Source organism: Pholis gunnellus, assembly GCF_910591455.1.
Source record: "Pholis gunnellus genome assembly, chromosome: 14".
Lineage (NCBI taxonomy): Eukaryota > Metazoa > Chordata > Actinopteri > Perciformes > Pholidae > Pholis > Pholis gunnellus.
Genome location: NC_136541.1, coordinates 19093374 through 19157797, shown reverse-complemented (window position 1 = coordinate 19157797; position 64424 = coordinate 19093374). Strand labels below are relative to the sequence as shown.

Below are 64424 nucleotides of genomic sequence, written 5' to 3'. Positions count from 1 at the left end.
CTTTAGAGACAGTGCAGAATAGACAGAAAATAGGGGAATTATCAAATCTAATCTAGGTTCAATGAGGAGATTGGTTAATAGGTCCCTCGTCTGACTGCTGCACAGGCAAGAAATATCCACCCCGAATTACACGAAGCAACAACAGGTTTAATTAGAACACAATATAATGATCCATTCTACAACAATTTCACATTTCAAAACATCAAAAAGTGTCCAAGCATGTAATATGAAAATCAAAAACCTCTGAGATCTCAGGAATAAATTAAATTGAAAAAATGATAAAAGAAAGAGTTGAGTTCTCAAATGCCCTACCGCCCCCCTGTGCACAAACAATGTCCAGCGAAATGGACTCCAAGTGAACTGTGCTTTCAGATGAAGATTCCCTCAGGTGAAGGTAGCCGGTAAGCTGAATGGAGATGGGGTGAGTGGTGGCAGGCAGGACGGTGGATGGACGACACCTCTGGTTCCAACGAAGAAGCTATACAAAAAACCAGCCAGGATATCAAATGTTCAAAGTTCTAAGAATCTCTAGGCGAAACTGCAGATCGGAATCTAACTCATCTTTTTCCTCCTCACAATTTCTACCATACTCAAGCACAGATGATGGAAAAAACAAAGATCCTCTATTAAGAGACTGATTATCACTTCTATCGATCTCATTGCATGGAGAAACAAAGATCGTATATTAAGGATAAGATTGACTCTCCTAGCACTTTTTTGTGTACAGAGGAAAAAACGGCTATGTGACCACCTGTCGACCTCACTTAAAGGGACAGTAACATAGTTTCAAAACATAATAATTAAGATCCAGATTAAATTATTATTCTGGTTAAACTCTCCCCTTCTAAAATGCATGAGTCCCTGCATGCAACTAAACCTTGCTAGGCACTTGGTAGGGACTATCAGGTACTGGGGAAAGAATATCGTGCAGGCTTTCAAAAATAAGCTAAGGGCAAGAATCAGGGGTTTCCCCATCTCATCATAGGTTAGTTTCCGTGGCGGATGTCTCTCTCTGTTAGAGCGTCTGGGCTCACGTCTTAGTCTTGCTCTGCCGCGGTCTCTGCTCTGGAGCTTCCTCAACAGGCAAAAACCCACAGGGCAAAAGCAGGTCCCTGTGCAGGGTGCGGTGAGGGCCGTTTCCCCTCTCTGTTTTTACACGTAGACCGGACCACCAGCAATTCGCTTCACAACAACGTGAATGGGGTGCTCCCACCTGTCTGCCAGTTTATGTTTACCCCGTATGTTGACGTTTCTCACTAGGACCCGATCTCCTTCAAATAGCTCAGCAGCCCTGATTTTAGCATCAAACCTTACTTTGTTCCTTTCTCCTGACTTCTTTGAATTCTCAACAGCTAGTGTGTAGCTCTCTTGGAGACGTTGGCGTAAGTTCTGAACATATTCTGAATGTGTCTTATGATCGTCTGTAGGTGGGCTGATTCCCAGGATGAGGTCAACTGGGAGAGTGGGCTGTCTGCCAAACATTAACTCATAGGGTGAATACCCCATTGTGTCATTCCTTGTACAATTGTACACATGTACGAGGGGTTTCACAAACCCTGTCCAACGTTTTTTGTCCTTTTCCTTAACAGGGTCCTATTGAAGAGCTCAACGGGATTTCCCTGAGGATGATAGGGCGTGGTACGCACCTTCTCTGCAACCGATCAGTGAACACAGCTCCTTAATTGTGTGGGACTCAAAGTCCCTTCCTTAATCACTGTGAAGGCGACTGGGGAAACCGTAATGAACCTGGAAGTTCTCCCAGAGAACCTTAGCAATCTTAGTCTTGGCCTTCTGAGCCTTTGTCGGTACTGCTACCGCAAACTTAGTGAAATGGTCGGTGATTACCAAAACATTCCGGGTGTCACGGCTGTCAGGTTCAAGTGACAGATAGTCCATGCACACAAATTCCAATGGATATGTTGTTCTTATGTTCACCATGGGTGCCGCTCTCTGGAGTGTAGCTGTCCTCCGAAAACATCTCTCACAGGTCTGATACTTTACTCTCAATTGACTCTGCCATCCTTGGCCAGTAAAACCTGGCTCGAGCAAGACTTAGCGCCCGCTCAGACCCCAAATGGCCAATTTCATCTTGTAACCCATGCAGGGCCTTCTGTCGATACTGCTCGGGCAAGACTAGTTGATAGATCTCATTTCCACGATCAATGCACCTTCTATAAAGGATCCCATCTTTGATTTCAAGCCTGTTCCACTCTCTGAGAAGTAGTTTCACTTCAGGCTGCTCTGCACTCACGGTTTTGAAGATAGGCTTCTGGTTCACTTCCACCCAGGAGATGACTCTCTGGATGGATGGGTCCTCTCTTTGTGCTTTACGCCAACTTTGCTTTGTCATCCCAGGGAGGGTGTTTTGACCTTGATTGGCAAATAAATCTGGCACAGAGGAGGCATCTATGGCAAGACACTCTCCAAGAACAGGGAGCTGTGGTGATGTAACACAGTGATACTGACATGCTGCAGAGACTGCATCAGCAGGGATCTCTTGATCCTCCCCCTCTAAGATGTGCCTTGTCATTTCACTTATCCTCTCTTTCTCCTTGAGAAAATCCTCGTCCTCATAAGGTGCATCCTGTGGACGTCTAGATAAACTATCTGCATCAATATTAGTGCGTCCCGCTCTGTATTTGATGTTGAAGCTAAAGGTTGACAGGGCAGCCAACCACCAATGTCCTGCAGCGTCCATCTTGGCGGAGGTGAGGACATAGGTAAGTGGGTTATTGTCAGTCAGGACAGTGAAATCTGTGCCATAGAGGTAGTCGCTGAATTTTTCGCATATGGCCCACTTTAAAACTAAATACTCTAGCTTATGAGTTGGATAATTATTCTCACTCTTTGACAGACCTCTGCCAGCATAGGCTATGACCATGAGCTTCCCATCTTGCTCTTGACAAAAGCGCAGCTCCCAGACCCTTGCAACAAGCATCTGTATGCAACACGTATGGAAGCTTGGGATCGGCATATGCAAGAACGGGGGCAGATGTCAACTTGTCAATGCGGGCTCTGAAGGCTGATTCACATTCCAAGGTCCAGGCTGCACCAAGGGGTGCTCGAGGGCTCACACAGTGCTTGGGTCGGTCCCTTTCATAGGTTTTACCTCTCTTTTTGGCTGGGTAGTACCCGATAGTGAGGGAGTTCAGAGGCTTGGCAATCTTAGAATAACCCTCTACAAAATGCCTATAATACCCCGCAAAGCCAAGGAAGCGCTTTAACTCTTCTCTGTTCACAGGACGAGGCCAATCTTTCAAAGCGGAGGTCTTGTCTGGGTTGGTGTGGACCCCTTGGGCATCTACCACATGACCAAGGTATTTCACAGACGACTTAAAAAACTAACACTTCTCAGGTGACAATTTTAGACCATTGACCATTTTTCCAGTAGAAAAAACAAAGATCCTCTATTAAGAGACGGATTATCACTTCTATCGATCTCTGTGCATGGAGAAACAAAGATCGTATATTAAGGATAAGATTGCCTCTCCTAGCACTTTTGGGTGTACAGAGGAAAAAACGGCTATGTGACCACCTGTCGACCTCACTTAAAGGGACAGTAACATAGTTTCAAAACATAATAATTTAGAGCCAGATTAAATTATTATTCTGGTTACACTAACATGACAATAGTTTAGTCCAACACAGTAGAGCTGCAACGATTAAGTGGTTAGTTGTGAACTATTTCATAATTTAGCAACTATTTTATACGATTAATCAGTTTGAGTAATGAAAAAATAAAAAATAATCTTGATTTCAGCTTCTTGAATGTGAATATTTTCTGGTTTCTTTACTCTGAAACAGTAAACAGAAGAATTTTGTCGACAAAACAAGACATTTGAGGACGACATCAACATTTTTCACCATTTTATTGACAGAAAATGATCAATTGTTTAACAACTAAACAATTAATTGAGAAAATAATTTACAGATTAATAGGCAACATGAAATAATTAGTTGCAGCTCTAAACAATTGGACAAATTGAATTATTGACCTGATGATGGCGCTAGATGAAAAGTCAGGGGATCACCAAAGTTGTCATTGTCAGGGAACCATGAATGTCTGTACCAAATTCCATGATAATCCATCCAATAGTCCGGACCAGATTGGTGGACGACTGACCGACCAACCGACTCTGTGATCCCTTGAGTCACATCATAAGCGTGACTTAAAATGTGTAGCTTTCATCATCCACTACCATTGAACCATTTGTTTATTCATTAATTGACTTGTTTCCACTGATTAAGAAACCTGTACTTATTCACAGTGTCTTAATTGTCTTAATTACAATCTACTCCCTTATGATTACCCTTTAAAAGCAGCCTCATAAGAATCTAATGAGACGGTTAATTAGGTTAGCAGTTGGCTCAGATACAGTCTACCTTTTGGCATGTAAAATATCACACGATTCTTGCAGAGACTTAGGCTACATCCACACTACTACATTTCCATTTTCAAACGCATATCGTTTTGCTACTGAGCGTCCACACTAGGCTGGAGTTTTAGAGCACAGAAAACAAAGGAGTTTAGAAACGCAACAGAAGCCGGATAAGTTTGAAAACTCTAAGGTTGCCTCGTAGTGTGGACAGGCCGAGTTTTATAATTCTACTATTGTAGACAAGCTGAGGAAGCAGCTGTTATTGGAGCGATTAGCTAGCGGCGTGTCCAGCGGCGTTAAGAGCCATATGGAGCGGACATTTAAAGTCACGGTTTGCAGCTTTGAGGAGGGCTTTTCTTATTAATGCTTATTTTGTTCTGCACAACTATTGTGAAGTCCACACAGAAACTGTAAAAGAACAAAAGCATAAATGTTCTCCAGTGCGACAGGGATTCAGCAACCAGCAGAAGTGCTTTGGTATGTGTTTTTACCACATAATAGATTAAAGGGAGGTTCAATGTAAATCAAGTAATGCCAGGCTCGATAACCAACTGTTTACAAGTTTACTTGTAATTTTATAAAAAAAAGAAATGTGTTGAAATCCCGATAGCAATGAATAAATCAAATGCTCTGACAAGGAAAGAAAAAATGCGATTGTAATGAGCTCATCCAATCTGTCATAATTAGGCTTTGCCTCTATGTGTCTTTGTGTTTCTCCACTTTACCTGTCAGCCACTCCCTCAGCCTAATTCTCTTCACCTGTCTCTGATCGTTAATCAAGCACTTCCCCCTCATCAGCACAGCTCTTCTCACCTGTTCTTCCCTCTTCATAAACACCTGCCCCTCAGTCACTCCTTGCCAGATCCTTGTAATGTCTACCCGCCTGTTCGGCTTGTCCTGTTCCTGGTTTCCCTCCCTCCCTGCCTGCCCGGTTTCAGTCCTGCTGGATTTTCCCCCCTCGTCTCTTGTCTCGTCCGTGGATTCCCTGTTGTATTTCTTTAAGTCTCCTGTTCCGATCTCATTGATTAAAATTCCTGCTTCACTCTACTCTGCCTGGTCTGCGTTTGAGTCCTCCACCATGCCCCGTGACGCAATCATTTAATTCGGTCCGAATGTAATGATTGCACGAGCTCCCTACCAACCTGCGTGCATTCTGCCCATGCACTCATTGCTCATCTTCTACAAGCTGCTAGCTTGACAGCTATGAGTGCTAACAATAGCCATGTTTCTAAGTTATGGTCATGATGGTCATTTTGTAGGAGTGGCTTTGACGGGCTGGCAGAGTTTCCGACTTAGTGACTTTCTTGCTAAATTTAGCAACTTTTGGAGCTAGTGCTGGAAAAGAGGAATTGGAAAAGAGTTTGCAACACTGGGCTGAGTCTTTTGGTTGAATCATTTTTCTCAAGATTGGCAACCCTACCTTTTAGTAATGATTGCTAGACTAGGGGGGGGGGCAACAAAGATGCAGTAGCTTATTTTTTAACCCCAGTCTTCTCTGGTAGGTTACACTGGCCACAGGTAACATGTTAACAGGTGTTTGAATTAGTTTGTAATGAAGGCTTTGTAGAACAGTCTATTCTATTCTTAACCCGCTTCTCCCCCCGCCATCCTCGCTTGATTGGTGTGGGGTCAGCGGCTTGTGTGTGTGTGTGTGTGTGTGTTTGTGTTTGTGCGTACCATCTGCAGCACCATCACGCATGCGTCCACAACCTAAACCTGTTTCCATGCTTCTACGCCGTGTGAAGCACCCCGCTGTATGAGCAGTATTCAGTCTAGGAAAAGTAATACAAATTAACTGATGTTATCATTTCAACAAACAAACTGTGCTTGGAAGTTAATTGTTAGCCCCTGGACACAGACATGTCAGGTCCCGCAAATAAACTGGTTGTAACCTCTCACTGCCCCTCCTCCTGGGATGGCCCAATGGGCTCGACTCAACTCCTTCCTTGTTTGCATATACATTAGTTTGGATTAGAGTCAACCAGCATGATGGGACTAGATCACACATTTCTATTTTCTCACCAGTAAAGTTTCTCACGGGTTTCCCTTTTTTTTCTGATGTAGAAGTTGGGTAGGTTTTTTATTATCCCTTTTGCGTGTGTTTTCTCATCAACCATCATAACGTGGATGGTAAAGTTCAGTACTTTAACCTAGTTTTGTTTCTGTGTGTGTGTGTGTGTGTGTGTGTGTGTGTGTGTGTGTGTGTGTGTGTGTGTGTGTGTGTGTGTGTGTGTGTGTGTGTGTGTGTGTACATTCGTAATGCTTTTTTCTTCTCCTTGTACTGGGAAGCTTTTAGTAGTCTGGGCGTTTTATTTTGTATTCACTTAAGTCCGTGAGAGAGTCAGATGAAGGGAGGCATGTAGTTGCATGTTTTACGACTTTACAGATCGTCTATCAGCAGTAGGGCTGCAACTAACGATTATTTTAATAATCGATTAATCTGTTGATTATTTGTTCGATTATCGATGGATCGGATCAAAAAACAAAAAAGCATTAATTTCCAACCCTTTATTCAAAATCAGAACTGACAGTGCAAATTCACGGTGCAAAGAATCTTCAGAAAGTGCACAAACAGGTTGCTCGAACAACCCTGAGGTGTTAAAGTAATAAAAAAAAAAAATTGGACTAATATCAGGAGTGTGGTTCAGCGGGTTACCCACGCCTCTCGGCGAAGGGTAGACATACACTGATCCACTCAGTGTGGCGCGCGTGCAGCCCCGGACATCACAGACCTGTTATTGCTCAATCTCGTGCGGCTGAACACCACTTGTCCCTCTGAGAAGCTGGACGCCGACCGCACAGGGCCACGTAACAAGTCAGCATGCCGGAGTCTCGTTCGTTATCGGAGTTAACCAGACAAACCGCTCCACCGACTAAGAACGGCAATGCACCACCACCCACAGAATCCAGAAAGAGCCTCAATCTGTCAATCCTCTCCGTGTCGGGGCCGGGTGAGGTTCCCCCGGCCGTCCCTCTTAATCATGGCCCCAGTTCAGAGAAAAACCTACAAAATAGAACCGGAGTCCTATTCCATTATTCCTAGCTGCGGTATTCAGGCGACCGGGCCTGCTTTGAACACTCAAACATCTCCGCCACTTATTGAGTGGCGTAGTAATCGCGCGACACAACGAATCGATAATGAAATTCGTTGCCAACTCTTTTAATAATCGATTTTTATCGATTCGTTGTTGCAGCTCTAGCAGAAAATGAATCAACAGCTGTTTTGATATTTGATTTATCATATTTTTTTGTGTGTGTGTGGGTTTTGGACTATTGGGTTGTTGGAAAATTGTGACGTACATAAAAAAAATATAAATCTGACATTTGTTCGACCAATCGATTAATTTAGAGAATAATCTACAGATGAATCAGTAATGCAATACACAGTACTTCATCCTGTAGAAGTTCTCAAGGTCTCCACGGATACTTTTTAATTAAATAGCATTGCAGAAATGTAATATCTTCAAAAAGCAATGCATGCTTTATTACAGTATTATCACAGGAGTTGATTTTGACGATCAAATTCATCACAGGTAAAAAATTCAATAATATTTAGCTTATTACTTTAAAAAGGGGGGACAAAATGTAGTAGTGAGTAACTCGCCAACATTTCAGATACATTTCACTCTGTCAGAAGTACTTTTTGCCACTTTCCTGTAGATCCAGGCTGTGTTTCGAGTGTTCTTTTCCAGTTTGGCTGTCAGCGGCAGTCGGTGGGCAGTCTGAACGTTACCCTAACAGTTAATCTCTTTACACAAAAGGGCACTTTGTTATGGCAGCTGCTTTGCTACAAAATGCAAATCTGTTACATGTTTTCTAAATTCTCCCTCTCTCTTTCTGCATCCTCGCTAACAGATTCCTCAGAGGTTTAACTTCCACCTCTCAGTAATCGCTTAGTCCATCGAAGTGCAAACTGTTGATTTTGTGTGTTTTTTTTTTGTTTGTTTTTTACCTTGTAGCAGGTCACAAACAGAGACGGAGGAATTGTTTTTGAACAAGAGAGACAAGTAACTAAAAAGTGTTGCCTTGTCTCCACCCCTATCCACGCCTCCACCCCCCCCCCCCCCCCCCCCCCCCCCCCCCCCCCCCCCCCCCCCCCCCCCCCCTCCCTCTCTACCCCTCTCTGCCTGTCACATGTTCCTTTCACAGCATAGAAAAGTTTCTGGATTAGGGCAGAATTGACACAAAGCGGCGACGCCACTCCAGCGACACTCGCAAGCAACGCAGAAGAGGCAACGAGGGGGGAGACCGAGACACTCGAGCGAACGCCACCTCAGAAAACTACAGCGATAGCCAGAGGCAGACGAGTCCATCCCAGAAAGAGAGAGAGAGAGAGAGAGAGAGAGAGAGAGAGAGAGGCAGAGAGAGGCGGCAGCAGCAGCAGCAGAGAGGCTGGGGATCTTTGCCGACGAGGTCCCTGAAGGATGGAAGAGAAGCAGTTTGCCGGGATCCTGGTAAGTGTTGCTTTTGTTAAGTAAAACACAGTAACACAGATTAAAAAAAAAGAAAGAAAAATGAATGAAAAACGCCACACATGGATGGAAGTCACTGGTGGGATGCAGCTGCCGGACCACCAGTTGATTCACCCCTCTGCCTCCTCTTTTCCCCAATTTAAGCACAAGTGGCCAGGTGGTTCCGTTTCACTGTACTTTATGGTCCCTCGCTCCAACATGCCTTTATTTTCCTGTTTTGTATGTTTGCCTTCTCTTTTTTTTCCCCTTTCTTTTTTTTTAAACGATTGCAACACACGCCTACATTTTCCCCCTCTGGGTGATCGTTGTGTTGCCGTTTGAGCGCAGCAGGCAGAGCTGTCAGCGCCTGCTGTTGGCCGAGGTGCTCAGCACCCATCCTCAACGAAACACCGCCCCCAAATCGGCACCCCTTGAGTCAGTCTGGACTTCGCCGTTCCCCGTTTATCTGATCTGTGCATCTTCGGTAAACAAACATGTCTCCGGGTGTTCTCCAGAGATGAGGCTGGGAGGTAAACGTGAAGCTTTGAATAGAGGTTTAGGGTCATTGGCAGTCAGGTCACTTCTGTCCCCCCCCCCCCCCCTCTCTCTCTCTCTCTCCCCCTTCAGTCCCAAGTTCTTCAGTCCGACTTGAGACGGAGATAAACACAAGCTCAGAGCTCCGACTCTCCTCTGACATTCTCGCTCATTTGAAGCCTCGCTTTCCTCCTCGGTTACTTTTTTTTTCTTTTTCCTGCCGCGTCCTTTTGAGATGCATATCCTCTTTATAATTCACGCGCGCCGTCTGAACTTAAAAGAGGGAGGGGGGAGGGGGGGGGGGCTTATCAGTCTCGCCTGCTCTCTCCTCTCGCAGCACTTGAAGGCGGTTGAGGGATGGAGATTTCAGTCTAAGTTCTCAGAACTTTTGTTTGTTTGTCTGCGTCAGTCAGACAGATTGCCAATCAGTCATTTGCATGGTTAAGCGCTGCTGGAGAGTTGCAAAAAGAAAAGAAAAAAGTTTAAATGTGGCAACTTAATAGTTTCAAAAGTTTCACAAGGATCATTTGATTGGTTTCCCCATGGAAGACGTTTTATTGTGGATATGTGCCTGTGTTTTCTCCACAAAGTTCTGCACCTTTTCACTGCCCCTGTGTACCGATGTGTCTCTGAGGACGGTAAAAGTCAACTCTGACGGTTCTCTGTGTGATCTGTGGAGACTGACATGGCGCCTCACAGCCACTAGGGGCACACAGGCCCAGTGCAAGCTTCAATAAAAAGTGGATTTTATCAACTCAAAAGTTGGAGCTGTGCCTTTTAGGATTTGAGATTCAAATAACCATATAGCAGTCCCACTTTCTAGGCCAGAGCCTCCACCTATCGCTGACTTTAAATGACTGCTTATTTCATTTTATTTTAAGGAATCGCTGCGGTAGGTGACGTCTTTGTTTGCTCTCCAAATCTGAGAGTTTTGTTCCCTGGCCAACACTCAGTGCCTCGTTGTTTAAGGTCAATTCACTTGATTTGGCAGGAAATAGAGAATTAAAAAGCCATTTAAAGGTTGACACAGCGAAGAAGGCGCGTAACTGAGCCTCATTTAGATATTGGAGGGGAAAAAAACACTTTAGATTAAGCTCAGATGAAGGCACAAGTGTACTTCACAAATAACGCTGGACTTTTGTTTTTTTCTCTCTGAGCCAAAATTTAGATTTAAAATTGCTCTCATAACATTCATTGGTCACTTATTTGTCCTAATTTTGAAGAAAAAAAAAAGTACTGCAGGGGTTAGAGTGTAACCGGCAAGTCTTATCTAGGATGGTAAACACGGGAAGATTGCACCACTCCAGCTGAAACAACAGCTCAAGCACACTTCCAACAGCAGCTCCGCTCTCGTGATCGGACACCTCTCAAGGCAGGGGCCAGCGGCGGCAGGCAGTGATGTCAGCCGTGGCTCAGAGACATCGACACAGAATGAAAGAACGTGTGTGTGTGTGTGTGTGTGTGTGTGTGTGTGTGTGTGTGTGTGTGTGTGTGTGTGTGTGTGTGTGAGTGTGTGTTACGGAATTACAGAATCTCAAACGTTGCTCTCCCATCGCCAACTGTCACTTCGGTTTTCATAAAGTTCCCTCTTCTCCCTCCTCCGTCTTTTCACAAGACTTTTTATTCCTCTTTCATTTCATGTTTAATCCGCTCTTCTCTTCCTCTGCTCAGAGAGCCAAAATCGCCCTCTCCTGTTGTAGTTTCCTCAAAATAGTGCAACATCTTTCTTTTTTTTTCCTTCTCTATTGACGTCCCTGCCCTTTCTTTGCACTCTGGTTAAATTTATTTACGCTGGCCACAGATGGCCCGGTGGATGGATCCGTCACCGTAAATCTCGTGACACACAAGGCGCCCGCTTCCTGCTACCGCTTGGCTCGGCTGGTAGCCCTCTGCCGGGACCCCTTTCTGTCCAAAAACTTAATTCCCCCGGCTCGTTCACAGCGTTCAAAGGGGGCCCCCCACCCCTCTCCTCAATCTTCCTGCATCGTCTTTGACTGCCCTGGAAGCCACCTCCACTTCCACCGAACGGATGAGCAGATGGTGCCCTGGCACTAGCCGTTACTGGACCAATAGCCGTCCCTTTGTTTTTATTTTCTACTCCTTGGTTACGTCTTTTCGACTCGTCTTTAAAATGTCTGCTGTGTATGTATAGAGATGTAGGAGGAGGAGGAGGCGCTGTATTCATGCGTCTGGCTGTGCAGACCAGCGCTGGCACTCCATCACCACGGAGGCCAAATGGAGGAAGAGGTCACTGAAGACTGGCCTCCGATCAAAGATTCACACTGGCAGGCCTTTTAATGTCAGCCCGTGACTTTTCATTCACACGTTTTCTTTTAAAGATGTTCGGAGTGGAGCTCTGTCCGCAGGGACATTGACTCTTAAACCTGATATTCTAAACACAACAGCAAAACCTTTTGATTCTATATGACCAGAAACGAATGAATTCTCACAGTTCCACATTCTGTTTATCAGATGTGGTTGTCATCAAACCCTAGTTCTGATTCTTCTCAGAGCCAGGGTTTGATGACAACCACATCTAAATCAAGCAAAATATATAAAAAACTAAAAGAACGGTCATTTTCACCATGAACTAGGAATGTCCCAAGCAAGTGTTTTTGGGCCCAGATTCCAGTTCGTCTCTGCTGATACCTCCGTCCCGATACTTATATTCACCCAAATGGTGATTTAACATGTATCTGACACAATTAACTTATTTTGCTCAACCTACTTGATGCACATACTGGAGGTCCTGGTTCAAAACTATGAAGCTGATGGTCTAGAATCATTGATATGATATGAGCCAGGTCATTTTACTAGAGAATATACTACAAATAATACTCTGTAGAGCCCAGTGTGACGGTTCCCTATCGGAGAGCAACGCTGCAAAACCAGCAGGCTGTGGTGGACAACACTTTTTTTTTAGCCTGGGTCGGCCCCAATACGAATGTTCGGGACATTTGTACCATTAAGTCATTAGTCAGAAATGATGAGGTCTTGATGATGATGACCATAGTTTACATAAATAGCTGCTTGGAGGGGAGATGCGGAAACATTCTCACACTGCGATTCAACTATAAGTTTTGTCTCACACAAGCAAAATGTACATTTTGCTTGTGGTAGTTGTCTAGTGAAGAGGTATGTTGTGTGAGGTGCAACAATGCAGACACAGCCACTTTGTCAATACACAGGAGTGAGGTTTTGTAAGGCCGAGATTACCCCACAGTTCTGTGTACCCACTGGGTGGGGAGCCTTAGTGTGTGTGTGTGCGTGTGCGTGTGTGTGTGTGTGTGTGCGTGCGTGTGCGTGTGCGTGTGCGTGTGTGCTATGTGCACCATTTCCCAGGGGTTTGTTTGGCTAATGTGTGCTGTAGGCTGTGAAGTGGAAGCTAAATGGAAAGAAATAGTGGAACACACAACCACAACCTCCCCGAGGTCAGGATGCCCGCACACACACACACACACACACACACACACACACACACACACACACACACACACACATACACATGGGAACATAACGGACGACACGCTTATACATTACGTCCACATATTAGATTACTTCATAAGCACATTCACATATTCTTGATTTTCACAGATACATAAGCGCACATTCACACGCACTCACACAGGCAGAATTACGGACAAGACCTGAACACATGCCACAGTTATTTAAAATGATAAATATATAAACACACACCATGTTTGGTAACTCTAGGTTGTGACTTTTGCTCCGAAGCTGTGACAAAACTGTGAAGCCCAGACTGTGGCCCCGGGGGCTAAACTTGGCCCCACTCGGGATGTGTTGAGCGTTTTTTTTATTTAGTTTGTGTGGGTCTGTTATTATTTGTTGTCTGGCCTTAAATTCACATGAGCTTGAACGAGCTAGAAACGTGAAACTTGGCACAAAACTGTAAATAAGACTCCAATCGGCCACATGGTGGCGCTTTAATTAATGCCTAAAAACGCAATTTGAAAAAAAAAAAAAACGAATTTGACACACATGTCCAGCACAATGTGCCGTACAAAAAAGGCCTCTTGGACAAGAAGTCCACCAGACAAGATTCTCCGCAATTTTGACATCTCTTCCTAAACCTGTGTATCGTTATTGGATCAAGCTTATGGAAATGTAGCAACAGCTTGTTGATATCTTGCTAAGTTTTCAAGATAAAACTCGAACAAAGTCAACAACCGTTTGGCCGGTCATCACAAAACCTGCAGGATGTGTCCACAAGAGTGCCTGTAACAAACCCTGAAAGTTTAATTCAAATTGACCTCTAGGGGGCGCTACAGATGCAAAGCAAATGAGCGCGGCGTGATCCTGAACTGGCAGGACAGGTTTCGTGGCAATGTTGGCAGCAATTTAATTACATCTTGTCCAAACATCACCCAATTAGTTGAGTTAATTTTGAATGAAGCAGTTGATACGTGTCTCCAAATGCCAATAAATATGACTGGCGGGACTTTGACTCTGCAATTGCTGAAGGGCTGCATACATTGTGATGATGAAACAAGTGTGTGACTGGTCTCACTGCTCCCGAAGACAGAATTAAACCGGCTGAAGTGATTTTGGCAATTGCGCTTCTTCCTCCTGTTGATCGACAAAGAAAAGCGCTTCAGCCCGTATTTTAGAGTTGGTTTCCCTGGTTATCGTGGTTTGTTTGCAGTCGGGGTCCGTGTGCAGGCGTGTGAGTGTCGCCACGTATTATTTCAGCGCTTGTGACTCCTGGAGCTGTGTATTGTCGGCTTAATGGACCATGCGCTCCTTAAAAACACGAGTGCGCTTATTACAGGTGAAACTAGAAAGTTTGTCTCCCTCGCGCCCTCTCGCCGTCCTTATGTAAGAAACATATTGAGCTGCCAGTCAGCCAGTTTAGTTAACAGCAGTGCTCAGCAACCGTGTTGACTGCCTCTGGGGGTGAGGGGCCAACAAACAGATGTGATCCGAGAGAGAGAGTGAGAGGGAAAGAGCCGTGAGGGCAGGTTGGGGTAGAAGAGTCAGACATGATTTCTGCCCCCCTCGCTGACTCGCAGGCAGCGCCCAACGTCAGCTTAACAGCGGCCACTGTGGTGAACGTACAATCGAGTGACAAGGGCCACAAATGCCAAACACGTCCACTGCTGGGCACTCTTTAAAAGGTAACCCACCACCAACCAACCCCCCGTGTACGTCCACACACACACACACACACACACACATAGCAAAAGAAGGGGGGAAAAAGGACTCCATTGTGTTTCGGACCTTTAGATTTCATTTGGAAAAACCACTCGGGCTGAAAATTAGTTTTTTCTGATTTTCTTCCTCTCCCCTTGTGTTTCTGTTTTAATGGGTCGCCCTCCCTCCAACTCCACGAAAACATACAATCAGGGAAAAAAAAGGGGCCCTTCCCACTCTTCCTCTCCCGTCCTCTGAAGTCAGTGAAATTATGGACAGGGCTCTGACATTGTGTCCACACAACGGGGCTCTTAAATCCCCCCCCCCCCCGGTTTCTTTTAGTGTTATGATCATTTTCAACGGTTTTCCAATTGAGCTATTTTTTTCAAAGGCCCTTTCAGAACCATATTTAGGTAATTTGTTGCGCTTGAACCCAACCTGCTCCCTGGCTCTGTGTGTGTATGTGAGTGCTGAATGGCAGCTGTAAGCCTGGGACTGTGTGTGTGTGTGTGTGTGTGTGTGGGGGGGGGGGGGGCTGCTTTTCTCAGGGCTGGACAGCCCTCTCCCGTTTTGGTAACACACCTCCCCTGTGTTATTTATCACTTTTCCTTCTCTTTAGCTCCTTTCAGACACACAGTCTTTAACGGGTTCATCTGAATAAAAACATTATGGAACGGTTCCAACTGTACTCTGGTCACACATGACCGGGTCGTAACAGAACCAGGTGCAGCACTGCTGGAAGACAGCTGTTATTTGGGAAATAATGTCATCAAGGAGGAGGAGCCAATCACACAGGCAGCCTCAGCCAAATATTCCACTTTTTGGTGTGTTGTCTTCTTGTCCTCACAGCTTGATCCCAGACCAGCTACAGCAACAACCCAGTAGTAGTATTCAGTAACGTCCCAGACACATTTTCTCTCATTTCTATCGTCACTGCTCTGCTCTGCTGTCTTACTGTTTACAGTCCAACCTCGCTCCGAGCCATTACAATTAAAGTTTAAAAATTCCTTCTTCCCGCTCACATGCGGTTGATTTTTAGGTAAAGCGATTTCATGGATTGTCATCCTTACTATAAGCACATGGCATTAAAGGGACAGTACATATTTTCACTCTTACCTGTAGTGCTTTTCATCAGTCTAAATAAAAACAAACATTTGAAAAGCGCAACATTAACGTCGCGTTCCAGAAATCATGACCCGGTTACTCAAGACGATTCGCCCACCTCGTTGTGAGCGGTTTCATGTCGGAACTATTTTCTCTCTACCGTATCACCGCGCAGATGGCAGCAAGCGCATACTCATGGACTAGAAGCTCGTGCTCGTGACAGCGTGAGATGTTAATGTCAGTGGCGTCCTCCTTGGCTGAGCTGTAACGTTAGCTTTTTTTTTTTTGTTGCCACACAGGGGGTAGTGGAACTAATTGTAAACACAACATTAACATAATTGTTGCAGTTTTATTTAAGTCCAATAGTCACTCCTATCTGGCTCATTAGCTGCTGAATGCCACGCAATGTTCACCAGCCGGTCGAGAAAACTGAAATGGCTGTAAAACCCAAACAGTAGGCTGAAATACTCCGTAGAAGTGATAATCTAATTATCTGAACCATTGTTAGCCTAATAATATGAATTAGTGTAGCTTTAAAAGTCATGCTCGCCCGGTACCCCAGATGGTAGAGCGAGTGCCCCGCGCACCAATGCATGAGTCCTTACCACGTTTGCTGCCTGTCGTGCCCCTCCCCCCCCCCACACTTTCTCCCCATTTCCTGACAATCACTATCTAAATGAAAAATAATAATAAAAGAGAAGGTGTGAGATGAACTCTTCTTTAACCTTGAATTGACCCAGTCACTCTATTTATTGTAAGTGTTTTATCAATTTGAAACCATCATTTGTCTTCCTGCATAAAACACACAAAAATAAGCCTACATTGGAAATATATTACACCTCCACATTTGACACATCGATTTTTTACCAGCCAGAAATAATCATTTTCATTATCAATTCATCTAATCTACTTTCCCCCTTAATTGATTCATCAATTGTCAGTAAATGTGCATCACACTCTCCCAGTGGTCCATTACGTCGCTGCTTTGGATCGTATCACGCCATGTTCATCAGCAGATGGACCTTTCCCAGTTGTCATGGAAATATAAATGTTCATATTTCCATTTTTTTGAGCACCTTAAGGAAGAGTTTCAAAGAATCTGCTGTTTCCATTGTCAAGAATTACATTTCAGAAAGTAGTTTACCGATGTAACATAGACAAATGAATGAAATCTATTTTTATTTTAGGCTTTTGATGTTGCTGTCTTTGCGTACACCTTGAAGAGGATCTACTGAAGCATTGGACACTCTGTTATTAAACGACGGAGGGGTCTTACATCTCTTTTCTGTCTCCGCTGCCCCCCCCCCTCCTCTCTTGTCCAATTTCAAGCGCGACAGTGACTTCTGCCACGTGAGGCCAACTTCAGTCACATGTTCCTCACTTTCATCCCCAGCAATGGTCCCATATGTTTGACAAAATGTGTATGTTGTGTGCTTTTTTCCGGGCCGATTTGTTCCCATGCCTTCTCTCCAATGAGCCCCACACTCCCCGGGGGTGGAGGGGGGGGGAGGTTCGTAGCCGAAGCCTCACGCTATTTATACAGACCGAACAGCTGGGGCCCTCCCAGCCAAAGCAGTGAGGGATGGGTAGAGAGAGAGAAAAAAAAAAAGATCATAGAAACTTCAGGTTAAACCAAGCGTTGGAAATGTCTCTGTTCCCTCTTTGTTACCCTCTCGTCTTCCTCTCCGTTGTTTGTCTTTCTCCCCTGGGTGTCCATGAGCGGCCAGGTCAGGTCGTGTTCAGCTAAGGTCAGCTGGACCGCTAGACTGACATCACTCGCTCATTTAAGTCTTGTTCCCTCATCCCGTTTTCAATCTTATCCTTCTGTTCTTTCTCTCTTTTTATTCACTCTGCAACTGATGCTTTTCCCTCCATTTCTCTCTCTCTCTCTCTCTCTCTCTCTCTCTCTCTCTCTCTCTCTCTCTCTCTCTCTCTCTCTCTCTCTCTCTCTCTCTCTCTCTCTCTCTCTCTCTCACACACACTTTCTTTCCACCGCTCCCAATTAAAGAGCTGGCTGTTTTGGACTGAACAAGAAAGGTTGATTTTTTTTTTTTCCTTTTCTTTTTTCCCCTCCAGCAGCGCTTCAACACGTTTTGTCCTTTTGTTGCGCCGGACAAAGCCGACCTGCTGTTGCAAAACTGAGCTTTTTGTGCATCTTCCCTTTTTCTTCTGCTCTGTGGCTCCTGTGGAGCTCGTCCTATTGTGAACCTCAACCCTGTGAAGTCCTTCTCCCCGCCGCCCGTCCCTTCACTCGTCTCACCCGCTCGTCACGTCACTTCTCTTATCAGATACGTCTCCCGTGACTGCTCTGCCCTCACGTGAACCGCCGAGGAGGGGAGAGAACGTCAGGCCTATCGACGTCCCCCCACAGTCGGACGTCCCATCGCAGGCGTGCTGAGCTAACGCGAGGCGAAGAGATATTAACCTAATTGCTGTAAGGGACAGATATATAGATCGAGGAGGATGTAATGAGCCCAGACATGGCCGGTTCGCTCCCTCTGAGGTTTTCAGCGTGAAAGCAGGTTGATCCATGGACATTAAAGGATGAGAAGTCATTGTGTGAATCATCATTTTGAAACTTATCATTTTGACTTTCTTGGTTAGGTAAAGCCCAAATCACCAAGAGCACACAATGATAAAAAAAGTTTTTTATAGAATCTTAATGTCTCGGTATTTATTGCCTGAGTGAAAGTCTCAAATGAGAGTGGATCACATCCTGTGAGCCTGCATTATTATCCACTGAAGCTTCTGTTTTGTTTGCAAATGTTTTTCTCAAAAGGCAACTTCCCAGTCTTCTCCAGTATATCTCGCACACCTCCACGGTGAACGGAGAATCAACAAACGGAGTAAATCCTTTATGAATGAAAAGTAAACGGCGGCCGGGTTTAACAACAGCAAAAACTACATCAAGACATCTGTTTAGAAACTCACACACAGTTCATGCAGTACTATCCGAGTCTCCTTTCTCCAGTCGTACGCTCACTTTGATGCGTGTGTTTGGAGAACGTACGACTGGAAAGACGAGACTTGGATTCTACTGCCTGCGCCGTGTGAGAGCTTCGAAAACAGATATTTCGATATCGTTTCGCCGTCGTTAAACCCGTCCTCCATTTAATTCAGTTCATCAAGACTTTCTCTGTTCTTGGGTTTGTGCGAGAAAATACAAATTCAACGTAAAACGGACTGAACTACATCTTTAATCAGGTTCTGGACCTTACCGTGTGTGCATCGTAGAGTGAAATAATGTATAAAGAGTTGGGATACAGATTAGGATGCTTCAGTCTACAGAACGTGCACGCTGTTTTGTGTCATGACCTCAAACAAGGTTTGCTTGTCCTCACCTTTGGAGTTTGCTTTTTTTCTCTTGTGGCTGTCCTGTGTGTGTGAGTGTGTGTGGTCTCCCTACGCTACTTGTTTGTTTGACTACTGTAATGTAGTCTGAACTTTGGTCCAATATCTCCGAAAGCTGCTCTTTCCCAGAAGGTGGTGCGTTTTTTTTTTTTTTGTCAGACGAGCAGAATTGAAAAAGCCCTCTTCTGATTTACTTAAACAATAAAGATGAATTGTACATCAGATGGAGCCTTGTTCCAGTTTGTAGATGGAACAAGGAAAAAACGTACAAAACAAGTCAGCAATGTTCCAACTGAACACAGCGCAATTATGCAGTTTTGCAACTCCTTTGTGAACACTAATTGTGTTTCACTGGCATTTTGGATTACATTGCTCTCTCAACTCACAATGAGAAAGGCGCGGGCGAGATATATCTTTCACGAGTATTCAGTGATATTTTTAATTTGTCAACACAGATAAGAGTGCTTTGAAAAAGGAGAGAAAAACATGTGAGAGCAGATGAAGTGAAAATGATTCAAAGCAAAGGAGATTATTTTCTTCCTCTGACTTTATGCCTTGATGTGTGAATGGTGCGTCTTTGTGCATCCCTGCCACTCTTCCCTCACCCCAGCCTGCTGTTAATTCCACTTTGTCCAAAAACTCATCCGCCCTACGAAAACAACTGTGTCCTTCACAGTCTGAAAGACACGTGAATATTTGTTCCCCCAAAACTCCACCATTGCGAAAATTCAACCCTGGACTTGAAACCGTGGCCATTATTCTCAGAACCGTGGCCATTATTCTCGGAACACACATTATTCTCGGAACACACAGTGTTCCGAGAATAATGTTTTTTTTATTGGAGTAAAGGTCCGCTGAGGCCAAATGCCAACAGGAAATTAATCAATCATTTTTATCTTCCTATTCCATTTGAGATATCCGAAGAATAACTTTTTACTGGTCGCTTTCCTGCAGCTGTAACAGAGCGCTGCTACTGCAAAATGAATATTAAAACCTTTCGGCCTGCAAATCAGCAGAATGCTTTTATTCTGAAGCCGCTACCGAAAATGCAATGTGTTTGTCATCTAGTTAGCAATGTTTCCCTCATGCAGTGCTGCTGTTACGTAAAAACGGTTGTGCACAACGAGATATGGACACATTCTCTTCTATTTGGTCAGTGGATAGGCTTTGAATATTGCAGAGGGAAAATAAGCCAAGCAGAGGCGGTTAGATGAGAAGGTTTGTACAAGCCGCCAACACATTTGACCTTAACACACTGTATTGAATGCTGTAGACAGGGTAGGCACAGCGAGGCAGAACCTTTTGCGGCTATTGCACCATACACCATGCCAGCACAACTTGAGTGGCCTATCGAAAAAACATTGATATTTTCAACCAACTTCCAGTTTAAAGCCGTATTTGCACTGCGCTAGTATTACCAGGAGACATTAGCACAAGCTAGGCCTGTAGTAAAGTAATAAAGTCTGTATTTTATTCAAATTTACTGACATTATCCTCCAAAGGTGATGTCAAGCTTCCTGAATGACAAAAGCACATAATACCCGATGAGCCTGTTGAAACAGTTTCGCTCTTCTGTTGGATTTGAGCTCGCTCTTTCTGCGAAACCGGTCTCCGTGCTGTGCAGCGAGATGAGCCTGAACTTTCATTTATAACTGCCAACTCAGACTCCATAATTCTCGACCGAGAAATAGCCAAAGAAAATGCACGGTGAAAACGAAAAAACAAGACCCCAAATTACAAGATACCGCAAAAAAATAATATGACCACAAATGACGAGATGATGATTGGCATGGTAATAATATTATCACATGACTTCTGTGTTTTGAAATATGGTAGCTAATTTGCGGTGGAATTTTTGCTTGACAAATAACGGACAGAGCAGATTCTCAGGAGATTAAAATCCCGAGAGGTCCCCAGGTGATACTAGTTCAATGCGTAAAGGGATTAGGCATGGTTTGTTCCTGCAGTAAACCTCTACAGTTATCTCGTTGTAAAGTGGTTGCCTCTAACTAGAGCAACATTAAAACCACCTCTGGCAACAAAACTCAGTTTCCCTGAGGTCGTCAGTGACGATGATTACACACTGATACCAGTTGCAGCCAAAGGTTTTACCTCTGCCAACCTGTAATAATTTTAAATACAGTGTGACATAAAAAAGAAATTTTTAAAAACTGTCTCTGTTATTGGCTTGTACAGCTAAAAATCAAACCTGCCTCCTTGTATCAGCTTCATGTCCTCAAATCTATTACATTACCTGCTTTGATTTCATAAGTCAAGTTTAAAAGCCTAGTCAGGAAATGTGAGACCTGCTCAACAGTAATCTTTAAATTGCTGCATATGTGTTGCACTCATCAGGGAGGATATTGGTTTGTCAGAGCGAGGAGCTTAAAGGGGAAGTTATGAAGGAAGCTGGCTTTAAATGTTTTCTTTAATTTCTCACTCACCCTTTGAACATCGTTTGTGTTGCATGTGTAGTGATGGGGTTTCGGATCAATGTCTGCGTTTGGCCATAGGTTAACCTGTAATTGATGTTGACATGTAGCCTTGAGGAGATTCATTCTGACCTTATCAGTGTTCCACCCCATGCCCTCCTGATTGTTTGTCTTTCTGTTGGCTTGTCCTTGTTTACAAGGACCCAGTGGTTTGTGGTCACACCTGTTAGAAGTCTGAATTCCATCATCGGAAGGTTATTTGATGATCAATTCATCGTTAATCAGCAAAAGTGACAATAATTCAATGGCTACAGCTTGAGTTTTGGTTCCAAATGAGAATGTTTTGTTAATTTTTATTGTCTTCCACAATAACTAACTAAATATTCTTTTAGTTTTGAAGACCTCATGAGAATAGTTTTTTTTAGACCAAACAACTAATCAATTAAGCTGCGTCAAGCCGTTTCTGTAACTTTCAGTCAGTTTTTGCATGTACAACTGAATGCAACGATACGATTGTCTTCCAACCGAATGCAACGATACGATTGTCTTCCAACCGAATGCAACGATACGATTGTCTTCCAACCGAATGCAACTATACGATTGTCTTCCAACCGAATGCAACGATACGATTGTCTTCCAACTGAATGCAACGATACGATTGTCTTCCAACCGAATGCAACGATACGATTGTCTTCCAACCGAATGCAACTATACGATTGTCTTCCAACCGAATGCAACTATACGATTGTCTTCCAACCAAATGCAACTATACGATTGTCTTCCAACCGAATGCAACTATACGATTGTCTTCCAACCAAATGCAACTATACGATTGTCTTCCAACCGAATGCAACGATACGATTGTCTTCCAACCGAATGCAACGATACGATTGGTCTTCCAACCGAATGCAACGATACGATTGTCTTCCAACCGAATGCAACGATACGATTGTCTTCCAACCGAATGCAACGATACGATTGTCTTCCAACCGAATGCAACTATACGATTGTCTTCCAACCGAATGCAACGATACGATTGTCTTCCAACCGAATGCAACGATACGATTGTCTTCCAACCGAATGCAACTATACGATTGTCTTCCAACCGAATGCAACTATACGATTGTCTTCCAACCAAATGCAACTATACGATTGTCTTCCAACCGAATGCAACAATACGATTGTCTTCCAACCGAATGCAACTAAACGATTGTCTTTCAACTGAATGCAACAATACGATTGTCTTCCAACCGAATGCAACGATACAATTGTCTTCCAACCGAATGCAACTATACGATTGTCTTCCAACCGAATGCAACTATACGATTGTCTTCCAACCGAATGCAACTAAACGATTGTCCTCCAACCGAATGCAGCAATACGATTGTCCTCCAGGTGAGGATGTGCAAAAGTGTGCGCCCATATTCAATGCATGCGGTACAGAAATGCTTTTTGTCGGACAAGGTGCACGTAGGAGTGAGGTCAACAGGCTTCACTGCCTTTTGAGAATGCGGTGGACATCCACACTGTGCACATTCTTATTCTTTCACACAGGCCGTTTTGCTGTGGTAGGAATCACACATATGAAGAAACAAGTGTGAGAATTTTAACAAGTTGGTATTATTAGCAGCAGCGGCATCTGTGCTTCTCTAATTGGAGTTAAATGACCTAACATAATGGGATAATTAGTTAACGAAACAAGTCCTCCCCCCCCCCCCCCCTCCCCTCACAAAGAGCCAACTGCAACCACAACCATGCATTTATTTTAGGATCTGTTTGTCCCCACTAAACTCATACCCAGTTTTCACTGATTCGCGGAAGCGTAGCACCCACCCTCCGGTTACTCCTTGAGTAAACACTGTTAGCTCTGTTAGCACAGTTAGCTCGTCACTGCTCCCTAGTTGATGTGAAGATTACACACTTTCAAAGTTACCTCAAACCTAGTTTTGCATTTCTGTACTGAAATTTCTTGTCACTTATCGACCGATATCAATATATCTGCAAGCTAATATACGCAGATATATTTGCCTGGCCTCAATGCACAGGATCCAACCACAGAGTGAATCTAGATACTCAAACTAAGTGGGTAAACGAACTTATGTACTCAAACAACACGGTCGCGGTGAATGTTCTAAGAGTTATCGATCACTGCGAAGGAGAAATACAAAAGTGACGGAGAAAGTGCAACGGTGCATCGTCAACAATGATTGGTCTGTTCTAAATCTGTCAACATGGTCAACTGTTTGCTGGGGGCACTTGTTTTCCTTGCCCTCAGTACTTCCTCTGAGCACACTGAAAAGGGCGGGTATATGGTAATGATTCCTTTATTGGATCCCCTGTGAGATTCTAATCCTCTGAATTGATAGACAAATGAATGGCATCCTGTCTGCATTGCTCGTCTCGTGTTGAACATAACCAGAAGGCCTCCACTCAAGCGGCAGAGGCCATTGTACCCGGCTATCAAACACCCATTAGGCCGGGCGCCAGTTGCTTGTCAACTGTTGACATCGCCCGCACCACATCCAGTCGGGGGAAATCGTCGCAGCATCTCATTCTGCCGCCTGATTGATGTGTTTGTTGATCCCTTAATCATGCCGCTGTTGCGGATGCACATTTACCTTCTCCTCACTCACTCACTTCCTTGCCTTTCTCCATTGCTCTTTTTGTTGCGGGTAGCCATTAGCCATATGGTGGCAAACAGGCGCAAACAATGCGCGCAAAAACAAACCGGAGGCTCGGGAGGGAAGCGCTTGAATTTGAAAGGGTGTAACTCTGTGAACATGTCGCGGGACGAGGCGGAGGAGGAGGGCTTTGGCTCGGCTGGCTTCTCGGTGTGACGCGGGGGGGGGCATTGGCAATGTCAGGGTGTAGAGACGGACAAGGATTTGGAAGAGTCAAGTGCCGCTGAAAGGGAAGTTGTTGGTGGTCTGCAGAGTTGCAGCAGCTGCCCCTGAAAACAAACGGAAGAAATAAGAGAGACAGAGAGAAAGAGTAGTGTTGGGTGAGGGGGTGGGGGGGTCCGGTGGAAGGCGGGCAGGCTCCTCAGTTGTGGGCTCCTCACTTTTTTTTTTGTCTCCTCGCTTTAATCTGTTGGGAGAAAGAGTAACGGGGAGAGAGAGAGAGAGAGCTTGGCCGTAGCCCATGGGTGCTCCAGACCCCCGCTTTACTCCGGCCAGCTTAACTAGAAGTTCAAAACCCCCCTGTCCCCCCCACCGCCGCCGCCCCCATCGGTTCTCCTCTCTCCCACTTGCTTGCTCTGTATTCAGCCTAGGTGCTGGAGTGACAACGAGCCATTCATTGTGGAGGTAGAGGGAAAAGACTGTGGATCTCTCCTGTGTCTTTTTTTCTGTGTGGGGGGAGAGTGGGAAAGGCATATTCCTGAAATGGTGAAATACGACGGGAAAAAAAACGGGGCAAAAAGAGGACGTAAAAGAGAGAGAGGGAGGGGTGAGTAAAAAAAGTAAGGGTGCAAAGGAGGGAGGGAGGGAGGGAGGGCAGGCAGAGCTGGAATCACAGAAGGAAGGGAGGGGTGGGAGAGAGAGAGAGAGAGAGGGGAGAGAAAGCGGGCTACCATGCCGAATGAGCAAGAGAGGCGGAGAGGAAGCACAGCTCCATCAGATGAAATGAGGTGAAAGTAATTCAGGCATTAATCAAGCCAGGGCAAAAGGGAGGGTATACTGTGTTTTCTCCCCCCTCTCTCGCTCTCTCTCGCGCGCCGCGGAACTGAAAGGCAAGGTGTGAATGAAGGAGCCCACAGTGGCCAGCAGAGAAGCACCACTGGGTCACAGCGTCAAATCATGTCCGAGTCGAACACCATTGCCGCTTCCACCGCAGACCAGGTCAGTTCAAGCTGTCAAATTGTTTATTTCTGTTTTTGTTTTGTTTAGTTTTTTTTCTTCATTGGCATCAGAGTTGAGCGTGCCGATGTTTTTTTTTCTTTATTAGTTACGCCTCACGCCGGCTTAAGCGGCAGGAAACGAGACTTTCGAAAGAGGAGACTTCTAGGGATGAGAAAACTGAACGCGTTCCCAAGTTCCGGTCAGATGTATATTATCTTTAGATCCTAATTCGGAAGTAGTTAGAGGGAGTTTCTAAGAGCAACCGAGTGAGTGTGTGTTTCTTGGACTATCAAAGCAACGATTGTTTCGCCCGGAGCTGCCTGGACAACGGTACAGGGTCCTGAAAGAATTGAATTCATCAAGACGAGCTATTGTCTACGCCGCCTTATTTTTCGGTGATCATTCAGGGGGTCTGTGACGACTCAATACCCCCCGCACCACGCGAGGAGGGGGACGCAGCTCTTTAAAAACCCGACCACGTGTGGCGGCCCCTGAAAAGTTTTTATAAGTAATTGCAGTGGGAAGTCCGGGGCAGCGCCGTGAGAGATGGGGTTGGTAAGGAAGTGGGCCGGTCCGCCGTGTGTGTGAAAGAGAGTGACAGAGTAGAAAAGCAGAAGTGTCCAGAAAAAGGCCGATATTTATACACCCCCCCCCCCCCCCCCCCCCACACACACACACACACTCTCTATCCCAACCCTCCTCCCCCACAAGTCGCTTTAATCGCACATCCGTCCTTCACTCTGCTTTTTTTTTAACAGTCGACTTGCTTTGAAACACTTTTGAAACAATTACATCCTTTGATCTGTTTGAGATAAGATATATAGTTAGTTCCATTATGGCAGGTAAAGACAAAAAAGTGTGTGTGCGCGCGTGTGTGCGTGCGCATCCGACCTTGCTGCCGGCTTACGTTGTTAGCCAAGTCCTTGTCTCCTGTTTCCGATTGCTACTGTCGAGGCTGAGTCAGCTTGCTATGGTTCTGTAGGCAAACACACACACACACACACACACACACACACACACACAAGCATAGGCACAAAAGTTTTAGGTATACACACAACGCACTCGCCAGCAAAACAGCCGCTCAAATTGCTCACAAACAAAATTCGGGGATGGATTGTGGGTGGAAGGTTGAAGATATTTAGAGCTGCAGAGTGTTTGTGTGTGTGTGTGTGTGTGTGTGTGTGTGTGTGTGTGTGTGTGTGTGTGTGTGTGTGTGTGTGTGTGTGTGTGTGTGTGTGTGTGTGTGTGCGCATTCACAACTGACAGTCCTCATGCTAATCCGCTGATTATGGTCCAGGTACTTTTCTCCTTTAGAAAACTGGACAGTTTAGATTTGTTAACACACACACACACACACGCACCGTATTTCTCGCAAAAGCTCTGAGTGACAGGACTGTGTGGACACTACATAATTACAAGCAGTGGATGCTTGTGCATATGTCTCCATAATTCTGAAGTATGAATTCATGGGCGTTCTTGTCAGAAACCGACAGCAGGTTTTTCCCGGTGAACTTCACAGAATTGTCGTCAGCTCCTCCGTCTCTTATCAGGGTTTTGTTTGTGGTCGTGATGTGTTTATCTTTAATGTCATAAATGAGAAAAGATGCTGCAGCTAAACCCGATATGGCTCCGTCTCTCACATCGGCCGACTCACTGCAGAGAGAGGAAAAGGTTCTCTCTGCTTGTCAGTCAGAATGGTTTTGTACTTTTAAGAAGTACTTTAACATTCACACAGCAGAACAGAGGGGTTCATTAAACATGTACGCATTGTACACTTTTGTTTGCAAGTGTTTGCACGGTCGTGTTTGTCTTTTAGAGAAAAAGAAAATGCATACCTTTTGTAAATGAAATCTTTGAAAAGCTTTGTTTTGTAATGAAAACTTTATGTAAACCCTGCCATTGGAAACAAAGTATCACACATTCAACATTGCTCAGATCCAGTATTTCAGTGTATTTTATTCAGATAAGAACACAGCTTTAGGTTATACTCCAAACAACGAAACACGTTGATTTGTGCTTTGAGTTTTGAAGCAGCCTGTTCTTTGACAGTAGTCTTACGTAAATGTAGCGCTCGGTGTCCACTGGTGTAAAGTCTGCCACAAACAGTTGTAATGTCTCCACTATTACCTAACAGGAGGACCTCTAATTGCTTTGCACAAATCAGTCATGTGTGCAAAGTACTTTGCTACTTAGGAAACGACGCATCTCAGCAGGATTTGTAAACCTGTGTGATTCAATAAAAAGTTTATGATTTAATGATCTAAATCACTATTGAAAAAACCCATCTGTGCCTTGATAATCAAAAATAAAAATAAACTGTCCCTTTAAGTTGCTGTGCAATTTTGCCCCTTTTTTATTGGCAGCTTTTTGTAACAATTGTAACAAGTCTAGTTATTTTTACGAGAACAAGAATGTTTTTGGTTGATTTTTAATTGGTCATTAATCTCCCCAATAATAATAAAGATAATCAAAATAGTAACCATAATAATAATGATATTAATTATAATTATCACTTTATGTGATTGTATACCTTTTTAAAATATTTTTAAAATATTATTACTTAAGTTCTCCCATTTTAAAAAATCACGAAGTTTCTCAAAAGTTGTTTTTTCTGAAAAAAAAAAAAGCCAACGAAGGAATTCTATGAAAAATGCCCATCTCGGATCAAAGCCCTGGTCCTGGTCGTTTGCTCTGTGATTACATGGGTCACATCGTTCTTCTCAGCGGTAGATCGACCTCACGGTGTTGGGACAATGGTCTGAGGTCGTGTGTGTGCGTTCAAGGCATGCTTCGCTAGTAATTGCAGTAATAAGGAGTTCAGATGGATCTGGTAATTGCTAAGTGAGTGCTGGTGATTGCCTTTGACATCCTTTGTACTGAAAGAAAGGATCAGATCAGATACCATTTCCATATCCAGACAAGTCATTGCTTTGACTTCGTGTGGTTTCATAATTTCATTATTTTATTATCGTATTTGAGTAAGTTGTATTCACAGTGACTGCACGTTTACATGCATTCATACATTATGATACCATTCGGCTGGATGGTAAACTACTTTTTTTCCCTCTTTCTTTTGAATCTTAGTCAATACTACTTGTCTGAAATAGTCATAACTCAAAGAAAACGAATGGCTTTAACAGACTGACCCAGATTATTGCTTTCTAAATAAGCAGATGTTCTGGATCATAGGGTGCCTTACCAAGAAGCTAATGAGGCCTGTTGTGTTGAAAAGCAGAAATTCCTCCGCTGTAGAGGCATTCATCCAGAGCGCTGTGGCACTCCAACACCTACCTTTTACTCTTGATGTGCCCTATAAGAAAGCATGGAGACATATTTAGCCAGTCTGCCCTGCAGGCTGTCACGGTTGCGCTGTAGGTTTAGCAGGGTGATGCTCGCCTAAAATAACCCGTGGTAGTTTAAACATTCATTATTTTGGCAGGAGTATTTAAAAAAATACACGTCATCGGGAAACTTACTGAAATGGAATTGACTGTGAAACGTCCATGGATGTCATATTTAATGTGATGTTTGCAGCTAATATGCAGTTCAGTACATTACATCTAGCGTAGGAAGCCAGCAGGGGCCCACACACAAACACACACACACACACACAGACACACACACACGCACACACTCTGCCCATCTGGGGGCAGGTGTTGCAGTTTATGGAGCGGAAGTGCAAAGTAGCAGTGTTTACTCACTGCACCGAGGCTCAGCAAGCAAGGGAACAGACACATGTGGAAAAGAAAGACAGGAATAGATATAGAGAGCGCGTGTGTGTGTGTGTGTGTGTGTGTGTATGTTTGTGCGTGTGTGTGCGCGCCTCTTGTCCATCTCCCTGTGGTGGCTCTAACCTTCGGTCTCCCTCTGACTTCACTAAGTTAAGCTTCCGGGCTCACAGCTGCCTTGCAAAAGCACACGGTCATACGACGCAACACACTAACCAATGATTAACCTATCATATCACCAGGCCTTGGCATGTAGTTGATGGGTAAGGGATTGAACATTCCTTTACCCAGCAAAGTACGTGCATGGCTGGGTGCGCGGATGGTTGCAGGGATGAAGTAAGAAGAATAAGTGACGGATAATGGCTGGAGAGGTGGACGGATAGCTGACCAGCTGACTGGCTTGTTGAAAGGAGAGCTGGGTGTCTGATGGGAGGACTGGAGGGAAATGTCACCGATCCCCCCCCCCCCCTGTGTGAAGATATGGACGCCGATATGTTTGATGGGCTGAAAAAGGGAAAAAGCCATTTGTAGCATTTGTGTAACGTTAGCGGTTAGCATTGTAAAGTTGGAGAAGCTGCTGTAGTGCATTCAGAACTATTTGCTGCTGCAGTTGGGAACAAAACAACATCCCATAGTTTACAGATCCATTGAAAACTGAACAAAAATCTGAACATGAACCAATTTTAGATCCTTGAATGAATAGCTCGAAAGGGGAGACCCACACTTATGGACTTTCTCACAGAGAGGTAGATGAGAAGATCAATACCACTCTCATATTTGTCTGTACAGTATAAGGCTACAGCCAAGAGTCGGTTAGCTTAGCTTAGCACGAAGACTGGAAACGGAGAAAAATCTAGCCTAGCTCCGTCCAAAACAAAACAAAAAACAGCCATCCCTAAAGCTCACTAGATAAAATAATTTAAATGTCTATCAAATAATGATAGATAATTGGTTTTGGTTCGGGGCTTAAAAAAAGCATAAACCCATGAAAGACTTGCACAAAATGTTATTAAAACTCAAACAGTTAGAGAAGAGCAGGTGTGAAAAGCTGCATTAAGAAGTAGTGACCGTCCATTTGGCCTTAATATTGAGATATTAAGATATTGCAGTGGGAATGAAAGAGTTTGTGTAAGTTCTCTTTTTGGCCAATGGTGCTCTGAAGCCACTTCCTGATGAGAGTAGATGTCTGGTAATTAATGAATGATTTTCTAAATCTGTGTTTCCCAGTTTTTCTGCGTATTCCTGAAAATGTCAATCTAATCTTTGTGGTAATTATGTACATAGGCTTATGTCTGACTTTTTTTATTCAAAGAACCAGATATTTTCTAATTTAGCAGCTCATCTTTTATGCCGACGATTGAACGAGGAGTGTTTCATGTCACTGCTAGCCTTTGAAGTGCTCCAACTGCCAATTAACTAAAATTGTTTATGCAGAAAATGATCAGGATTTGTGCTTCCCAAAAAAAATATCTCCCCAGTAATACAGTACCGTGGTAGAATCGCGTCAACAGAAAAACAGTCGATCAATGTCTTGCTTCTTGTACATCTTGGGTAGACGTAAACTTCTTCTACTTTCTAAATACAAAGAAGCTAAAGGAGTCAAGTGAAATAAGAAACTGTGGAGGCATTTCCTTCAGAATGTGCTTCTCACCGTGGGGGCACAAAAAAAACGACAACGTTTCAACTGCTCGAGGCAAAAAGGAGAGGAGAGGCAGTCTTTGACTGGGGTTAAAGGGGTCAGACCTTGTGGTGGCTCAACACTGACCAGGTCACAAGAGGCCAACACTTGAGCCAAATTTTAAGATCCAAAATGTAATTATATATACAAGAGGGGTGAAATAAAGGTCTCATACCTACATAAACTCTACGTACATGTAATAAATAATAAAGGGTTGTGAGTATCATACATGTATGGGTGGTGACCCAGTGGTTAGTAGCCCAGCTCGAGTTACACTCATCAGGCAAAAACACCCTATGGAAGAATGTTGGGGTCATGGCAAGGGTGAACTTCCCAAAGCCTTCAGTGACATAGGGCAACATTTGCCAACCTGAAGTCTTTGGCCATTGGGATTGGGATTGACGTGGGTAGAGGTTATATTCCAGCAGGAGCAGGCCTGTATTTCCTGACTTGAGGCCAAAAGAAAAAAACACCAATAAGTCAGCCAAAGAAAGAAACCAACAGCTATGATAAATGTTTACTTCCAAATCAACCAATTTGGGTTCCCCCCCCAAAAAAAAAATCAGTCAAGGTCACATTTGCCTCCATGCAAGCCATTTGCACAAAGATAATCGTAGTGCTGAGTTTCCTTCGGAGCCCTTGAAATTTGACTGTACCACACTGGTGTGGTTACCCATTTATTCAAGTTCCTGTAACTCTTCATTACAAACCGGAGCCGGACCAAGCTCTGTGAAATGGCAGGAAGCCAATTAAGGCTAGTGAGGGTAGTGCAGGACTGGGGCACTGTGGGATAGTATGGAAGGTTATTGATATGAACTTAACTGAAATGAAATGCTTGTTGTGCCACCGTCAGTTGTAAAAAGACTGCGCTGCTGCTGTGACTTCCTGAACGATGTGGCTTCAACTTTGAGGCAGATTTCACAGGCGAGAATCAACACGTACAGAAAGTCACACCCAGGATTTGTACATGCTAATGGAAAATACAATGGATTCATTTAAAAGCGTTCCTCAAAAGTAACAGTGAATGTTTTTCATGAACTGGCTCTTCATTGGTAAAATGCAAGTTCCTATGTGTTTGATTTGAAATATTCCCGTTGTGTTAGGCCTGTTAGTTGCTGTTAGCTCCATTTCAAAGTCTGTGCATATTTACTGTCACATCTTAGAGACTAGCTGATTTATGATCTTCTGGTTCTTTTGTGTTGACTTTGCTGTTACCGTGCAGCTCAGTAACACTGCTGCTGCCTTACAAGTGCTCATTAATGAAATTATGTAGATCTAGGATTGGGAGTGTTGGGTAGATCTTCATTTGTTTATTCACACGTTTGGTGCCACTATTTATTTGGTTGTATGAAATTGGATGTGCAGTCCAATATGTCCATATTGCTGGTCACATTTTTGCCATTACATCTGTGATGTGACGTGCTGGTTCTATCTACAGTTTAGCTGAACTTGGAAGTGGCAAGTCTCTTTTAAAATTGTAGTCTTATTTTGGCTAAAAGTTGGCTTCCTGTCAGTGCTGGAGACCAATTATTTTTTACCTGAGTTGGTTATCTGGAGACACTAGGACACCATTAGAAGCACCTTTACAGCAGACTGCAAGTATACAGCATGTTGTGATCAAGTCCCATTTTCAGCCATATTATCCAAACAAATTACTTTAAGTGGAAATAAAAACGAAGGTACCGAAAATGTAAATCGCTCAAAGTTATTGATCAAATGTCAAAGGTGAAGTATCAGGTTTGCAGGATGCATTTACGTTTCAAACATTCATCTTCCTTTCCTTTTCCCAAAAATGATAAATGGGGTTAAATTGAGATTATATTTTTATTTTTATTTTTTATTTTTATGATAAAGTTTGTTTAGCTCAGTTTCAGCAAAAGCATAGTAGCAAGAAAACACCAACACCATTGACGCCATTTGGAACGTTTTTCGGTACGGTTTGTGTCATTAGTTGCATTTAAGATATGTTTTGCTAAATAGACAATGTTAGATGTTGACAAGCCATCGGTGCAGCTCTACTACAAAGATAGGAAGGGACGGGGCTAGCTGGTTAGCGTGCTCATTTCAGTAGATATCTCTGCAACGCAATACATGGACGTCTTTGACGTAACGTCAACACTGTGACCTCATCACATTACGTTGATAATGTTTCATCTAAAATTCTGGCTAAATCTTACACATTGCACCGTTTTAAAGACTCTTCATGTTAGTTGGGAAATGAACACTAAATGTACCACGTGTGATGTACAGAGCAGAACCTAAATTTGACTTTTAAAGGAGGGGGTAGTTTAAGTAAAACTCTGAAACGAGGTGAGGAGGAAAGGCTGAACAAGGCTTTTTTCATCAGCTTTGTCATGGATTTGTAGGAATCAAGAACCAGGGGGAGGAAAGAGCTGATGATGAGGCTTGTTGAGGCAGCATGTTCACTGTGTTAGCAGGGGGGAAAAGGAGGTTGGGGGGGGCTGCATGTGTGCGTGTGCGTGTTTGCACACTCTAGTTGGAGCAGCACACTCGCAGTACAGAGATGATGTGCCTCAAGTGAAGAGGGCTGGAACAATGAAGAAAACAAGGACAAACAAGTGAAATGGAGAAAGATGGGTGAAGCAGTCGGTAAATGTCAATTCAAATGTCAGTTTGGTTCAATTCTGTGTTGCATTGTTTCATTAGATAACTCTAAAATGTTCCCACAACAAAGCTATACAATCAACTAGGACTGAAACTAACGGCTATTTTCATTATCAATCAATCTGCCTCTGATTTTTTCAACTTATCAAATAATTGTGAAATTGTGAAATACGGAGTCCTGGAGGTGTCTCTGCTCCTGCAAGGGGGTTGGAAGCAAAATATATAACATGATATTAAATGGAGAACACAAATAGTTTCTTTTTTTTACACCATGACACCGCCCATAGTCGGTAGAGAAAAATACAACTTCCTAAATATAGCCAATGTGATAATTTGACTTTACTTGTTTTGTCCGAACGAACAATCCAATTATTGTATATGTATATATATATATATATATATATAATATATATTGATAAAAGACTTGAACGATGTCAAATTAATTGGATCATCAAATCATTTGTTTGTATAGATTAATAATAATAATCGACCGATCATTTTAACTCCACAATCAGCAAAACAAGCCAGAAAACAATTTAAATTTGTGCTCCACAGCTGATATCGTGGAAAGGTTGCAGCTTGAACCCAGTATTCACGCACCATTTTGCTCACACTACCGGCCTTATCAGATGCCAGTGCCGTGTCTATGCTCTTGCTCGTGCAGAACGACATGTGCACTGTGTGTGTGTGTGTGTGTGTGTGTGTGTGTGTGTGTGTGTGTGTGTGTGTGTGTGTCTCTACATGTTTGTGTGTGTGTGTGTCTCTACATGTTTGTGTGTGTGTGTGGGGGTGAGAGGGATGCAGGTGAACAGCTTGCGAGGGCCAACAGTTCCGCAGGCCAGCCTCGCGCATCACTTGACAGCCATACCCGATGAAGGCCTACGCACAAATGAACTTGTTAAGCAAATGAGTGAACAAGCGAAGGAGGGGGGGGGGCTAGGAGTGGGGGTGGGACGGAGAGCGCACGGCTGCAGCGGCTCCAGCTAGACCCGCCTGCCTGTCTGTCTGCACTCGCCAGCCGTCACTGCCTCTCTCGTCCCTCTGTCTCTACCCCCCCCCCCCCCCCCCTCTGTCACTCTGTCTTTCTCTCACATTGCTCTCAGTATGCGTCTCTATTTCAGTCCGTCTCTTCCCATCCCTCTCCCGTTCACTCGCGCCCATGTAATCCCATTGTCTTTATGAGATGAACAGCCTATTTCTGAATCGGATCGAGAGATTGTCTTGGCGATGCTTCGACCGGGGGCGCTGTCGTCCTGCGCTCGCAGACAATGGGACAGCGGAAGGGACTGTCAGAGCAGATCAAAATGATCATAGTAGATCCATTGTTTTTTTTTTTTTTACATGTAACTTGCATGTAGATGGGACCGAAAATCCAGTGACAATTGGGAAATCTGTGATTATCTTTCCCGAAATAATACGCACATATACTTACACACATACATGTAGGTAGGATCATCTATCACACACAAATTAAGACATAAACATGTCCGCATTCCGTGAAGGAAAGACATAAATTACATTGCCTTCCCTCTCGCCTTTGCCCCAGCCACACCTGGCCCTCCTCCCCCCCCCCCCCCCCCACTACTTTTTATCTCACAAAGATATCCACACAACTTAGCCCACGTCCTCCTCCCTCCCCCGGGGAAAGTATTTGAGGATTCTAGCCCAGTAGGGGTCGTGCTATTTAAGTATCGCGGAGATAGAGGAGTTGGTCAGTCACCATTCTATTGGGACTATTTGCTGTGATTGCATCAAGTTCCTCACCATGGAAAATGCTGTCAAGGTAAGGAGCTGGATGGTTTCTACAGGTGGAGGTAGTGCGGTGATTGCAGTGTCCCACGCATACCAGTTGTTTTAACCGTAGACCAAATAACACCCTGATGAGGCTTCTTTTAAATCTGATGCATCAACTTCCTATTGTAGAGAACGGAGATGGATCTTTAAAGCTTTGTTTCTTGTAAATTCTTTAGGTGAAAAAAGGGTAATATAGAGATCCTTTGCAAAAATGGTATACAGTATGTTCATTTATTTGACCGGCTAGATTTTCTTTTGCATTTGTGCTTCTGAATTACAAAACTGTCCATCTGAAAGATGGATTTTTTTGCTGCAAAACATAGAGAAAGGTATTTGCATACTGGATAAAACTACCAAGAAAAACTCAATGTAAGACTAAAAAAGTTGGAAACAGAGTTGGCAAACATGATAATGCAGAGCGACAGAGAGAGAGAGAGTAGATGCTAAATTGCTTTGAATGCGTTTCTGCATCTCTGATCTCCACAGCGTTGCGTGGGTAATTAAATCTCAATGCGTTATGAGGGCAACCTGGGGGGTTGCATTTGCATCTGTTGGTAGAGCTGTCCACTTGTGATCAGCAAGAATGCATTCTAAAGGCAGGGCCTCAGCTGCAGAAGAGGGATGAGGTGGCCACCGGCTACGTTGCCTTGGGTACAAACTTCAAAACATTGTCCCAGATGTTTGAAACAAGCTAAAGGCTCAGATGAAGTAGTTTGTATGAAGTGTCCACAACTAAAGGCAAACGTATGGTAACGTTTCCGTTGATGCCTATAATGCGTTACAACACGGCTACATTGAATACTTGATTCTGATTGGTCAATTACATCATTCTACGATCTGTTCATTCTTTATATGAATAAGAGACTGTTGCTATGGACATTTTTTATCAATAAAACCATTACTAATTTAATATTTTGTGTGAAATGATTGATCTCTTTAGTAATATGCCGTGTAATAATCAGGATAATGTACAGCGAGAGGGTCATTATCGCAAAATGATGAACCACAGTAGCGTGAACAGGACTAAAGTAAAACTGTATTTTACATTGTTCTATAATAATTGACCACTTAGAATAACTTATCATCACATTATACAGGATTACAAAAGGATCATAATGTATTACTGCAATGGGAAATGTAATACACAATGACTTCTGTCAGTGAGCGCAATGATGAAGTATTGTGAAATATCTTAACACATTATAACATGCTTCATAATATGTTATTGTTGTAAAGCATTATGAGCATGTATGCATACTTCTGCCTGTACTGATACAGGGATATAAGTAGATCATATAAGTGTTTCGAAAGCATTATAGACATGGGCGTCAAAGAAAGTGTTACCAAAATGATTTATACTTGTTCTGAATGACCGCACTCAATGGATGCACGCAACCAACTGTGATGGAACGCAGAGGTCTGGTCTGCACACACACGAGCGCAGAGTTTAAAAGTGTTTTCAGTGTGAACTGGAGACGCCTGAGTCGCTGAGCGACATTCTCAATGTATCGAGTGATGTAACTTGTGGGTGACCCCTAGCTTCTGGGCGGCCTTCTATCCCACCCTTCATCTGACTGGGCTCGACTTTCTCTCCTCCTCCTCCTCCTCACTCCTCTCTCCTCCTCCTGACACCCCATCCATTGGTTTCAATTAATCAGCCGTGGAGGGGGATTTATTCAGTCCCTGCCCAATGGGATCCTTTGGTATGTGGCCCCAATGGTAGCAGGTTGAGAAGCCACGGTCTACACTGTCTTTAGGCCCATTACTCTCACCTCACAGCCCACTCATAAAGACAGCTTTGAGACGCCTGTTTTTGGGGGGGATCCGGTGGGCTTTTTGTCCCATAATAGCCGAGTGGATTCAGTCACTGCAGACAGACATGTTTACTAAACTCTGCGTAGGTGGAGCGAGGGAGATTACGTGTGCCACTTTGAATAACCGAGGCCTGGCTATTGGCTGGGGAAACAGTGTCGCGAGCGGCCTCATGTGAAAGGCTGATTTAAAGAGTTTTCTGATTGCGTTTATCTGCGTGATTGTGATTTGAATATAAAAGGAGACTGAGCCAAAGTGAGTGGAGGACATGGCACTGACGTGAATCCCTGGGTGCTTACGCCTTGACGAGGTGCTTCTTGTGTGAAGGAGACAGTTGTGTGTCCGGCCCAATTCGCACTGTTGGATAAAGTTTTTTTTCACGTCCTGGTGTCAAAGAGGGACAGTAGAATCTGCCTTTAAACCATTCCATTATGTCTCGTTGTCGAAGGGTTATTCTCTAAACCTCTGCTCTGTAAAATGCCCCTCGCACTCTCTTGAAAAGTATGTAAGAAATGTCATCCGAAGCTCAAAATACTGGACGCATTTAACTTTCTGACTACAGCTATTTTTTTGGTTTTCCTCCGTGCATTGACTTCCACCTGATTCTGACATGTTTGAGACAGCTCTTCCTCTGCACACACTTTTGACTTTTTGTTGTTTATTGTCAAGAGGCCCTCTTGTCTGTTGGCAGAAGAGTACATAGATTTAACCTCTGGGCAGAGCTCTACATTGCACCTAAAATGCATTCTGAGTGAGTTGAGATCAGATTGTTGGAGCTGCATTTTTGAGCTGCTGGTGTGAATGCAAATGAGTCCCTGACTGCATTTAAGGTCAACTTTGTATTGTGTATAGTATAGCTAACAGACGTATACATTTCAGCGGCGGTACCTAAACACTGTCGCATCTTAAAGATAAGATTGATTATGTCTCATCTAGACACAATCTGGAACAAGGCCATACGTACGCACAATGATCCGACCCTTCGGTTTGAGTGTTTGGACCGATTCCTCCGGTCCTGACGAGACGTTTTCTGCATCTCTGCACCTTTTTTTATTTATTTTTTATTTTTTACACCTCGTTCTCCTTCATCACATAACATTTTGCCAGTTCATATTGCCAAAAGAATTGCATGTTCTTCCTTGTGACAACAGCTCATGGATGTCTGCTTGAAAACCACAATACGTCTGTGCCACAGGGCAGCACGTTGCATAACACAGTCGATTTTGAGGGTACAGGTGCCCTTTTCAACAATGACACGTTTGGATCAGGTGCGATGTCACCTCACCGTCACATACAAACAATGCAGCTACCTGAGTGGCAATAGAGATGTGGATTAAGATCAAAAGAGAGAGGGAGAATGCGTGAGTGAGAACACAAAACAAAAAAAAATTATCTGGTCCTTATTTCATTTAGGGTTTAATTAGCAACTCACATATAGCAGCCGGTGAAACTCCCAACAACACATAAAAGTTGTGATTTTTTATCGTAGGACTCTTATCTACAGGACTGTAATTGTCGAAGTTTACAGTAAAAGATATGTACATTTGTAATATTGGGTTCTTGGATAAACCATACATTTTATTTTCTTGAAACATTGCTGACATCTGTTTATAATGGTGGTTATTACTGCCATTGCAACACTGACCAATTTTACGGTTCCCTGTAAAATCACGGGCAGAATAAGAACTGTTAGCTGGCCTCTCATTTTTAGATTTTAGAAACTGTGTCGACATTTATTTTGTCCCGCACTGGTTAGCTCACTGCCACCGCTCATCGCTACACTAATACGGTAGTTATAACTGAGGGTTCCCCCTCAGGATAACACTGTTAGCGCTGTCAGCACTGTTAGCACCGTTAGCACCGTTAGCTGAGAGCCGCCGGCTCAGCTGTTGCCATCTCGAGGGCCGTTGAGAAGCAATCAAAATGCGCCCAATCTTCTATTTAGTATGCTTAAGCTCATCACATTTTAGTCATTTTATTTTATTCTTAATCTGTCATTGTCAGATGTGACTCATCAGCAGGTTCCCCTTTTGAATGCAATGAAAATAATGACAATTAGATTTTAAGTGTCACAGTAATGTAGTTCTACATTTGAACTACAGAAACTTGGTCTTTAACTAAAAACTAAAAATAATTGTATTTCTTTTATAATATGCCCAATATCAATTATTTTGTAATTTTGATACTATGTATTTTATCAGGGTGTACAGTGTTGGGGAAGTACTTTAGAAGTGCTACTGGACCACTTTGAGCCCCTCCCTGACAATCCGAGCTCAAACACTGATCGTCATTGCTAGAAAACTCAGAAAAATATAACATTTTACTTTTTAGTGTTTGTGCATAAATCGAGATAAGCAAGAGTAGACACCTGTGTGTGTGTGTGTGTGTGTGTGTGTGTGTGTGTGTGTGTGTGCGCGTGTGTGCGCGCGTGTGCGTGCGTGTGTGTGCATGCGTGCGTGTGCGTGCATGCGTGCGTGCGCGAGTGCGTGTGTGTGGTGCCTTCAGTAGTATTCCAACAGATTGAAGAGTGAGATGTCATGGATGTGTTCAATGATAACAGGGTAATTAACTGTGGAAATCAGCTTTAATGGTACATATGTGGAAATATATAAGGTATATAAATATCAAATTCAGTCCACAGTATAAAATCCTACATATTACATTGTTTTTCTTTTCTTTTCTTCTCATAACCTTTACTTTACTCTTTTTGACATACACCTGCACCTGACAATAACCCACAAGTGCATGTGCAATGATATCATTTTTTTGGCTTAAAAAAGCAAGTCAAGCTCACTTGAAGGGAGATTTGCCTCTGTGCACAGAGACAACTCCCCCTGAGAGAGAGAGAGAGAGAGAGAGAGCAGTGAGCTGTCAGTGAAATGCCATCGCTCCGTAGGAGATGTCGCTAAATACAATTCTTTCAGACAGGAATTGACACGCAAAGTCAGCAATTGCATGATATTAACGAACCATATTATGTAGGCGAGAGTATCAGGCCTTCACAGAGCTCTCCACTCTGTGCGCCTTCTTGTTGCAATTGTATGAAAAGCTGCAACATAGCTTTTTTTTTTTAAAGCTCAGAAGATGACTCAATGTAGTGTGTGAGAGATGCAAAGAACACAGGGAACTTGCTAATATGTGCTTGAATATTATATTGCGCTAATATGTCCTACTTTCAGCCTTCAAACGTAGACTCCTTTCTTTTGATATACTGTCCAAACCACATTTGCATTTCTTCACTAAAGTTCAACAGGAAGTCACCTAAGTGTGTGTGTGTGTGTGTGTGTGTGTGTGTGTGTGTGTGTGTGTGTGTGTGTGTGTGTGTGTGTGTGTGTGTGTGTGTGTGTGTGTGTGTGTGTGTGTGTGTTGCCATTAGCTCAAAGTGAGTTTGTAGTTTAGGGGGCCTGCTAGCAGCAAGGCTGACTATAATCCAACAGGCTTAATATCTCCTTGGCATTCACAACCTATGTGCTTCAACGACACGCTTTTACTTTTACTTTTCATAATTTTCATATTCTGTCAAAAATTCCCCCCATTCGAATGAATGTAAGAAATTAGACATATTCACGCATTTTGAACTCTTACTTACTCGTTCATACGTTCACGTAGAAACTCCATTCAAACTTTTCCACGTCTTTCATGCACTCTGGTTAACAGAGAACTACGGATGGAATTAGATTTCTAAATACAAGCGCCAGAATGTACTGTATCTTGACATGCAACTCAGGATATATTTTTTTTCAAAATAAAAGCACCATATATGAACACACTTCTAAGACGAAGCTCATGATGGGGCATGGTTGTTGTTTTTTTTACAAAATAAAGCATATATGAATTATGTAAGAGCGGATATGTCAGAATTTATTTCAAAATGTTCTACTTCTCGCCACACTCCACTGGACGGTGTCTTTCACAGACATCACTTGACATTGTTTTGATTTGAAAGATTCATGCTGGTATCTGTCAAATTGCTGTGCGCGTGTGTAAACATGTGAGTTTGATTGTGAGTGCGAGCTCCGTGCAGTCTTTCCACATCGCTGAAGTGCTCTCTTTGGACTGTGAGAGGAGGGAGCATGAGTGGCAGCCGGGTGGAGAGGAAACGCAGCAGGAGAAAAGTGCATCTGGGATAAATCTGAATTAATGTCGCTGTGAGAGGAAAATCCATAATTTATACTGTACTCATCTGTTATTATATTTATCATTTAATTTGACAAAGTAATGAGGTTGTGATACGTGACACAGCTGCCCATCTTGAAACAGTCAAACAGTGCTTTGAGTTTGCAATACTAGATGTATTGTAGTGTTAATAGTAATGTCCAGAAGTACATTTTTACCTTTCTCATCCGTTTTTTGCTTGCGTTCAGCATTGCTGTTTCCCATTCAGACATTTTCACACATGCCAGCCACAGCCAATGCTCGTTGAATTTAAGAGAGGTAACTCAAAGCTAACTCAACAGTTCTGAAGTTGGATAGTTTTCAGTCAAAGACCTTCACATTTTCTTAATATTTCTAATTATTCACAGCAGAGAATATGAATCTAATAATGATTGCTGATACCGGCCGGTACACACACCAAGATGTGAATAAGAGTAGTACTGGCACTTGTTTTTACCACTTCAAGCTACCACTTCTATTGTATTAATTCCCAGAGGGAAATTAGATTTTCATTGCAGCCAGATACAATAACACCACAACAGGTGCTTTGAACACAGCTACACATGTAACTAAAGTAAATAAGCATGAATAACCAGAAAGACTGAATGGATAAGTTGTTAGGTTGTAAATAAAACTGCCACTGTGGTAAGGTGATACATGATTATGGAACAATAAGAGAATAATAATGGAGCTCTAGTGCACCGGATGTGCAGAGGAACTGTGTCTCACATCACCAGCATTCTGTCCTCCACCTCCTCCTCCATTTGGATCCAATGACAGACCCAGTCTTCTTTAAAAGTCTGTTGGCGTCCTTTGCTTTGAAGCATGCGCCCCGGCACACCACAAACAGACCGGTAGAACATGTGGAGCTATTTGGGTCATACGTTGAAGGGCCTGAGCCTTCTCGATAAGTCAAATAGCAAAGAAAACGTTGAGTGATGCCACCTGTCAAGTTGGGCAGACACAAATTACCCATTTGGATTCCCATGGAATGAAAATTCTGTTTTTCCATGGGTCCAGTCCGATCCGGTTTAGCCATGCCAAGGCCATGATGACTTCAATTTCCACTGCAGCCTCACAGCAGGGGATTCTTTCCCCGATAACCTTACTATATAGATAACAGTAATTGTGTAGCCTCTACCTGAGTCTGAGTGTGGCTGTGAGTTTAGTGTCACTCCTGTGTTCCTGTTTGTGCTTTCAGAAATCAACCTTACTTTACTGTCACGGCTGTTTAGTTGACAATTTATTATGAAGAACTTCTGGGAAATGCAATGGGATTGTTACCAAGTTAGCGGGGCTTCATTAGCAGTTCTATTGAGGGTCTAATTTCGATATGGACATTTCCTGCAGTGTGGGAATATTGCAGGGAGGAAGAATATAAATAGAATCAGTAACCCTCAAAGGACCGCAAGCAAGAGGCTGTTACATGTTTTGGAGCACACCTTATCCACACAACCTTTTGTTAGAAGGTACATAGTGTTTGAATTATTTGATTGAATTAAACCTTGGTGTATGTACTACATTAACCAGTTCCATGCTGGTGGGCATGCTTCCTGCATGAGTGTGTCTGTGGTCGACTGACAAAACACAAAGCATTTAAACCTGATTTTGCCGTTTCACCAATCGATGCCAGAGGCGCCTCAAAGCGGTACCCGTAAATCGCTTTGAATCCCAGATCACCAAGTCCTCTTAACGCACAAAAACAAAAACATCAACGCGTCTTCGCCATGTAACTGGCGCGTGATTGTGTTGATTCCATTATTGTCCGGCAACGTGAGCGCTGTGACTCGAATGAGACCCTGGAAAGAGAAAAAAGTTAAATCGAAGGAGAGATAGGGGGGGAGGGGGGGCAGCATGTGTGGCCTTATATAAAGCCCAGATGGTCCCAGAGAAGCATGTGACATAGTAATGGAGGGATATGGAGAGAGGGGTGTCTGTCTGTCTGTCTGTCTGTCTGTCTGTCTGTCTGTCTGTCTGTCTGTCTGTCTGTCTGTCTGTCTGACTGACTGACCGGGAGCCAACACCACAGGCTACAGCACCTGGGCGGAGAGAGGCAGACATCGAGGTCAGTCGAGGGAGGGAGGGATGTCATGACAAACACAACTTTTATCCATAACAGCAGACCGCAACCTGCGGAGAGTGTGTGAACTTGTGGGTCATACTCTTACCTGTGGCTGGATGGATCAACCGCGATAACACAAGCAGATACAAGAGCTGCGCTGCGTTCTAGTCCACCGAGGACACTGTTGGTGGAGAAATAGTTCTGCACAGCTTTTGTTTTTTGAGGCTTTTTAGGTTTTGGATTTTGCACTTAATGTGCAGTAAAACTTTAGTTTATTTAGGAAAGTATCTGGTTTATTGGTCATATTTTATAGACCCGACTTAATCTGTCATGATACCGAGTTCTTGGTCTGAGTAACAGCCCAGTAGCTGGCAGACAGTGATACAGGAACAGGGATCATTTCTCTGCTCCTCAGCTCCCTGCAATGACTATATTAATGTTTTATACATTTGATAGTGACATTTAGGGCTGTAATTAATGACTATTTTCACTATCAATTAATCTGACCATTATTTTCGTCACCGAGTCAATTAATCAGTTTGTCTAATTCCACCAACTTTCCCAAACTGTCATATGTCGTATATGACAAAGAAAAAAAGTAACAAATCCTCAAATTTGTGATGCTAGAACGGAACTTTTTTTTTTTTCCTGTCATCTGTCTCACACTTAAAACATCCTTTTAATATTAAACGACAGATTAACTAAAGTCATCCATCGGTTTTCAAAATAGTTGCCGCTCTAATGTCCTTGGTGCCATCTGGCCATTAGCTGATCAGTATCAGATCCACTGGATACTGTCTGCTCCAATCTGTTACAACAATTAGACGTAAGATCATCACCATGATAACAATATTATCAACATCATATCCAATAATATCCCTTTGAAAGGCTCATTTTTATGGCTTTGAGCTGTGTTTTAAGGTGGAATTGTCTTGTTGCTGTTATATGCTGGGCTTAGAATTCACGCACATGGACATCTCCTGGTGCCTTCATGTGAATCACTTAACACGATGAAACATATGCATCAGAGTACAGAGCACCTCATCAGAGCTTTCCACTGATTTATTACATAAATGCCAACGACAGCATGAAGGAAGTCAAGTCAAGTCTTCCACATTCAATGTGGCCAAAATAGCAGAAGTTATAATTCATGATTATTTACAATTTCTTCTGTTCATTATGAGGCTGAATAGATGCACGCTTTGATACTAATTATTGCGTCCGTATGAGGCAACAACACTCGTTTTCAGAATATAAAACACATGCCCTCTACTTTTGAGCTGAACTCGTCAGATTTCGAGAGCGTGCACCAAAGATTCAGGGGTCATTGCTATTCCCCGCGTTTGCTCTCCTTTTCTGTTTGTCAGCGGCGTAGAGCCGCGAGCCCGGCTGTCAACCTGCGCGCTCACGCATGCGTTTCGTGTCTTCCGACGGAGCACACCTTGGCCTTCGATAGAGAGAGTCAGGCGTACAAGACGTACGGCCGAGCGCCGGGTGCGCAACGAGAACACACACAGCTGCACTCGGGTCCCTGCTTGTCCCCGGCTGCTCCTTTTCCATTCCAAAGTCGACCCCGGACGGAGACGCCGTAATTGCGCGAACCCCGCTGCGATGGATGGGGTTTCTGCTTGCACACTGCTGTGACCGTGGCCTCTCTCCGTGCAGCCCCCCCCCCCCCCCCCCCCCACCGCCAACAACACTTTGTGTTTGCTGATCTTCTTGTCCGTTCCACCTGCAGCCCCCACTCCAGCACAAATAAAAAAGGGTCAAGGATGCCGGAGAAATGCTCTGTGTTTTTCCGTCCTGACATGCAAACACAGCCAGACTCAAAGACTAACTACGGAGCTTTGTTTTTCCTACATGGTTGTTGCTGTTTTTGCTATCAGATGTTCTTTCTCTCTCTCTCTCATTAGTCACGCTTGGCGTTGCATCAGTGTTGAACTACAGCACCGGGGGGGCAGAATATGGAGGTTGTTGTGTATTTCTTTTTCTGTTGACACTTTTTGCTGAGGAACAAGTTCTGGCTCTGCGTCGGAAGCGGTGCGTTCCTTCAGGAGAGGTGTGTGTGTTTGTGTCCGAGCAACAAGCTATCCTTACAGGAATTAGAACAAAACATAATTGCCACTTAATTGTTTTTCATACAAACTCCGCTGCAACATCTTGGTCACAGCGAAATGACTCGTTGGCTGCAAATATGGAGAGCGTTTTTATGACCAGCATTCACAGTTTTGTCTGGCTTATTCATTCATTGAGCCTCTGGAAATCAGGCTCTGCTCTACGCAGATAACATGGGCAGCGTGAATGAAGGTTTTTTATTATTGTGCTATGCACACAGCTGTGCCGAGCCCGCATAGACACCATCAGTTCATATAAGCCAGAACCAGAGTGCTGCGTCTACATTTTCAAACGTACAAAAGTCCAGAAATCTGATCTCCAGTCCTTCATTGTTTACAACTAAATTATTAAACCACTCACAATCAAATGTATTAAATGAATACTGGAAACATCTGAGTAAATACTAATTAAATAGTCGATCTTGCCTTCCTTGTAAAGCTTGCAAGCCAATTATTCAACCCTCTGTACTGAATGTTTCAGGGAGTTGTTGCACCATTTCATGGAAAAGTAACTATTGACTCATCATAGTTTGTACGTTACAAAAGAAAGTTTCACTTTAGCCGAATCACACAGGAGACTACCAGTTCTCAACTCCAGATGAACAAGATGTAACGTGTGATTCAGGGCCAAACTTTAGTTTTATATGCATATATGTCCTTAATTTTTAAACCGTTTTTCCTGTTATGCAGCTTAACCACCTCTTCAAAAATCGAGGATAGAGCTCTTTTGCCCTTGGTGAAATGAACGGTTGACTCCACATAAATATCTTTTCTTTTGTTTTCTCCTCTGCCATTTTTTATTTGGCGACGCCACAGTCGGATCATTGGAAGCAAATATGTAAAATATCCAGGATCATTACATCATTTTAGTGTGTTAATGACTGATCCGAGATCCGTCTTTACTCTTCCCTACACTGAAAGAGTGTGCCGAGATTTAGCGGTGTCTATTTTTTTTATCCGCTAGAGCACGAGTGTCTTCACGTGCGCCCGCAAAAGCCGACAGACAGACAGACAGACCCAGCTGAGGTTAGGAAGGAGGTCAGGAGAGAGGGACCATCTGATGCCAGCAGATGGAGCGATGGAGGGAGGGAGGAGAGGAGAAGAGAAGCTCGGAATCAGGACGACAAGACCAAATGCTTATCGGCTGTTCTTAAGGCGCAGAATTCACTTTGCATCCCGTCTGCTCCAGCGCGCCCACCTTATGCCAGACTTTGGGGGGTAGAGGAGATAGTATGTTACAGAAAGTATTTAATAAATGTGAGTGTGAGCGTGGCACACGAGTAATTCCTCTCCGCGTGCGAACATGTTAATTATTCACCCTTGTTGCGTGATGCAGATAAAAACACAACTTTGAATACAGCCATTTGGCCAAATAGGACAAACAAGGCCTTTCAGGATGCTCCTCTCCGTCTCGCAGCATCCACTTCTGATTCGGTAAAATAGGCGTGTTTTACCCGCTGGACCCGCCGCCGAGGCGTTATCTCAGAGACGCATTCGCTTCCCCCGCCACCCGAAGTCACCCTCTGTCTCTCTCCTTTGTCGTTGTTGTTGTAGAACGGAGCAGTTCCAGGAGAGCCAGTGAAGAAGGATGAAAACTCCCGGAGAGGGAACTGGGGCAACCAGATCGAGTTTGTCCTCACCAGCGTGGGCTATGCCGTGGGCCTGGGCAATGTCTGGAGGTTTCCCTACCTCTGCTACAGAAACGGAGGAGGTATGCACGTCGACGTAGAGCCCAGTTCATTTCTACCGAGTTATGTACAATTTAAATGTACATACGGTACATAATACGTTCATAGAAAGAGTTCTTCCATTCATGACCACAGCATCAAGAGTAATGTTTTGACTCCCAACAGCTCTAGAAATAGAAATAGAGCACAGCTACTGGGTTGCACTGGCTATTTGCAAATCCATCACCAGGTTTGTGTGTAATATACTCGATTCTTTACAACAACTAGCTGATTTCAAACAAGTGATTTGTGAAATCAGGTCACTCCATTAAAGATCAAGGAATGTCTCAGCTAGTGAAGACTAGCTGAGACAAACGGCCACGGCGGCATTAGCAGCTGTAACGTAACTTTGAATGTAACAGTTTAAAGGGATAGTGCTGGTTTTTAGTATTGGGGTTGTATGAGGTACTTATCCATAGTCAGTGTATTAATTATAGTAGATGGCGGTCAGCACTGGAGCAAAGCAATGAACTGTGGACAGGGACAGCAGCAAAATGTATTTTAGACACCCGAAAGAAAGGCCCACTTAAAAAAAAATCTCTATATTCATACAGCTTTAGAATAAGAGGGAAATCTTATTACAAAACCTAACTGATCATCTTTTGTAATTTAAGGTTTATTGTGTATTTTTTGTAAAGTATAATATAATATTTTACCAATCTACATCGCCAAACAGATCGGATGTAACAACCATATTCCGTATTAGCGCACTTGCTTCAATCCAATGCATCCTTACGAGCATCAAACCTACTTTAGTGTGACTACATGATTGTTAATTGGGGTGTGAGTGCACAGAACGGGTCCAGCTGCTTCTTGCTGCCTCCGCTGACGTGCCGCTTTCGCTCTGCAGCCTCGGCTTTCAACGTGTAAGAACATGATGAGAACAAACTACATCGAAGTCTTTCTGCCTCTCAACTCAAATGCCTCCTAAAAACTCTGCATTAAATGGACTAAAATGTGTTCTAGACTGTGCTCGAAAATGTACCAGAAAAGTGCCAAAGCATGGCGAAAGTCAGAGTTTGCTCAGGGTCCCGTAACTCAGCGACTCAGACCTTTCCCACTTCAGTTCATATGTTTATGCCGCAAATATTTGGATTAGTGTTATTGCATGTGGAAGACCTATCACTCCCGTACAAGGATGCGGGATATTGTAGGTCGTACATTCGCTCGCACACAGCTGCAAATGGGGCGGAGCGCGCAGCAGAGCTGAGCTTTAACCGGCGACTCGACCAGAACGATAAGGTTTTGGTATTGAACATTCTCAGCTGGTTGCACCGACCCAGTTTGCAGGCGGATGCTCATACGAAAGCACACACGCACACACACACACACACACACACACACACACAGACGTTCCCTATAGATGACTGTCTGGTTTCTGGTTCAGCCTGAACCACCAGAGAGTTGCTGCACCGCGGAACAGACTCAGCTGCACACGCAGTGACCTCTCTGCTCACCCAGGGGAGGTCGCTTTGACAGATGAGGTCTATGTTTTCTTTTTTTTAAATGTTTTCTTTTTTTTTGCGGATTACAAATGTCATTCAAGTTTTGTTTTCACATGTATTTGTTGTGGGTATATGACTTCATTACAATGTATTTCTAATGTTTCCAATTGCACCAACGTTTTTTTGACGGTAACATGCCGTGTGTTTGTCTCGCACACACCTCTCTTGTAGTTGGAGATAGAATCTTTTCATTCCATTTCGTTATGTCATCCAACACTCTTTAGATTCTTGACAGTTTTAGATATATAATGTATGATTGATTTCGTCTGTAACTGCCTGTGGATCAGGTTCCTGCACATTCCGTACTTTCATCTCGATGTTCTTACTGTACAGCTGTACATAGCATAGAATGTACCTGATGTTGTATGTGCCTGCTTGGCTTCTGTGCTTTTGCCTGTCCTCACTGTGTGTCCTAATGCTGTTCATGTGCAACTTCCAGTCCTCCCAGAGCAGGGAACATGACCCGTCACTGAGTGCCTGTCCTATTGCCCCCCCCCCCCCCCCCCCCCCATCCAGGTGCCTTCATGTTGCCGTACTTCATCATGCTGGTGTTCTGCGGCATTCCCCTCTTCTTCCTCGAGCTGTCCTTTGGTCAGTTCGCCAGCCTGGGTTGTCTTGGAGTATGGAAGATTAGCCCAATGTTCAAAGGTTGGTGCCAATGTGTTTGTGGACTTAGCTTAGCTTAGCACTTCTATCCCGAGGATGCAGCATGACCCATCGTGTAGACGCCGTCATTTGCCTCACATCCAAGTTCTGCTGTTCTCCCATCCCGTCCCCTTCTCCCTCCAGGCGTGGGCTATGGCATGATGGTGGTGTCCACCTACATCGGGATCTACTACAACGTGGTCATCTGCATTGCCTTCTACTACTTCTTCATGTCCATGACTAACTTGCTGCCGTGGACCTACTGCAACAACCCCTGGAACACACCGGACTGCAGCGGGGTGGTGGGCCCCGGCGGCTCTCGGCTCAACGCTACCTTCGCTAACGCCACCACGAGCCTGGTGGCCGGGGTGGCCCAGGTGGTCAACCGCACCAAGAGGACCAGCCCCAGTGAGGAGTACTGGAAGTAAGTCTCTGAAGTACATCAACAATATGTCATTCATTAATAATTGCTCACCGAACATCAAGATGCAGGAATAGTTTTAACTGAGCAAGGATAAGTACGATACCGAGCTTTTTTTTGGCCAAGTTATGCAAGGAACCTCTTTGGACCCCGGTTTGCAGGGCTATCGTACGTGACACAGAGGTCAAAGGTGTCTTGTCCCTGTGAGATAAGCTTGCCACAAACGTACCTCATTTTCAGAAAGAACTCAAATATTTGGACTCGATTTTACTGGCCGCGAAGTTCTGAGCAGTGTGGGACGGCGACATAGCGAGGGACACGCCGGAGGAGTCCGGTTTTACAATGGCAGTCTTTGGGACAGCTCTGTTTTTAATGGTGCGACCACTAAGCACGTAACAAATCAGCGTTAAGTGCGAGGTCGTGTGTGGAAGGTCAACGAGGGTGTTTCCAAGTGCACCTGCAATTCAAGCTCGTATAGAGTCGGTGCGGCTGTGTGGAAAAGGCTTTTGGCGAAGTGAAATATACATCAGTGTGGTGATCGATTATGCTATAATACATTACACATCTGGATGAGCGAGGGAGAGAGAGTCGCCCGTCTCAGGTTGTGAGTACAGAGCAACGGTTTAATGTACCAGAAGTACAGATGTTTTGTTGTTGTTGTTGTTGTTGTTTACAGCAGCCTGGTGTTGGTCACACGTGACTTGATCAAGGTCCCAAGCAGTGTATCATCGTGTGTAATGGGCGGCCGCAGCTCAATGGGGGAGGAAGGGTCGTCCGGCAACCGCAAGGTCGGCGGTTTCGATCACTTGGCTGTACCGAAGTGTCCCTGAGCAAGACACTGAACCTCTAACAGGCTCCCTGGGCGCTTCTCAGCAGCCCACTGCTCCTAATAAGCTATGATATAACGGTTTAGTCCATTTTTACCATTGAGACCATAAAAGTTCAAATCGGCCTGTAGTAAACTCTAATCCTGATGACAGCAAACCTGTACGACATCACTCGATCGATAATAATTAGCCATATTGTCGAGATGTATTTATCTTTCTCTCTCTCTCTTTTGCTGGCAATACTGCAATCGTTCATCAGGCAGATGAGAAGATGCTTAGGTTGTATAATCATGAAGATATAATGATTATCCTTAGTGTTTCATGCATATTAATACTGTCATTTAGTATCACTTCCATTTAATAATGCTCTTAAGTGGTATTTCAGAGTAAACTATGTTTGGGGGAAACTAGAGCATCATTTTTGTTAATGTCCCACTCTGGATCCCACGTATTCAGTGCTTTTTGTCTTTAATTAGTTAGTAATGGAGCAATACGGGTCACCAAAAAGCAAGTAAATGATAATATTTCAAAAAAGAACGTAGCCCCGTGAATGTCTTTGGTCACGGCTTTTAGTATCACATGCATTGACTTGAGCAGAGACAACTATCACTGCAAGCAGCAGTGATCGAGGTCTTTGCTGATTGAGAATGAGCTCCTGAACTTGTCTGTCCTAACTTAAAACTCTTCGGAAACTGATAAGTAGCACAGGTATTTAAGAAGAAATAGAGGAAAAGTTGCAAAATGTGACATTTTTAGAGCATAAGACCATTGGAGCAAAGGTGCAGTTGAAAAATAAGAAAGAAAAGCAGCTTTCGCTGTGCTTGGACCCCTAGTTAGTGTCTTCTGCCTGCTGAAGGAAGTCATGTTTGCTTAGCTTAGTCATTAAGGGCTTTTGTTGATTCTTCTAATGTTTGCTTTGAAAACTTCTCGTGAAAAAGTAAAGCAACAACTGACGTCCTGAGTTCAAAGACCTGTAAATGTCAAATAATTGAACATGTGATCCTCTCTCTTTCTCAGACACTATGTGTTGAACATCTCCGATGATATCGGGAACTTTGGAGAGGTCCGTCTCCCCATCCTAGGCTGCCTGGCTATTTCCTGGTTTGTCGTCTTCCTCTGTCTCATCAAGGGCGTTAAATCCTCTGGAAAGGTCAGTCTCACACACACACACACACTAATACTCATACATAGACATCAAGGCTTGACCACATGCGAAAACAGACATAATATTGCTGCAGTAAGTCTATTTTCACTACGCATTTCTTACGGGCATTCTTGACTTTCTTGTCACAATGGTAGGTTTTGCTAAGGAAGATAACTATTCACCACATGGTCTGATTATCTGTCTGTGTGTGTGTGTGTGTGTGTGTGTGTGTGTGTGTGTGTGTGCGCACGCGCAGGTGGTGTACTTCACGGCCACATTCCCCTACGTCGTTCTGACCATCCTGTTCATCCGCGGCATCACCCTGGACGGAGCCATCAACGGCATCAAGTACTACCTGACTCCACAGTGGCAGAAGGTCCTCGATGCAAAGGTATTCGCTGAAACACATAAAACGGGCAGATGGAAAGATTAATGATCTATTCTACTTCTGACGGTTTGTGGTTTTTGGTTTTGTAGGTGTGGGGAGATGCGGCTTCACAGATCTTCTACTCCCTGGGCTGTGCCTGGGGCGGTCTCATTACCATGGCTTCCTATAACAAGTTCCACAACAACTGTTTCAGGTTGGATAAACAAGAACAAACGTTGCTGCTTTGGCACGGCTTTGGCACTGCTTTGGCACGGCTTTGGCACTGCTTTACAATACTTTATGAGATACGCTTGTTTACCTTCTTGCTGAGAATTAGATGAGAAGATCGATATCACTCTCGCACGCATGCGGCTGGAGCCAGAATACGGTTAGCTTAGCTTAGCATAAAGGCAGCTGGCCTGGGTCTGTCTTAAAGTGACAAAATACGCCCACCAGCACCTCTATAGCGCACTAATTCAAATGTTATATTCTTTTAATACCTACGAATACAAAAGTGTGAGAACAATAAGCTGTGGTTTTATGGGGCGTTATGTGCTGGAATATTTTGCCTGGCTCTCCACACACGAAGCGGATCAGAGGAGAGACAGGTGAAGTCGGTAGTGAATAGCGCTAACAGTAACATTTTTAGAGTCGTATTCCAGTGGTGGCTTCATAGAATTTTAGAATTTTGTTTTTCTCCAACTAAATATTCAGCTTCAATTCCTATTTCTTTGCATTTCGCCTTTCAAAGAGCACATTTTCACTGCAGTCAAAACACCTGCAACGGGAGAGCAGACGCTGACGAGTTTTGTTTATTTAAGAATCGTTGATTTCATAAATAAGACTAAGTCATTTAACCAGATGAATTCCTTTATTCAGATTTTTTTTTAGGGTGAAAAAATATTACAACAGAAGCTTTATTCGAAAACCACAACAGATGTTTTGAATGTATGAAAATTAAATTGAGCACAGCCCCACATAACCTCCCCCCAAAACCCACAGCATGTTATTTTTGCCCCTGGTTTTTGAGCTAAATGAAGAGTAGCATGTTAGCAGGCTTTTGGTGTTGGTGGGCAGACTTTATTTGTACCATTGGACAGATAAGCTGTTCCTGCCCTGTTTCCAGTATTTGTGCTAAGTCAAACTAATGTTCTGCTGCCTGTGACTTCATTTAACTCTCAAAATTAAGGGAAAAATAAATGCTCGCCTGCGCGTGAAATTGAATCCCAGATTTCCCTCTCCGCTCCGCTTGGCATTTCACCTCCCCATATCTGCGTTTTTTCCCCCCCCGACGCTGTGTCTGCCATTTTAGTAGCTTCCTCTCGGATGCGTACTTAAGATTTGGCACCTGGTCGCTACGTTTTGATAGCGGTTGACGCCCAGAGAGCAGGGTTTCTGCAGACAGAGACTCCGCCACACACTTCTAGTGAGACTAGAAGAGACTTAATGAGTCTGTACGTAGCTTTTGAGTAAAATCCTACGTGTTTTACATTGTTGGCGTTCCAGAAACAAAGACAGCTTGATGATCATGCCTGTTTGAATATATGCCATTGGATTTTGCAAAGCGCTAAAGGACGTGAGGCTGCTGCAGTTGAACTGTAATGACAGCAGCAGCTACAGTGTGAGCGCTTGCCTGTGTCAATATTCCCATATTCCCATGTTTGAGCAACACAGAACAGCATCCTAATATTTGCACTAATCAGAGAAGCTTGAGGCGTAGGAGAAGAGGAGAGAAGAGGAGCTAAACCACAAGCTTCTGGAGGTTTTCAGTACAGAGGGGAAGAGACAACCAGAGAGAGAGAGAGAGAGAGAGAGTGAGTCAGGGCTATAGGTCTACAAAGAGAAGGCGAGATAAGGTAAAACAGGAGGAGGGACAGGGATAATGTTTTCTCGATAATGTGTTAAGAGGCTGGTTGCACTGTGCTTAAATGCCAAGGGAGCAAGTGAGGGGCAGAGGAGACGGTTCAGGCGGTGGGGAAAGTGGACATGGGAGGCGATAAGGAGAGGGAAAGATGTCATTTATTCTCCCGAGCTTGTCCACACATGCTGACCGAGTAAGGGAGGGGTGGGGAGAAGGGCGAGGAGAAGGGCTGAAGATATAATTTGTTCCTTCGCCAGCAGCTCGAGGTTGTGCTATCTGCACGCACAGCTGCACGGCGGCCTAATCAGCTTGTGTTCTGCAGCCCCGTCCCTGTGGAGTCTACTCTACGCACTCCTGCAACTCCACCAATCGGTGCGCACACGCAGAAGTGCAGAGTGCTTGCGAGGAGGCCGAGAAAGGGCACCAAAGTCATCAAAGGCGTCCTCTGTGATTATTCCTGACGGGAAATGTGAGGAAACAGAGCCAACGGTGCAACCGCATAATTCCCTTGTTAAATCTGAACAAAGTCTGAGTCAGAGAGAGATTGAAGATTGAAAAAGGTGTTCCTCCAGCAGCATGCAGCTCAGACCGCTGCTTCTCAGAGCAAAGCCAATATGCAACCTTTTAGTATTAATGCAGTCATAATCATCTTGACCCAGAGAGGGTGAAGTCAGCCCAGCACAGATCTGTTCAGGGCGAGAGATCTCAATCTGAATCTGAGCTTTCTCTGCTATGAATTCCATCATGAACTCATGAGGTGCTCTTCTTCTTCTTCTTCTTCAGCTCATCCTTCTGGGACTTCAAATAGTGGTTTACAGAGAGCAACACTGCACCATTAGTGAAAATAGCAACGGCCATTCTCCCAGACCTTGAGACTAAAGTCACAGCAGCTCCTGTGCGCTTAACCAACCTTGGATAGTTTGGTCAACGTTTAAAGGAACATTTTTTTTTATCTTGAGACACGACACAAATGAAATTGCTCTGCACTCATGGGTTAATGATGTTTGCACCTGCAAACCTCGTGGCACTTGTGTCAGGTGGAGCTGCAGCACTTATTCTCTCAAGCTTCCCTTCATTGCAACACATCTTGTTTGTAGGTGTTGGTGGAATATTAGCTAATGCCTGAAATATTGATACTAGCAGTAGTCATCATGTGAGGTAGTAAACATGGAAAAGATAAATAATCATCTCTAAGATGAGTCACCGCACGTCTGTTTCACCAGTTTCCATCCAAGAGCACCTCATCCCCACAGAGCCCAGTATTCAAATTGTAAAAATCATATTTAAGTGTAACTGATTGCGTTCAATGTGCATATGATATTACCTCATATCGTCTCTGAATTGAAGCAAATCGAAATTGTATCGTGGCAGACTTTGTGGTATCAGAAAACGGGGACTGAATTGTCTTGTATTTATTTTTTTTAAGAGCTGGGTGGTAACACTATATCTCTGCCCCGCTTACTGAACGATGGGGATGCATTTGCTCCACTCGCTCGGGCGCCTTTGATAGAGATACTTAATCTCAGTTAGATCACGTTCGCTCTCTTCTCACTTCTCTGCTGCTGCGATCACCTCGTTACTTCATCGATTTCACCCGTAAAGCACTGTTGTTGTTGCGTTAAGAATTGCTTTTCGTTCACCCTGCATGTTATTGAGCAATTAACAGACAGTAGTAAAAAGCTCTCTTAAATGTGCGGTGTATCAGTTGACGATGATGAAACATGTACTCAGAAGTAGCCTTTGAATAATGCGTTCACAGTCGCTCATAGTTAATCAGGTCATGGGGCACCAGCCTACATGACAAGACATACGGTTTTTCTTCGGGTATTTGTATTTGGTACGTTTTCTCTTATCCTGTGCCTTCTGTGAACAGGGACAGTGTAAATTGCAACAATGCTTGATACAGTGGTTTCAACTTGTAATTGTCTCCCAGCTGTTGAATGCCCAACGTATGGTTTCTTCTCTCTTCTTCATACAGAGACAGCATCATCATCAGCATAACCAACTGTGCGACCAGCGTGTATGCCGGCTTTGTCATTTTCTCCATCCTGGGCTTCATGGCGCACAACCTGAACGTCCCCGTGTCGGAGGTGGCCGACCATGGCCCGGGTCTGGCCTTTGTGGCCTACCCAGAAGCCCTCACTCTGCTGCCCATCTCACCACTCTGGTCACTGCTCTTCTTCTTCATGCTCATCCTCCTGGGACTGGGGACTCAGGTGAGGCTGAGAAACTGTACACTGTACATGTCCGACCGTACCAAATGCATCCATCAACACATAGTTTACTTGATACGGAGGTCAACCGCTTATATGGGTCTTGGTGTTCCTCAGTCAACCTTGTGTTCTCGCCACAAACAAGGAGAATTGTAGAGTTGACAGACACCCTGAGGAAAGCAAGTGTGCTGATACACATTGGTGATACATATGGCTCAGGGGATGGAAATGTGTGTTTGACGCTCCTCCTCTTTGGCCCAGACGGAGTTATCTCAACAACCTTCGGATGGAATTTCATGGAATTTGGCATTCATTGTCCTCAGAGGATGCCCTTAAATGTGTTGGTGAACACCGATCTTATCATCTAGTGAAATCGATTAGATGGATTGACAAAACATTTTAGACATATATTCATTGTCCTAAAGGATGAACCGTACTGACTTTAGTGATCCAACACTCAACAACTATTGAGACAATATTCCACCTCACTTTGACTAGTTCTCACTTTTCACCGAGATCCATTATCAGGTCCAGATTCTAATTCCAATACTTCTATAATTCAATTCAATTTAATGTATTTGTTTAGCCCAAAATCACAAATTTGCCCCAGATTTGACATGGTCATTTTGAAGCACCAACACAAATACAGCCTCAAAGGACTTCTAGCTGGGTTTGGAGGCACTTGTTGTAATGTATTACCCTGTAAATATAAAAGCCCTTTTATTCTTGACCACCTAATTAAGTGCCTGGAATTAGGATTGTTATGCCACACCCTCCCCACAGATGAATGCATATTTGTCCTCTTTGACATATTTGGTTGGAATGCATACGCGATACAAAAGCGATGAAACTGTGTGTTGGATAAATATGTAGCTGCTCACAGAAAATACCGTCGCAAAGCATTGACAATATAGTGCATATAGACATTTAAGATCTACTGGACATTTAATGCGGAACTTTTTCCTCCTAAAATGTCAGACTTTCTACTTTGAATGACGTTAGAAGTCCTTCTAGTGTGTAAACTGTTAACGTAATCTGTCGACTTTCCTGGTACCCTCGTTCTCATCATGTACGAAGACGTTTGAGCAGCAGTCCGGACTCGTCTCTCGTTTAATTGAATTCATAAACCCTTCATCCCTGTTCTGGTAGTTCTGTCTGCTGGAGACCCTGGTGACGGCCGTTGTCGATGAGATCGGAACGGACTGGATCATCCGGAACAAGACTGTTGTCACACTGTCAGTGGCCGTAATTGGATTCTTACTGGGAGTGCCGCTAACGACTCGGGTAAGTCCCAAACACACTCAGATCGTGTCTTTGTACGCAACTCGTTTTCTCTCATGGAGGTGACTCTTTGATTTCTGTGCGCAGGCGGGAATCTATTGGCTGCTACTGATGGACAACTTTGCTGCTAGTTTCTCTTTGGTCGTCATCTCCTGCATTATGTGCATCTGCGTCATGTATGTCTATGGTAAGGATGGAAACGTTGCTTTTTTTTTTGCTCTCATGTGAATTTAGGACAAGGAAGGACCTCACATTTTGAAAAGAAGAAAAGATGCCGTGACACATAAACTATGAAATTCCATAAAGAAATAGTTTCAGGGCAGCTATAATAGAGTCTGAAAGCATCAGGGGTTTTATTGAAATAAAAGATGGGGACAGGTTCATAGGAGAGGGAAGGTCATTAAGAGTCGCTACTTCTATTATTTATAGGTTAAATAACCAATAATTATTATGAATTCATTCATTATTAATGAAATTCTCCAGCGTCTGTGAATTGAAGGAATATGAGCTTCATCGTAAACTCACAATAGACTTAAATTAAATATTCGCAAAAAGAAAAATGACAAAATCACACACTATAGCCCGAGATAACACAGCCATGCCTTTTTATACAGGCACAGACACGGTATTCATACTACATCATATTAGGGTGCCTTTACTGTGTGGAGATTCAAAGAATATATTAATGTGGATGATGGGCTTTTATTTTTACCTTTTGTTATAACACTCTGCAGCAGTTTCTCTTCGTCCAATCAAGAGTGAATTAGTGAATTAAAATCAGCGCAAGCGTGTTTACATTGCAATCAGTTGTTATAACTTCTTCAAATATAAAAACCCCCATCATCTTATTCACACTTTACTCTGCTTTCATGCCGTGATTCACGACTCCGCCTTTATTAGCGCTCAGTGGACTGGAGTAGATCCTGAAACTAGCACCCCCTGTGAACTGAATCCAGAATAGATTTTGAATTGGGAATTGATTTTGAATCGAATCGTGAGACACCGAAAAGATTCGCACCCTCACCGGAGAGAGGTTGTGACGGTTGGCCTCCGACCCGACTTTCCCCGCCCGTTGAGAAGTGTAGAAAACATGAAACGGCTCATTATGAAACGGTGGCAGGCCTACTTACAGACCGTAGGTCGTTTAAGGTGAGCACTGCATTAGTCATGGAAAATGAAGGGTTGGGTACACCTTGAGGTAAAGGGACTAGAGAGACCACACTGACTCATTATTAGAATGTAAAGTGATCAAACTTGAATGCACACCGTTGGACTTTCCCTGGATAACTTTTTGTTTTGTTGGCAGGTCACACCAGATACTTTAAAGACGTTGAGATGATGCTGGGCTTCCCTCCTCCTCTCTTCTTCAAAGTCTGCTGGAGATTCATCTCCCCCGTCATTATCTCTGTAAGTGAACACACATGCCTGCTCGCCCCGGGGACCACTGTCGTAGGGATTGAACCTCTAATCGGAAACACAACAATCGCTGCACACATCTTTTCGGCCTTCCGCAAAACGGTGTGGACATCTGATTGTTGCGTGAAACAAGCCACGCGTTGAGCGTGCGGTTCTAAACTTTTTTCCGTGTTGCTGTCGCATTGTGTGGGACCTGACCTACATTTGAGCCGCCATCATCAACACTAATCTGTTCGGCTACTGGTTGGCTTTGTTTCCATGTATAAACTTCTAAAAGCAAATCTTTCGGACAGGGAAATGGACACATGCAGCTGATATCAATGTGCTATTTCCCAAGCAGGCGCATTAGCCCGCTAAGCCGCCGGGCCAACCAAGAAATTCATTGTTGTGGATTACTGGTCACATTTTTTTTTTGTTCTCTCTTTCATTTCACTGCTCAGATGAATGCCTTGCTCGGCAGGGCCTCTGCTAGAACTGTGACACAACTCACTGCTGTTGGGAACTGTCATGATTTATAATCCTAATGATCTGCATCTTTGAAATTAAACGACGGACTGCTGTGCTGCTGTCTCCAGTGACTTCACCTGTACTGATTTAATGCTGGTTTCTTTTGATAAACCGTACAGGAAGTCATGATTTCTTACTTCGACCATAGCAACAGCAGCCATTTCTTTGGACTAATTGTAGGCAGGATGGGGAATGCTTCATGATTTATGTCTAATTCTCATGGTATATCCTCAGGGTGTTCTTACAGAATACTGTCAAATTGATAAAATAGTGTAACATCAGGATCCTCTTTCTATGGTATATTGGATGTCAGTTACAGGTATTGAAGGAAAAACATTTAAACATACATTTTTAGTTGTTTTTGTTTTCTCTGTCCTCTCGGTGTTCCATCAGCTTTTCCAGACCCCTCCTCTAAATGATGACGCCCTTACTCATCCACCGTCTTCTCTTCTGTCCGTGTAGTTCATCTTGATCTTCACAGTGATCCAGTACAAGCCCATCACCTACAACGACTACGTGTATCCCGGCTGGTCTCTGGCTGTCGGCTTCTTCATGGCTATGTCCTCAGTGATCTGCATACCCGTCTATGCCCTCTACAAGATCTCAAGGTCCCCAGGGGCCACCTTCAGAGAGGTACAGACACCCCGGGAGACAATGAGATTGGCTGTGGGTGTGTGCGTGAGAAGAGTGCGAGCTTGGTGGATGGCTTGTAGTGTAGGCTGTAGGTTCTGGAGTACCAGTGCAGCGTGCGGAGGGGCACTGTAGTGCGAAGGGTAAGGTCCAAGACCGGCTGGCCTACAACCTAACCGTGAAAATAATTTCAACCACCCGATGTCAGTGTTAACCATTCAAAGTATTAAGTATTCAAAATGTTATCCTTTTACTTAAAGTTGTACTCATCATCTATAGTGGTTGTTTACATTAAAACACACAATTCCAATGAATAGGAAATTAAAAAAAATATTGTTGTTGATGAAAAAATGGTCTAATTTATATTGCTGTGAAAACATCTCCTTCAGACAACTGTATTCATGCAAGAACGCTGAGAACTAGATTTTACAAGATTACGTTAGAACACGATAACGTTAGATTTAATTGACCTTGGCACAATACTTGGTCTAAAAGTTTAGTTTCAAGCCCTGTAGGCAGTTAAAGTGTCAGTATGTATATAAACTCTGAAAGCAGTTGAAGAGTAAGAGCTGAAAGCAGCTGAATTACCCGTTGAAGTCGAAGTAAGTTAAAGCGTGTGTACTCTAAAGAGTGGAAGTGTCAGTTGGTATGGGAGCAGTGACAACAGTTAAAATGTCCATGTCGAGTATTCAAACTGTCAGTTGATATATATAGAGGCTGGTAGCACTTTAACTGTTGGTTGAAGTGTAACAGATGAAAGCAGTTGAAGTAGTAAAGTTGAGTAGAAGTATCAGTCGTAGCTGAAGTGTGTGCAGGGGAACAGTTAAAGAGGAGTCAGCTGACGTTTAGAGGCTGAAAGCAGTTGAAGTGTCAATGCAGCTTCAACTATTGACATTTTTCACCAAGTGTTTTTGGAGCTGGTATTTGTAATCGCATTTACATCATGACTGTAAACTGGTACATGTAATATTGTACTTCCAGCTTAGTCCTGAGTCAATTAGTTTCCCCTCACATTGAAGCAGCTCTGACTGACGTCTGACTCTTTCTCCTTCTCGCTCAGCGCTTGAAGTTCGCTTGCCAGCCAGACCCATCGTGGGGCCCTGCCATGCAGGAGCACCGGATAGGCCGCTACGCCCCCATGGCCTCCGAAGACACGGTGGAGTCTCGTCCCCTCAGGGAGAAGGAGGAGCTGAAGGAGGAGCTGAAGGAAGAGCGAAAGGAGGAGCTGAAGGAGGAGGAGGAGAAGGAGAGGAGGGATGAGATCAGCCTCACCATCCAGGGAAGCAACGGTTCCAACAACACGACACACAACAGCCCCAACCCCAGCGCATAGACGGCACCCATGCTCTGTCAGCGCTACCGGGCACGCCCCCCCCCCCCCCCCCCTCCCCCCTTCTGTGCCCCACCATCTCTTCCCTCTCTTCTTCCCTTCTCCTCCATCCTCAACCCACTTTCCCACAGTCCTCTGTGGGGGAGATCCCATTCGCTGGAGACCTTTACATATTGTAAGGGCTTATTATATCTATCCTAACCTCTTCTATCTATCTATCTATCTATCTATCTATCTATCTATCTATCTATCTGCGTGTTGTCTCTAGAGAAACGAAGAAAAAAAAAAAAGCGAAAGGAAGAAAAAAAAATTGGGGTCGTCATCCAAAAGATTTGAGTGTATGCTAGCGTGTGCGTGGGTGTGGGTTGTTAATTTGTTACATATAATTTAATAATGCAGTTTGTTTTTCCTTTCTTTTCTTCTTTTTTTTTTTGTTTTGTAAAACTTGTACATGTCATCTTCATATGCAGTTAGAGGTACAGTGGCTTGTGAGGCTGCATGTGTTTGTTCTGTGCATGCAGCGCCACGTTCTCCTCGAGTCTGTTAGCTGGGTCTGTGTGGGATCGGGGACTTCCTGGCAGCAGGGATTTGACAGCTGGAGACTTGCGATGCGATATACAGTGGTGCTGTGATAAAGAGAAGCAGGGTGAACTGTGAATGAACCGGCCATTCGCAGTTCGATGGCGCTCGAAGATGGAAATCGGCTCAATTCAATGGCCAGGGAAAGAGGCGGTCACACTCATTCACACACCCATACACTCACACTATTGTACATTTTACAGCACACAGTGACCTCAACCGTAGTTGATCTCCGCTTAATACTAAGCCTGTTGTTATTTTTATGCTGCTTCTTCTTCTTCTTCTTTTTTCGATAGAGCACACACATTTAACAAACACCCGAGATGGCGACTGACATGGCGGATTTTTCCGTGGAAATGTCCTCTCCGTTCGTAACTATTTCCAATTAAAGCTGCTGAAAGTTTGAAAACTCAGCAGAGAAATGTCAGTTGAAACGGTGCTGTAGTCTCTGCCTCCGCAGCCATACACACATACACATACATACACACACACATACAAGCATTTGTTTCCAGTTTTTTTCGACAGTGCCCATTTCTCAGGGTTAAACTCTGTGGTTACTTTTTGTTCCTTGCCTATGGAAACTTTGTCTCGACTAGGTGGCCTTTTCAAGATCATAGGGACCTGAAACCGCCTAACTTTCCCCGCTGTCGAAAAAAACACCCACACATACACACAAAACACACAAAACAAGGGGATGCAACGCTGTATGTAGAGGTGCCATCTCTCCTTAAGTCTTCCAGGCATTCTGTTTGAGTGAAATGCATCTCGGGACGTAGCCTTCGGAGGAGGATCCGGGCTAGAGGACGTAGCCAGGGACAGGATTGTGAGTGTGTGTCGTGGTCTTTTGTCTCCCTTGGGTCGTAGCAATCTGCCCCATTAAGGCATGTTACCAAAAGCACCTGAGTTACCTGAGTCCTGCACATGTTTTTGGTATACTGTTTACCAAGACTGGTACGGTGTAGTCTCCTCCAGTCAGTGGAACCTTTAATGTATTTACAGGCATTTACTTCAAAAGCTCTGAGCCAAGCTGTGCTGAGGCTGGTGAAAGAGACAAGAGAGCAGAGAGATGATGCAGCTTGTTTCCAGAAGAATACAGAAAGAGAGTCTTAAATGAGTTATGTAGATTTAAATGTAGCTGTATAGTATCGTTCTCTCAGTAGAATTCTCCTTTTACCTCTCATTATTGTAAAGTAACTTTAGTAAATAATTATAAAGACAGCATATGTTTATTTTGTACAAAAATAATAATAAAAAAAAAACTACAGAATCACAATTAACCATGTTTACCATTCCTCACCTGTGACTTGATTTGTTGTTGTCGTTTTGTTGGAGGGTATGACGGGACAGAGAGGGGCCTGTTTCTCTAGCATGCAGGGTTGGGTTTTCCTTAAAAAAAAGAGTCTGACAGGACAACTTTGTAGGAGTGTGGTCGCAGAGGCGTCTGACCACTGAACAAATACATGAAAAAGATGTGTGAAGATCACGACGTGGTCCGTTGTCTTTCCATCCTGAGATGCTTTGTTGGACGCTTGCTCAGGTGGTAGTGAGATGCTTTTAGCTTCACAGTCGGGTGGGTGGGGGGGTTCTGGGATTGCATCAGGTCTGCCTGTAATGTTTCTTCACACAGTAGTTTTTCTTTGTTTGTGAGCTGTGACGTCGTCGATAATATTGAAGGGGTTTTGGGGAGCTAGAGGGCTATGATACCAGTGTGAGCATGGAACATATTCTCACAATATACAAGATTGTATATTATATACAGCATATTTGCATGTGGAGAGAGATTGAAAGGCATAGTTTGATATTTTGTGAAATACTCTTTTTTTTGTTTTTTGTTGCGTTGTTGTTGAGAGTTAGCTGGCAAGATGGGTAGCATTCGCATGTGTGTACGGTAGAGATGACGTTGGAAACAGCAGCTGGTTAGCTTAGCTTAGCTTAGCATAAAGACTGGAGACGGGGGAAATAGCTAGGCCGACTCTGTCTGAAGGTAACGAAATCTTCCTCCAGCACCTCTGATGCTTACTAATTAACACCCTTTTATCTTGTTTGTTTCATACACACTAAAACATCTGATGGTTTTGGTGGTTTCCCCTGTTTCCAGTCTTTATGCTAAGCTAAACTAAGCTAACCAGCTGCTGGCTCCAGCTTCAGTTAGCATACACACATGAGAGTAAATCAACTCTCTGGAAGAAAGCAAATAAGCGTATATCCCAAAATGGTGAACTATCCTTTTAAGGATTTTATGTATTGTTCATGCTTGTCAGGTTTTTCAACAATGTTTGCAAATATCGAAGCGCCGCTTCAAACGAAATCTGACTATTCCCCCACAGTTCTTCAGAAGAGGAGCGTGGTTTCAACATAAAGGTGCAATTGCTCCACTCATCCACAAGATGGGGTGATGCTGACACTCAGGGTAGTAAAGGCACAACAGAGGTGGAGCAGTGAACTAAAGAGCCCAACAGACGCCAGGCGTCCTCTTGAACATGTCAAGGAAGCAACAATGACAGAGGTCCATGATAAGCACAGAAATATAGTGAGAGTAAAATAAGCACAGTGAGCATTCTGGAACAAGCACACATTTCTACCCAGGTTGTTTTTAGTTGTTTTTTTTTACAGGGAGGTTTATAGAAACATACACCGGCTCTTCACACAAGTGGAGAATTGTAGCTTTGGTTTCGATCCGTTTTGACGTAACGGTTTTGGTTTACTCATGAAATAGTGTTTATTCTTTTCATCACATGACTGCATACCAGGTGCTCTTTGAA

At 43.8% G+C, this 64424-nt stretch overlaps 1 protein-coding gene across 1 annotated transcript; it reads left to right on the top strand.

Annotated features, from left to right (window-relative positions):
• Positions 1 to 8576: 8576 nt before the first annotated feature.
• On the top strand, positions 8577 to 63210 carry slc6a9 (solute carrier family 6 member 9). The gene is made up of 13 exons (XM_079173215.1): positions 8577 to 8833; positions 46764 to 46920; positions 48958 to 49089; positions 49231 to 49510; positions 51352 to 51484; positions 51735 to 51869; positions 51956 to 52059; positions 55685 to 55922; positions 57069 to 57203; positions 57288 to 57387; positions 58507 to 58607; positions 59586 to 59756; positions 60814 to 63210. The coding sequence occupies exons 1-13, from the start codon at positions 8804 to 8806 to the stop codon at positions 61084 to 61086; spliced, it is 1989 nt and encodes a 662-aa protein (XP_079029341.1). The 5' UTR covers positions 8577 to 8803; the 3' UTR covers positions 61087 to 63210.
• The last annotated feature ends 1214 nt before the right edge of the window (positions 63211 to 64424 follow it).

What these genes read in the sequence shown, in the direction of transcription:
- slc6a9 (XM_079173215.1), top strand. Translation starts at nt 8,804, where the DNA reads ATGGAAGAGAAGCAGTTTGCCGGGATCCTG. An exon ending in CCCAGTGAGGAGTACTGGAA is followed by an intron (nt 49,511 to 51,351) that starts GTAAGTCTCTGA and finishes TCTCTTTCTCAG; the next exon opens with ACACTATGTGTTGAACATCT. An exon ending in TCCTGGGACTGGGGACTCAG is followed by an intron (nt 55,923 to 57,068) that starts GTGAGGCTGAGA and finishes CTGTTCTGGTAG; the next exon opens with TTCTGTCTGCTGGAGACCCT.